This window comes from Physeter macrocephalus, chromosome 8 (genome assembly GCF_002837175.3).
Source record: "Physeter macrocephalus isolate SW-GA chromosome 8, ASM283717v5, whole genome shotgun sequence".
NCBI lineage: Eukaryota > Metazoa > Chordata > Mammalia > Artiodactyla > Physeteridae > Physeter > Physeter macrocephalus.
The window spans coordinates 102952017-103015708 of NC_041221.1; the positions used below are offsets into that span (position 1 = coordinate 102952017).

At 34.5% G+C, this 63692-nt stretch overlaps 1 pseudogene; it reads right to left on the reverse strand.

Moving 5' to 3' along the window:
- Positions 1–30880: 30880 nt before the first annotated feature.
- Positions 30881–42316, reverse strand: LOC129392360 (tigger transposable element-derived protein 1-like; annotated as a pseudogene).
- Positions 42317–63692: the final 21376 nt, after the last annotated feature.

Here is a 63692-nt window from a genome sequence, read left to right on the forward strand (position 1 = left end):
GGGCCTCTCACTGTTGTGGCCTCTCCCATTGTGGAGCACAGGCTCCGGATGCACAGGCTCAGCGGCCATGGCTCACGGGCCCAGCCGCTCTGCAGCATGTGGGATCTTCCCAGACCGGGGCACGAACCCGTGTCCCCTGCACTGGCAGGTGGATTCTCAACCACTGCGCCACCAGGGACGCCCTGTAGCTTTGTAGTATAGTCTGAAGTCAGGGAGCCTGATTCCTATTGATATTGCTGACATTTATTTTAAATCTGAGACATTAAGTAAGATTATTTTTAACATCTTTATTGGAGTATAATTGCTTTACAGTGGTGTGTTAGTTTCTGCTGTATAACAAAGTGAATCAGCTATACATATATCCCCATATAAGAAATTTATCTGTGATATTTAGTAATGTATCAGAAGAAGCTAATTTTCTCTTTTGGTTTTAAAAATACGTATGTTCATAATTTATTTGGTTACAATATTTACTGTTGTTTTCCACAAATGGTTGCAATATAATCAGGAATCATTCATACTTTGTAATATTTAAATGCATAATTATTAATTCATATTGTATAATTCATAAATAATATATTAAAGGCCCAAGATAAGTTTGATTTGGGATTTACCAAAAGGATAAAGTTAATTTTGAAACTAATGTTTGTACTTTAGCTGTAGTAAATAAAATCTTAGTAAACTGATTTTCTAGGTAAGCATTTCTCACCTGCTTATTGCAGATAGATGAATAAAATTTGTATATCCCTTCCTTGCTAGTTTGTTAATTTTGGAATTTATCAAAGTAGGATGTTAAATCTAGTGAAATATTTTTCTGAAATAATCGTATGGCATAGTCAGGATGTTTTATCTTTTTTATATATTGTAGGACTAGATTTGCTAATATTTAAGGATTTTTGCATATATGTTCTTGAGAGGTTTTGACTTGTAACTACCTTTTCTTGTAATGTCTATGTCTAGTTTGGGTATCAGGTTAATGCTGGCCTCATAAAAATGAGTTGGAAAGTAGTTCTACTCTATTTTTTGGGAGGTTTTGTATAGGCTTGGCATTATTTCTACTTTCATGTTGATAAACTTCAGTGGAAAAGCTATTTGGACACAGAGTGTCCTTTGCAGGAACATTCTAAATTGCAGGCTAAATTTTTTAAAGACATGTAAGGCAATTCAGCTTTTCTGTTTCTTCTTGTGAAAAATTTGACAAGTTGTATTCTAAGAAATTTGTTCTTTTCATATAAGTAGTTGAAATTATTATCACCGAGTTGTTCACAATATAGTCTTTTTACACTATAAAATCTGAAGGATTTGTGGTGATTACTTCTCTTAAATTTTTGACAATGCCCTTTTTATTTTTTTTTATCAGTCAAGTCAAATATTAGAAATATTGTTCCTTTTTCTATGAATTAGTCTTTGGTTTTATTTTTTTCTTTATTGCTCTTTCCATTTGGTTGATTTATGCTCTTGGCTTTATTATTTCCTCATTTCTACTTACTTTGGATTTCATTTGTTCATCTTATTCTAGAGTCTCATGATGAAAGCTTAGGTCACTGATTTTAGACCTTTCTTCTTTTCAAACATAGGCATTTAAAGCTGTAAAGAATCCTCTAAGTACTATTTTAGCTGTTATCACACGAAAATGATATCTTGTGGCTTCATTTTTATTTCATGCAAAATGTTTTCTAATATTTTTTATAATTTTCCTCAGTTAAACTTATATTATTATTATTCTAAAGAATGTTGGTGAATTTCCAAATATTTGTGGATCATCCAGATATGTTTTTGTTTCTGATTTCTAATTTGTATTCATTTTGATAAGGGAACATGTTCTATTATTTCAAATTTTTAAAATGTGTTATCTGACCCAGCCATGTAGTATACTTTGGTGAATGTTGCTTATGCAGTTGAATAGAATGTGATTCTGCTGTGGTTGAATGTGTTGGACTTCAAATGTCAAGTAGATCAAATTGTTCTTGTTCTTTAGGTCTTCTGTATGCTTACAGATTATTGGTCAACATGTTCAACTGATGAGAGGTTTTGAGTTGTCCAACAGTAATTGTGGATTTGTGTCTCAGTTCTCTCAATTTTTTCTTCATACATTTTGAAGTTCTACTATTCAGTGTATATTCATTTAATGTTTTTATATATTTTTGATAAATTAGTCCTTTTATTATTAATTAAGCTCTCTCTATCTTGACACTATTCCTCAACCTCTACTTTGATATTAATATGGTCAATTTGAATCTCTCATGATAAGAGTATGAACAAATTTTTTTCCCATTTTTTAAATTTAATGTTTCCATTTTTTATCTTAAAATGCATTTTTACAGACATCATATAAATGGCTTTTTAACATTAAAAAAATTATAAGAAAAATCTCCTTTGTTTCCCTTCTCTTGGGCATCACAATCCTGTATAACCAATGTCCAATGTTTTTTTAAAAATTGTGTCTATTTATCTGTTTTCTTTTTTTGTGATGACAAAAAAGAGGATAAGTCTTCTACAAGTTACTGCAGCATGGCAAAATTAAAATCTCATGCTTTTTTTTTTTAATGAACTTTTCAAAATGTATGATATATTTTTATTTTTCATTAGTTATAAAATTATAATGGCTATATTATAATCTTCAAAAAGATTTCCTTCCTGGTCTCAGGAAACTTGAAACTTCAATTTGTATGCATGTTTTTGTTTCAAAGAATTATAATACAGTCATTACTAAAAAACTTTCAAGTAAAAAATATGTGTTATATGATATTAGGAAAAACTATTTTATGGGGCAAGTGGGACAGAAATATGAATTCATAGGCAAAAAATGAAAATATGTAAAATTCTAATTATTTAGGAGAAAGATATTTTTTAAAGTGTGAGGGTAGACTTAAAATCACTAGGCATTTAGATTACAGTGAATATACTTTAAAGTCTTACATAACCATTTTATTTGATAATAGCAATATCTACAGCATGCTGGAAATTATACCATTTTCATGTACTTAAGCTGAGGATTACTTTTTAAAATATCACTTTAAATGTGCTAGGATTGCATTGATTTTCATCATTTTTTAAATGATCCATGAGTAAAAGAAAATTGAAGACCACTGTGCATCACAACTTTTTTTATAGTTAGCAATAGATACCTTGGTGATGAATATTTCAGGTAATAAGTAAGAAGTAATCAAAGGAAAAACATCACATATATTCAGAGAACAGGGAGAAGCCCCGGTATCCTGGAATAAAAAGACTTATTAGAAGAAAAACATATATATATAAAAACATATATGTACTATACATGTAAAGATTAATAAACATATATAACATGTTATAAAACATATATTACACATGTTATAAAACATGCATACATTACATATATTACACAAGAATATATATAACCATTTATAGAGGATTTTAGATTTTAATGTGTGGTAAAGTTGGTGCTGTTATAGGTCTTTGAGCAAAGAAAATGACAAGATAGGGTATTAGGGTATTATCTGCTTGAAGTCTCATTTAGTAGCAAATGCAAAAATGAATGATAATGGGAAGAAGGGTAGGTAGGAAACTATTGGAATTATATAAGCATAAGGCACTAAGGATCTGGGTGTATGGCTAGGGGATGAATGAAATGACTGTTTTGAATTTAAAAATACCAATTATATAAAAACCAACAATTATATATTTAAAGCCAAGCTTTTGTATTCCTCCTTAGAAAACGTTTTTATGATGAAAATATCTAACAGGATTCTATAACAAAATAATTTTTGAGTGTTTAGAGGAGGACAGAAAATTGATTTTACTATTTCAACTGTCACTAAAATTAAATTTTACTGTACATATTTTTTTCTTTTATATGTTAAGCCTCAAAATATTTTGTTAGCCAAACCCAGACCACTATTATTTCTCTCAGGTGGCCCTGGTTTATCTGGCTCTTGTAAAGCTTGAGGCATAAAAACAGGTTTGGTAGGCTCAATAGCCTTTTGAGTGTTTCTGGTTATCTACTCAGGCTCCATTTTGCCCTGATATTTCAGCAGTTGTCAATAGTAGAGATGCCATTAAAATAAAGTTTCTCTGTGTGTGGTACCTAAATGCCTCAACTGAAATGAACTGAAGCAGAATCTTAACTAATATGGTGATCATAGCAGCATTTATCCTCTGTGACAGTTGTTAAAAGTTATCTCAACCCAAAATTTGGGGGATTAAAATGATATATTATTGATGACAATTCTTTAGGTTGACTAGTCAGTTCTACTACTTTATTCCCTCATTCTGCTGGTGCTCTGGCATGATTGTAAGGTCTAAAATGTACTCATTCTCGTGGCTGATTGTTGATCCCTGTTACTGGCTGAGGGCTTAGTTGGTGTTGACAGCAAAGGGCTTCAGTTCAGTTTAGTGCACATCTGCATAGCTGCTTGGGCTTCCTCACAACTTGGAGGTCTCAGGGTAATTGAACTTCTTACAGTAGCTGCCTTTGAAGACTTTAAAAGCAGAAACTGCTAGGGTATCTTAAGTTTTAGGTCTGGAACTGTAAGAGTATCTATGTTGCTGTGTACTGTTGGTAAAAGCATATCACAGGACCAGTCCAAAATCGAGGAAAAGGGTTTACACAAGTGTGTGAAAACCAGGATATGTATGTTTCAGTGGTGGCACCAAATGCAGCAGTCTAATAATATTCTATCAAAAATGGCTCATTCCCATTTTCTTCTTTCAATGAGTTTTTTAGATTTATTTCACCACCCTGAAAGATCATATTTGTTTTGCAATCAATAACGATCAATTAAGTTGGCTACGCCTAATCTTCTAGAAATGTCTAGCCTGTAAAGTTTCTTCTAGAAACTTCTATTTCCTAGAATGTCATAAATGTAACAGATTCTGAATATAAAGAAATTTAAATTCTTTACATGATTTATGTGCAAATCCTTTAGAAATAATGTTGATGCCATTTTCCATTAAATATTTCATTTTCATAATTTTCTTGAAAACAGTTATAAATCATATGCTAGTATACTTCTCATTGTAGAGAACAACTAACTCATCACATTGTGATATGTGTGTATTTGTGTATGTGTGTGTATATATGTATGTATATATGTCATTGTGATATCACTGAATAATACAAATAAAAGTGAAAATCTGAGGAAGATTGTTTAAATATTCTCAAGTTCTTTCAACTCATGGAAAGAATGTTATAAAAAATTCCTAAAAAAAAGGAAACTTGTAATATTTTTAAAGGGCTCATGGAATTATTATTTCCCTGAGGTTTTGTTGTTATTTTTTGTATTTATTTTACCTCTGTGAAAGAAAACACAATTAGTATGGATAATAAGTAGAAACATAAAACTCTAAAATTTTTGTCAGCTCAAGTGTTTATACTTTTCTGTTTATTAATTTCTACTCTCATAAAAGCAAATAAACTATCTTCGCCAAACAATACTAGAGCATGGACTTGAGGATATGGGGAGGGGAAAGTGTAAGCTGTGACGAAGTGAGAGAGTGGCATGGACATATATACACTACCAAACGTAGGGTGGATAGCTAGTGGGAAGCAGCCGCAGAGCACAGGGAGATCAGCTAGGTGCTTTGGGACCACCTGGAGGGGTGGGATAGGGAGGTTGGGAGGGAAGGAGACGCAAGAGGGAAGAGATATGGGAACATATGTGTATGTAAAACTGATTCACTTTGTTGTAAAGCAGAAACTAACACACCATTGTAAAGCAATTATACTCCAATAAAGATGTTAAAAAAAAAAAGCTGCCTAGTACAGAAATGGCGGTCAATCTTTAATTTTTATATTCAATACAACCATTTCCAAGGGACCTGTATCTTTGTGTCTGCTTAATATCACATGTATGTATAGTGAATGCAAAAGCTACTGACAAATAGTTTACAAAGTTAAGTATATCTTGAGAGTTTTTCCTTGTTCGATTGAGGGTTTTTCAGTTTACTAAGTCAAAAATTGCTTCCAGCACTTGAAATGTGATCGCATTGTTTAGATACAGATTCTCAAGTGTCCTGAATCACAGATATGTATCTTAAATATCAGTGGGGACTGTCTGTGTTAATCCATCCTTTTTCAGACAAACATGCCCTTGGCAGTTCTACTCAGGATTCAGCGATGCCTTTTAATTGTCAATTTAAAATTTGCAACGTGCAATGCCTCTGTGCCTAATCCCCAAACCATATTTATGTCTCTTGTAAGTCATAAGCAGGCCAAGGACACCGAGGTCTTTAAGTTTCAATAGCCTGTGGGATCTGGAATGTATATCAGCCTGTACATATGTAACCTGCTGAGGAGTAGCAGTGGTGCAGAAAAATATGGTTCTATTTCTTTAACAGTGTAAGTTAAATAGTTCTTTATTTCCTCCCTTTCATTATGTATTTCTAGCTCAGTGCTGTGAAACCTACTGACAGTAAATCCCTGGAAACTAGGGTGTGAGACAAGAATTTGTTTACTTGTAGGGAAATTGCAATTACCCCCTACAGTTTTTTGGGATCCAATTTGCAGACCACTTGAATTGAGTGTATTTTTACCAAGGACAATTTTTTCTGTTTTCTTGTGATGGAATTTAACAGTTCCTCTTAGTATGCAAAGGTGGGGGACAAATTTTGACTGAGGGCATTGCTGTTATATTAGTAAATAAAAAAATATATAACTATCTAAGTTTTTAAGACCTAGCAGGATCAAATGAAAGTAGGGGTGATTTGTGAAGAGACTGAGGACAGAAAGTGACTTACTGAATAATTTAAAATAAGCAAAAGACATGGTTATGGTACTGTTCCATATATAAACATGAAAAGTTACAATCTTTGATGATTTCATGACACTTTTATAGTAACTATGACAAAAGTGTTTCTTTGATTTTAATTTTTTATTTCTCTGATAGAATTGCATAAAAAGAGATAGGGGTATCTATTTGTACTGTATAGCCCATTTTTTTTCTGTCAGAGACATGGAAATCTCAAACAAATGAAATCTCACATCTTAAACAAATTGCTATCTTAAGGAAGCTTTCATTTTCTGAAAAATCAGAAAAGAGTAAGATAAAAAGTAAAAACTTAAGCAATTATTTAAAATAATTTTGATGTAATTTGTAACCATTATAAGTTGTAGATAACACAGTGTTGCATATTCAGAAAACACAACAGTGTAATAGACATAGCAAATGAATATATGATAAGTCATGGATTCTAATCTGAGAACTTTAAGAAATTTTAAGAATATTTTACTATTGTAACGAAAAGCCTTCAATAACCTCTCTATATTTTAATCTGAAAAATGGAGATAGAATAGGGAAGGACTTCCCTGGTGGCGCAGTGGTTGGCATCCACCTACCAAGGCAGGGGACACGGGTTCGAGCCCTGGTCCAGGAAGATCCCACATGCCGTGGAGCAAATAAGCCAGTGCGTCACAACTACTGAGTCTGTGCTCTAGAGCCTGTGAACCACAAGTACTGAGCCCGCGTGCCACAACTACTGAAGCCTGCATGCTTACAGCCCGTGCTCTGCAACAAGAGAAGCCACCGCAAGGAGAAGCCCGTGCACCGCAAGGAAGAGTGGCCTCCGCTCACTGCAAGTAGAGAAAAGCCCACACACGGCAATGAAAAAACCCAACGCAGCCAAAAAAAAAAAAAAAAAAAAAAAGGAAGGAGGAGACCTGCCTTAACAGCTTTGAAAGTTTTTGTGAGGAGTAGGTAAGATATTTAATTAGAGAAAAATTTTTTAAAGTTGAAAACAGCGTGACAGTCCACTCTGGCACAATAGAGTAACTGGTACTAGATATGACCTTCTAAAATGTAACAAAATACTATATAAGTAGGCAAAATATTTGTGGCAACTCCTTTTAAGCATTGCACAAAAGGCAGCATAGGACTTTAATCCTCTATGGAAGGGAAATATGTGAGATGAGCCCAAAGTCCATCTGGGTTTGTGCCTGGGGGCACTTTCCTGACTCTGGCACAGGAAGGTGAAGCATCAGACAATGTGATGGTTTCTCTGAAAATAGTAGGAATAGAGAGGATTTCTGGGATACAAAACAGCTGGAATTCATGAGCTGGAATCTGGAGTTAGGTTAGGTAGAAATTTGCAGAGGGCTCAGCCTTGGGTCCTATATTGAATTCTGGGATGTAGATTCACAGGGTGAGACTGTGCAAGGTTGAGAAGACAATAGCTACTGCTGGGATAATCAAGATTCCTAAAGTATAAAACTGCTGGAAGACATTAGAGTTTTAGCCCACCCGGAATTGAGAGACCTTCTGAACAATGCTGCATTTAGTGGAGGTCACATCTTAAAAAAACAAAAAAAAACATGCTCTTAAGGCCATATTGTAGAACTAAGTAAAAACTGTAGCATACTTTTCCTAGAAAAAAATTATATCAAGACTAACAGGGTAAAGAAAATCTATGTGATTTAAATGCTTGCCAGAGCAAAAGTCAACACTTTTTAGAGAGAGAGAACAGAAGCTAGTCTTTATATCATTGACAATGTCTAGTATGCAATCAAAATCTACTTGATATGTGAAAAAAATGGAAAAATATTACCCTTAGATAAGGGAGAAGATAATCAATAAAAACTAATCCTGAGATTACCCAGAAGTTAGGATAAACAGACAAGGACTTTAAAATAACTGTTATAAACATGCTCAAGGAAATAAGGAAAAGTAGACAGTGAATGATCAGATGGGAAATCTCATTGCAGATATAGAAACTTTAAGAAACAAATGGAAACGTATACTTATGAAAATGAGATTAAACTTATATAGAAAAATTGTGTGTAGATGACTCTAGAGTCCAGGGTCAAATACAAAATAACTATAAATGGTAAAGGTAAAGGAATGATCTGAGAAAAGTATAGTTAATTTCTAGAATGTTGAGGGAGTTTTGAAGTAGACCAAGAAAAAAATGTAGTGGAAATAAATATGAGGACTAATTCCCATATGCCTTGTCTGGAATGGAGAACTATTGTTGGGTAAGGAGATATCATTTCTGAGAGACTTGAAGATACAGTGTTGTGGCATAAGAAAGGGAATTTTTAAATACATTTCACCTACATACCTCTATGTGTCTTACATAGAACATTTCTTCAGTATGTTAACAGTTCCACAGGTAGTAGATTGCATACTCAAACCGTTGGAAGCACCAGATCAAAGTGTAATTATTTCTTCTGAGAGCTACATGCTGGCTCCTTTACTTGCTTCATCTTTCTGCTCAGATATCACCTCATCAGTGAGAACTTTCTTGATACTCAATCTAAAATATCACCCCTTATATCTCGATCTGGGTGCTCATATAGTTATATATTAAACAAAAATTAATTGAGCTACACACAAGATCTACATACTTTGTGTAGGTGATAACTAAATTAATAAAAACCATGAAAAATAGCATTGCCTTATTTTCTCTGCTTTACTTTCTATTATAGTATTTAGCATTTAGTATGTGGCATATATACTCAAGGGAAGTATGGATTTTATTCCTCTTTTGTTTGCTGCTCTATATATATGCCCAGAGCAGAGCCTACACATAGTAGATTCTAAGTGCTTTGTTGTTGTTTAAATGGATGATTTCTAAGAACTTGATGCTGCTGCTGTTAATTGTGATTCTATGAGAAAGGTATGCACCGTGATGTTTTCAAATACACATATGTAACTTGTTTTCTGAAGGTTTATCTTAGACTAGTGTTCTTGATGATTCAAGTTTGATAAAACTTTAAATGTCCAGAAAAATCAAGTTTGAGAAATGTTATTTCTCATTATAATCCAGGAAATGCTGATGGAGTAAAGTAGACAGAAAAATGTAGAAAGCCTAGTGAGAAGAATGAAAAAAAAAATCCAAGAATGAAAGAATGAAAGCTTAGACCATTTTAATATGAAAATGAGAAAGGAAAATGACCCATGTCATACCAAATTCAACAAGTTTATGCAATGTGAAGGAATGGTGGAAGAAAAAAGTATTTCAAGTTATTAAGCCTGAAAAAAATAGAAATGAGATACTGATATTGTTTAAAGTTGCACAACTTGAGGGATGCCATTTTAGGGAGGATTACCTCACATTTCATCATGTTCAATTTCAGTTCTTTTTAGTCCTGCTATGAAATGAGCAACACAGATTCTGGTTTCAGCTGGATTATGCTATTTTAGAGAATTGTAAGGCAACATGAAAACAGTTTCTTCTATATTCTGTAATCTGGTGGGAATCTTAGCCACCCCCTTCTAATGGAAGTAAAAATTACTCAGTAATGATAATAGTTTTATTGTGATATTTTAGATATAGTCTATAATATAAGAGAGAAAGTTTCCATCAAGAAATTTTGCAGCAGGCTGCCTTTGGACTCAAATTACAATTTTTTCCTGAGTCTCTAGTCTGCCACCCTCCCCATCAGATTTTGAACTCACCAAGCCATCATGATCTCATGAGCCAACTCCTTAAACGAAATCTCTTTCTGTGTATATGCACATCCTCTTGGTTCTGTTTCTCTGAAGAACCCTGACTAATACAATATGTAATCATGAAATTTAGTAAGATAACATGCACATTAGAGAAGTTTATGAAAACATAATTTGCCTCAAGTAGAGTTAAAATCATGAACATTAAAATTAAGAAAGTTGACATACACTTACTTGAATGAAAGATAAAGTAAAAAGTAGCAATATTTTAAATTCTGATATCCAATTTTAAATGTGAACTTAGATATAAATATAATTTAGCAGGGTTACTTGTATAATAAATTTTGTACTTTAAAAATTTTATATTAATTGATTACTTGTTGGGTGCTTTAAGGATTTGTACTCTGTTTTCTTCTATCTTGCATTACAATTACATACCAGAAAATGGATATTCTTTAAAATTCTCCTAATATCTATCTTAACATAGATATGTTGAAATTGGGAAGAGGTGAGAGTGTATATGAGAATTATCTTTTATTTGATATTCCAGCATATTGGCTTTGAAAACCTGACAGAAAAAACAACTTCTACATGATTGGGTAGATATTATCTAGCACTTTTATATAGATCATTTATTCTAGTATATATTAGAATAATTATTCATAGAAACTAAAATGAATAAGCATCAGTTTGTCTATTTTCAAGAACTATGCCTTCAAATAATTTTCTCATGAATGCATTTATTCATGGAATATTAATAACTGGTTCTACAGGACTTTAATTTCTATGAATACATTTGCTCAGATGGTCTGATTTTGATACATAGCAAAAATAATCATTTCCTAATGATTATAGCCTATGTGAATAATATAAAAATACAAGGAAACGTGTGGTTTAGGAATATAGTTTAAAAAATGGAACGAATTGCTAAAATGTGAAGGGAAATTAAAATTATTCAGTTAAATCCAATGGCAACGTGTCCTTTGAATAGCATAAAAACTTGAAAAGTGCCTGAAAACAGTAATAAAATTTTCTACCCAAAGCAAAGGGATGGATGGGTTTGAGGTTAAGTAAACTTAAAATACTGACTATATTAGATGAGATGGCTTGTACATGTCTGAGTATTTGGGAACTCCTCAAGGACACAGGGATGATTTTTGACAGATTTATTTGTTGTTTGGACTGTTTGGAATTCTTTTAACAACATAGAGTGCATTTTAGGGCTCTAAAAACTGCTGTAATTTGAACTAGGTTCCCAGTTTTTGGAGGAGGTGAGAGGGATGACTTACCTAACCCTTCTGGTTCATATTTTGTCCATATTTATCAAGTGTATCATTTTGGTCACTGAAGATTCATCAAGCATCCATTTCAGCTGAGGTTGTTTTTATTTTATTTTAGAAATTGGTTTGTGCCTAGATATCGCTTAATATCAGTTAATAATTAAAATATTAATATTACTACAAATATGTATAATTTATTAAGTCCATACTACCTGCTATGAATGCCACTAAATGCTTTTACACTTACATTATTCATTTAATACTTACAACCCATGAGGTAGTTAATATAATTCTCTCTATTTAATTATGCTGGAACTTAGATATGTTACTTAGATATGTGCCTAATATCATGCTGCTAATTAAGGAATATATGCAAAATATTTATATGTCAAGCTGTAATCACTTTCTCAAAATGTATTTTTTAATTAAGAATTTTAAAAACCCTAGTTAATAGTATGTATTATACATAGCACCTATGTTTTCTGTTCTCTTTCTAAACTGTTGTCATTATTACAATACCAAAGAGACCACAAGCATAATTTTGAAGTATGAAAATCAAACCATTACCTTTATACTTTATCATTTTCCACGTAATTTTTACAAATATCTTCAACTCATCATAGATACTCAGGAATCAAAAATTTACCACAGCTCCTCGTTGGAGACAGTTACGTCAGAAAGAGCCTTTGGGTAAAGATTGGAAGGGTGGTGTGCACTGTTTGAAAATCAAATATAAAGCTTAAATTCAAGACATCTTAGTTTGTAGAAAAAGAGACCATGCCTGGGGTGAGAGATCTTGAGCATATCTTCTATATAGAATTCTCTAAAACAGAGCACAGTTGGTTTCACCTAGACGATAGGCAATTTTTCCTTTTGGTAAGTTTCTTGAATATATTAACCTTACTTAATTCCATATATGGTCTCTTGCCAGGGATGTCCGTTGCATACATATTTTATAAGAGAAAAAAGACTCTTCTGATGGCAGGACACAACACAATGACATTGATATAGATGAAAGACAGAACTCATTGTTCTTACAGATCCAAACTTAGAGAAAACTGCCAGGCAAGGCCGCACAGTGGGTTGCACTCCGGGACAGTTTAACAACAAGCTGGAGCTATTGGGGGCAGCTTATGTATGACAAGGGGCTAGGATTTGCTAGTTTTTGTAGCTCCCTGTGGAATGGCTAACTTGAATAATTTTTCAGGCTCTGGGCATGGGGACTGTCCCTAGTTGTCTGCTACTTCACTCCGGGCAGTGAGGGCTAGTGCGTGGTCACCCTGGAGTATGAAAGCCAGATAAAGTAAGTATTGGGATGTAGGCTTAATCAGCTGCTCAATGAGGGGAACTGACCAGCCTGAAACTAGGGCCTCAAAACTGGGTCAAGAGGGCATTGGAAAACAATAACATAAAAACAAAACCTGTATTACAATTGACCTCTTGATGTCTTGACATTAGTTTTGAGCTTATTTGGGGTATTTGAGTGGCCCAAATAGTAGAAAAGACTTTTAAAGAGTATTATATGGGAGTTCCCTGGTGGTGTAGTAGTTAGGATTCGGTACTTTCACTGCTGTGGCCCGGGTTCAGTCCCTGGTTGGGGAACTGAGATCCTGCAAGTCACACACACACACACACACACACACACACACGAGTATTGCATAAGTTGCCCTAAACAGAATAGAAAACACTTTTTTTTTAATTGAAACTATTATATAAATTACAGGTGTACAATATAATGATTCACAATTTTTAAAGGTTTCACTCCATTTGTAGTTATTATAAAATATTGGCCACATTCCCTGTGTTGTACAGAAAACATTTTATTATGAGAATAAAATGGAGGAAAACAAGTTGAAGTATAAGAATTCCTTATAGTCTGGCTGGTGACAAAAGTTTTCGATTATATAACCTTAGCCAAGAAAACGGATCTGGAATTTCAGGGTCTTTAGTGGAGTTGCAAAGTGTATTAAAAGTATGAGTTACATTTTTCATTATAGTAATATCTTTGTGCATTCCTTGGGTCAAGGTGGCAAGTTCAGTAGTCATGTTGTTGGAGGGTCTGAGCTGATAGTTCAGTGACGGAAAGTGGTATTTGTCTGTAGCCTGGAGGAAGGGGTAGTTGTGGTGGGCATGACCAGAGTCACAGGTTAGGCTCATCCTGGAACACTGGATGGAGGGCGCAGAAGAAGTTGCTGGAGAGTGGAAATTCTCTTCCCAGGGTGTCAAGGAGTGGACCAAAATGAGGCAAGTGCCTCCTGGAGAAAGCAATAATCTACATTAATATTTAGAGTGGCACAGATAGTACTAATCTCTATCAGATTTCTTTTCAGGTGTGGCAGTGTAAAGCTTAACATTTTGGCAGAGAGCAAAGAACATAGGAGGATCAAGGGATCCTTGATAAGGAGCTCATGAGATAAACATCAAGCTCATGAGATGTAATAAAATGCACAAAATTGAAGGAAGAGAAGCAAAAATTGTGTCATATCCAGCTTATCAGTGCCTTAGGAAAGGCAGCCTGTAGACATTGCTGGGACTGTGGTCTGTGTCAGGGTAAAGCTGTCTCTAGTGCAGAAATCATCTCCAGCAATGACATCTTGGGTTGGGGCAAATGCATTAACTGAGTTTCAGATTGTTCACCAATTAAAATATCAGTGGCTGGAGTTGAAGCTTTACCATTAACCTTTAGGCATATGCCCTCTAATTGAGCCAGTGACTGTAGGCCCTTCTCTCAGTTGTTGGTCTGATTGCTGACAGTCAAGCCAGGGAGGTGTTGAATCAGCCAAGCTCAATGACATGGGAGCTTCTGCATTTACTGTGTTTGGTTGGAACAGTGGCTTATTTGGAGGGCTTGGGGCTCTGGATCACATCTCAATAAAAGTACTCGGACCAGTAATAACAGAACCAAGAGTCAACAGAATGGTGTGCATTTGCACTTGACAGGCATTTGTTGCCTGATGTTGATTTTTCTCTAGCATGTATTATTACCACGGAGGGGTTGTTGTCTGGTTTTATCATTATGGGATATGGTATTAATTCCATTATTATCTCTAAATTTTATTTTCATTTACTAAGTGGTGTTTTTGGTTTGTTTTATTTTTGTTTTTAATGTCCCTTCTTGGTTGTCTGCATTATCTGTGGGAATGGCCTGGGAACATTAATTTTAATTATCCAGAAAGGATCGGAGGGAGAGCCTGGATTAATCATCCACTCCCTAAAACCTGAATATTGAGGAAGATTTTTTGGGGGCACTGGAAGTTTAGTCTTAAATGAATCCCGTAGTAGATGGTGTTATGAATTTTTCAAATTAACACATATTAAGTAGAGCACAGGTTGTAGGATGGTGAGCTGTGGTTTAACAACAGATCACGAGAGGAGTTGAAATATAGAAGTTTATTACTCACAGTTCCTGGAGGAAGTACTCTGCATACCTTAAGGGGTCACATGGGGATATCAAAGCAGAGTGCAGACAGAGAGGGGTAACCCCGGGGGCACATACCTTTATTAAGGTCTGTGTGTGGAGTGCTTTGTGGTCCCCGGGCTAAAGACTGATTGGTCAATTCAAATAAAAAATCAGGGATTGATAAGCAACACAGGGTTTTACCTAAGGGGTGCTAAGGTGAAAGCACCCGGAGCCAGGGGAGACTGTGATCATAAGGGCTGTTGGGAAAGTCATATCAGGAATTTACATTTGTTTGTGAATCTGCAGGTTACTCTCTAGGGTATGTACTTCATGAGAAGCTAGTGTCGATTTAAAGTCACTGTGGGCTGCATAGCCAAACAAAATGCCTTCTAAGGCAGCAACACCATGGAGTAGCTTAGTTAAACTTGACAGAAGGGCAGGTGTCTGGCTCGTGGGACAATCTATGGTTAACTCTAATTATATAAGTTACAAAAAGGACAAATGGACCCCTAAATGGATCTCTGTGTTGCTCCAGGGCTTAATTATTCTTAATTCGAAGATCCTTGGCTGACTCACACCAACTTTAACAAAACTTTCCCAAATATACCCTAGGTATATAAATACTCATTATATATGAGGCTCTTTAATAGTATCTCCCCATATCTTTATGGATTTTCGATATTTGCCCCCATCCCATAGGGCTGGAAGCCAGAACTTCTATTCTATGCACTCCCATTTTTATTCACTCAGTTAATCCAAGGGACTTCCCTAGGAAGTCAAGGCGCTTTGGGGACGGGTAACCTCCAACGGTATCATGGCATCTCAAGGGACTGAGAACAGGGGAACACACCCTCTTCTGCATGTGGAATATGTCAGAGGGCCCAGGTTTTACTCCATCCTATATCAGTAAGGTCACAATAGCTTAGAGCCAAGCTGTGAGGTGTTGCTTTCATGACCCAAGGCATGATGCACAACTAGGTGAGGAGAGTCACAGGCTCAGGGTCTGTGAGAGTTTTCCTTTCCAGGAGAGACCAAGTATGTAGCCAGAAATTTTCTTTTCACTCTTATTATATATAAATATATATTACAGGTGAAAAGGGCACACTTTTTTTACATCAGAAGCCCATGGACAGTTTATGCCATCACATGTGGTCCAGAGATTCTAGGAGGCATACAAGGAGGTTACCAAAGGCTCTACAATGGAGTCTCTGAGGGCACTAACAGGAATGCCCACTGATTTTAATTTGGACATATTTTACAACCTTTTGTTGGAAGGATCTCCATTTAAGTGGTCAGATTTGTAAGAAGCAGTATCCTTGAGATTAAGTAGAATTTGTAAATAAGGAATATGTTGCCTCCAAATGGACAAAAAAATGTTAGACTGATATATCCCTAGTAAGTGTGTTCAATGTAACCCCTTGGAGAAAGGTGTTACCAATGTAATGTTATCAGGGTTCCTGGAGAAACATTGATACGGTTAAGATCTTGTCTGTAAAGATAGTGTGCCATGGCAAGGCTGCAGAGGTCCTCCATGGGTAGCACAGTAAAGGTGTATTCTGTACCTTTGCTGGCTAAGGCAAACTGTGACCGAGAGGACGTTGAAATAGGCATTGAGTAGAACATACTAGCGAAATTTATAACAACAAAATATTTACTGGTTGTGATTGGGTAGAGTTAGTAATTTAAATAATATTGGGTTGTATTAGTTTGCTAGGGCTGCCATAACAAAGTACCACAGACTGGGTGTCTTAAACAATAAAAATTTATTTTCTCACAGTTTTGGAGGTTGAAAGTGCAAGATCACGGTATTGGCAAGGTTGGTTTCATTCTGAGGCCTTTCTCCTTGACTTGTAGATGTTTTCTTTTTCTGTCTTCGCATGATCTTTCCTTTGTACATGTTTGTATCCTAATCTCCTCTTCTTATAAGGATACCAGTCATATTGAATTAGGGCCCACCTACATAACCTCATTTTACCTCTTAAAAATCCTATCTCCCAAAAAGATATTGCCGTCATTTATGTCAAAGTGTGTTCTGCCTATGTTTTCCTCTGGGAGTTTTATAGTATCCAGTGTTACATTTAGGTCTTTAATCCATTTTGAGTTTATTTTTGTGTGTGGTGTTAGAGAGTGTTCTAATTTCATTCTTTTACATGTAGCTGTCCAGTTTTCCCAACACCACTTATTGAAGAGACTGACTTTTCTCCATTGTATATTCTTGCCTCCTTTGTCGTAGATTAATTGATCATAGGTGCATGGGTTTATTTCTGGGCTTTCTATCCTGTTCCATTGATCTACATTTCTGTTTTTGTTAGTACCACACTGTTTTTACAGCTCTTTTGCCTCCTTAGGTAGGTTTATTCCTAGGTATTTTATTCTTTTTGGTGCGATGGTAAATGGGATTATTTCCTTAATTTCTCTTTCTGATCATTTATTGTTAATGTATAGAAATGCAACAGCTTTCTGTGTCTTAATTTTGTATTCTGAAACTTCACTGATGAGCTCTAGTAGTTTTCCGGAGAGGTCTTTAAGACTTTCCATGTATGGTATCATGTCATTTGCAAACAGTGACAGTTTTGGATCTGTCTCCTAGATAAATGGAAATAAAAACAAAAATAAATAAATGGCACCTAATTAAACTTAAAAGCTTTTGCCCAGCAAAGTTAACCATAAACAAAACAACAACCTACAGAATAGGAGAAAATATTTACAAACGATGCAACCTACAGGGAATTAATCTCCAAAATATACAAACAGTTCATACAGCTCAATATCAAAAAACCCAGTCAAAAAAAATGGGCAAAAGATCTAAATAGACATTTCTCCAAAGAAGGCATGCAGATGGCCAAGAAGCACATGAAAAGATGCTCAACATCGCTAATTATTAGAGAAATGCAAATCAAAACTATAATGAGGTATCACCTCACACTGGTCTGAATGGCCATCATCAGAAAATCTACAAACAATAAATACTGGAGAGGGTGTGGAGAAAAGGGAACCCTCTTGCACTGTTGGTGGGAATGTAAATTGATACAGCCACTATGGAGAACAGTATGGAGATTGCTTAAAAAACTAAAAATAGAGCTACCATATGATCCTGCAATCCCACTCCTGAGCATATATCCAGAGAAAACCATAATTCCAAAAGATACATGCACCCCAATGTTCATTGCAGCATTATTTACAATAGCAAAGACATGGAAGCAACTTAAATGTCCATTGACAGATGAATGGATAAAGAAGATGTGGTATATTTATACAATGGATTATTACTCAGCCTTAAAAAAAGAATGAAATAATGCCATTTGCAATAACATGGATGGACCTAGAGATTATCATACTAAGTGAAGTAAGCCAGACAAAGACAAGTATCATATGATATCGTTTACATGTGGAGTCTAAAAACAAATGATACAAATGAACTTACAAAACAGAAATAGATCCACAGACATAGAAAACAAACTTATGGTTACCAAAGGGGAAAGGTGGGGGAGGAATAAATCAGGAGTTTGGGATTAACATGTACACACTACTATATGTAAAATAGATAACCAACAGAACCTACTGTATACCACAGGGAACTATACTCAATATTTTGCAATAAACTATAAGGGAAAAGAATCTAAAAACAAATTATGTATGTATGTATAACTGAATCACTTTGCTATACACGTAAAACTAAGACTAAGTATAGTTGTAAATCAACTATACTTCAATTAAAAAAATACAGAAATATAAAAATTTTGCCAAATTAAAAGAAAAAAAACCCCTGTCTTCAAATACAGTCAAATTCTGAGGTACTAGGGGTTAGAACATAACATGAGTGTTCAGTAGAGCCTTAACGAGGGGGACCACATTATTGAGATTGCAGGAATCACCATTAAATGCCATTTATTCTTTCTAGGTTTAAGAACAGGCAAAATTGGGCTGTCAAATGAGAATGCAGAGGACATAATCAGCCCTTTATCAATTAGGTCTTATATAACATATTTTAATCCTTGAAGAACGTGTTTTTACTTACGTTGGCCCTTATTAACTATTTCAACTGGAGATCTGTGGGGAGTTTCATTTTAGCAGGCCAACTTGTAAGTGCCAAAGATTTGATTTAATTTTATTACTTATTGTGTTAAAATGTCTATGTTTACTCTGTTAGCTTTTTTCAGAGAAACAGACCAACAATATATATGGATATAGAAGAGGAGATTTATTATGGAAATTTGTCTCACCTGATTATGGAGGCTGACAAGTCCCATAGAATGCCATGTGCAAGCTGGAAAACCAGCAAAGCTTGTGGTATAATTCAGTCCCAGTCTGAAGGTCTGAAAACCAGGAGATGCAATGGTATAAATCCCAGTCTGAGGCTGATTAGGGGTCCTGAGAACTGGGAGGCCACTGGTATAAGGTCACTATGAGATATTTCAGGGCAATTGGTACTATGACTGGGAAATTTAAGGAAGGCTACAATTAAAGTAAGGCATACCTATTTTTCTGCTATTTTATACATAGCTATTTTCCTAAGGTTATAAAGGGTACCATTTTAATATTAGTGGGATCCCCAGAAATAATTTGAACCCTAGTATTGATTCAGTACATAAAGGTTTTGTCAGTTCATGCATTTTGCCACGTGTTAAAGTTTAGAACCTATGTTGTAGAGACAGAAAAGCCAACCAGTGCCCTTCTATGCTTTTTATCTTTTTGTTATGTAAATTCTTTGGTCAATTTTGAATTTTCAGTTGAGTCAAATTATGGACATTGTATGTATTGTGTATGTGTGTGTGTATATACATATACCTACACACACACACAGAGATATTGAGAGAGTTTTTTTGTTTATTTTTGAATGTCCTGTTCCTGGACAGGGTATTTGGGTTTTTTTCTTTCCAGTCCTTCTGGTTTGTTTTTCTTTTGAGCTTCTAACCACCTGAAGCTAGGGTTTTTGGTTTCTGTCTCTGGTAACTCATAGTATGGCCCTTTTAGGGGTTACAGAAAAGGGGAAGCATGGGTAGGGTCATGGTGGCCTGCCTTGGAGACAGCTGTCTCTCTTTCCAAGGCTTCCCTGTCCAGCTACCCGAGGCTAAAGCAACCTCTTTAGTTAGCCCTCTTGTCCCAAGTATCAGTCCCTTTGTATGTTGGTAAACAGTTGCACTTTCTAAGGGCCAAGCACAGTGGCTAGAAGGCTTACATTATTTAAGCAAGTGGATAATTTCAGCAGATGTTCTTGATGTAGGGCAGGGTGCAGGAATAAGATATTCTTCCCTTGCCTCAGAGCGTCCCTTTTGATCAGGCATTGGGCTCCGGGCCTCCAAGGGTGCAACCCACCATACCCTTGAGGACTGGGGCATGTGAAGTTTATTGATGATAATAGCAATGTGTGCAGCAGCAAAGAAAACAGGTAGTCCACTACCCGCACCTGAGCAGCAGTGACAGGGAGATCAGGCCATTTCTCTACTGCTGGGTAGCCCACCCAACACTTTCCTCCAGTCTATAACACGCAGACAAACCAGAGTTCTGCCTCCCAATAATTATAAAGAAACACCAACACTGAAGAAGTTGTGGGCCCCAGGAATAGGCCTCTGCCAAACACAGGCTGTGACCTGAAACACACCTGAATGCCCAACCTAAAAAGGTGTGATGTAAGTGGCCTATCACTTCTATTGCCCTAAGGTGGCCTTCAGCTGGGCTAGTTTCTAGCCCGGGAAGTTTAGCCGACTAACTACAGCTGTCCCTCGCTATCCAAGGGTTCCTAATCCACAGATTCAACCAACCCCACGTTGGAAAAAAGAAAACTCCAGAAAGTTCCAAAAGCAAAACTTGAATTTATTGTGTGTCCACACTATTTACATAGCATTTACACCGTATTAGGTATTATAAGTAATCTAGAGATGATTTAAAGTATACCAGATGTTCTTAGGTTATATGAAAGTACTAAGCTATTTTATATAAGGGACTTGAGCATTCTCAGCTTTTGGTATTGGAGAGAGATCCTGGGACCAATCTGTTCCAGATACCAAGGGACAACTGTACATATTCATTTTGAGTATTCCCATGCCCAAGAAATTTTTATAGGAGAGGTGTGGCAATCACCAGCAGACATGGCAGCAAGCAACAAGCTTTAGCTAAACTTGCTGGAGTTCTGTCTCAAGCTGGTCATGTGGTGGTTTGGAATCAATTAGTAAGGCAAGAGCAGTCCCCCATGAAGCTATCTAAGAGTCAGTGGACATGGTCATGCCACTCTGCTCACAGCGTTAGTTGTTTTATAAGATTTAAAGATTCTTTTGATGGCAGTACACAACACAATGAATAAGTCATATGGATAAAAGGCAAAACTCTTATAGTTCCCAATGAGAGAACACTGCCAAGCAAGGCCACATGGCAGTTGCAGTGGGACAGGGTAAGAGCAAGCTGGAGCTGTAGGAGACAGCTTATGTATGGCAAAGGGGAATAGAGTTAGATAGGTTTCCCAGGATCCCTGTGGATTGGCTGATTTTAATGATTTCTCTTGGTCGCTGGAACAAAGGGGCTGACCCTAGTGGTCTGGACCTAGTTCACCTGGCCCTGGGGTGAGTAGGGCTTGTGCATGAGAGTATGACAGTCAGATAAAAGGTTGGTGTACATTTAACTAGTCAAGAAAGGGAACTGGCCAGATTCTAGCCAGGGCCTCAAAACTGTCAAGACAAACAAACAAATAAAACATTACAATATTTTACATTGTTTAGTAATTTTTAAAGTGATTTTAGTTATACATATACATATATCCATTCTTTTTCAGATTCGTTTCCCATATAGGTTATTACAGAATACTGAGTAGAGTTCTCTGCTATTCAGTAGGTCTTTGTTGATTACCTATTTTATATATAGTAGTGTGTATATGTTAATCTCAAACTCCTAATTTATCCCTCCCCCCACTTTTCCCCTTTGGTAACCATAAGTTTTTTTTCTAAGTCTGTGAGTCTGTTTCTGTTTTGTAAATAAATTCATTTGTATGAATCACTTTGCTATACACCTGAAATTAACACAACATTGTAAATCAACTATATTCCAACATAAAATAAAAATTAAAATTTAAAAAGTGATTTTATATTAGGAAAGGCTGCCTGATGAAGCATGCCTCAATGTAAATATAATAATAAAATACATGATTTGGTAAAACTGTATATAGACGAATTTGCTCCTTTGGTCTATTGAATCTTCATAGTCAACATTCCCATTGTCTATATGTTCATCCATGCTGATAAAATGTGAATTGGAAGTTAATTTTCAGTGCAGAATTAATGTACATGAAACTCACATTAGGGATGTTAATAAGTGGGTGCTAGATACAGAAAATGTTACAACAGGAAGTAATTTAGAATAGCTTAGCTATACATTCTTATTTTTACAAAGAAGAAAATATGTCCCAGTGCGTTGTTAAAGCACTTATACAAAGTCAACTCAGGATTTGAAATTGGCTCTCTTTGTCATAAATTAGGTGACCATATGTGTGTGGGTTTATCTCTGGGCATACAATGGAGAAAAGAGCCTCTTCAATAAGTGGTGCTGGGAAAACTGGACAGCTACACATAAAAGAATGAAATTAGAACACTCCCTGACACCATACACAAAAATAAACACCAAATGGATTAAAGACCTAAATATAAGACCGGACACTATAGAACTCTTAGAGGAAAATATAGAAAAAACACCCTTTGACATAAACCACACTAAGATCTTTTTTGACCCACCTCCTAGAGTAATGAAAATAAAAACAAAAATAAGCAAATGGGACCTAATTAAACTTAAAATCATTTGCACAGCAAAGGAAACCATAAACAAGACGAAAAAACAGTGCTCAGAATGGGAGAAAATATTTGCAAATGAAAACAGAGAATGGCCATTATCAAAAAATCTAAAACAATAAATGCTGGAGAGGGTGTGGTGAAAAGGGAACCCTCCTGCACTGTTGGTGGGAATGTAAATGGATACAGCCACTATGGAGAACAGTATGGAGGTTCCTTAAAAAACTAAAAATAGAACTACCATATGACCCAGCAATCCCACTCCTGGGCATATACCCAGAGGAAGCATAATTCAAAAAGAGACCTGTACCACAATTACAGCTCTATTTACAGTAGCCAGGACATGGAAGCAACCTAAATGTCCATCAACAGATGAATGGGTAAAGAAGATGTGGCACATATATACAATGGAATATTACTCAGGCTTAAAAATAAATGAAACTGAGTTATTTGTAGTAAGGTGGATGGACCTAGAGTCTGTTATACAGAGTGAAGTAAGTCAGAAAGAGAAAAACAAATACCGTATGCTAAAGCATATATATGGAATCTAAAAAAAAAATGGTACTGATGAACCTAGTGGCAGGGCAGGAATAAAGACATAGGCATAGAGAATGGACTTGAGGACACCGTGTGGGAGGGGAAAGCTGAGGCGAAGTGAGAGAAGCATTGACATATATATACAACCAAATGTAAAATAAATAGCTAGTGGGAAGCAGCAGCATAGCACAGGGAGATCAGCTCGGTGCTTTACGATGACCTAGTGGGGTGGGATAGGGAGGGTAGGAGGGAGGTTCAAGAGGGAGAGGATATGGGAATATATGTATGCATATGGCTGATTCACTCTGTTGTACAGAAGAAACTAACACAGCGTTGTGAAGCAATTATACTCCAGTAAGGATGTATTAGAAAAAAAAAAAAGAAATTGTCTTTCTTGGTCTCTAGACTTGTCTTCACTTATACTCTATTTGACACTGTTCTTCAAGCTTTGTGAACAGTTTCTTTAATAAAAACTAGTTAATTTTAAGCAAATTCTTAATCTCTGGAAATTGTATATTGTTTATCTTCATCAAGATGCAGTTTCCTGACATTATTTCTCAGGTTTGTATTAAAGACATTAAAAGCCCTGAGAAGTGTTAAGTAATAAAGTTACTTCATCAACTGCTATCTTCATGATATAAACATAAAATAAGCCTAGGCATATGGATTACATTTAATTTTATTGAGGAAAAATTTTAAGAAAATGGTAGAACCGTCTTTGGGAGTTTTATAGCTTAGCTTTGCAGAGTCAGTTTATCAATATTAGCTAATTTCATTTAGATTAAGGTTTTATTTATATATCTATAAATATGTTATATGCTTCACTCTACCTATCCAAATATATGCTTTGAAAATATATATTTTACTTTAAAGTTATTAGGCCATGGGTATATACTTAAAAATATTTTATAAAAGTCCGTATAATTTCTACCCAGCCTACTTTCAATATCTTCCCTCTTAATATCTTTAATATCAGAAATAATATCTTTTCAACTGCCTCTTTCCTTTTTCTTCTGTCCTGTCCCATTGATCTCTGTGTTACTGATTGCTTTGTAGCAGAGCAGCATGAGTTACTACTCCTAAACAATATGATTCCACTCAAAATGATGCCTTTGAGCTCCCAGTCATAGGCAAAGCACAGCATGAGGGTTGTAATACAAGACTGTGAACTCTACCCATGATCCACAAAGTCGTGCTTTTTCTATGTATTTTAGTAATTTCCCATAAAAATTGGCTTCAAAGAATATTCTCATATTTTAAAACTCCAAAAATTTAAAATGGAAACTTCTGTGACAACTTTTCTTAAAGTTGCTCTCGAACTGCCTAAGAGCAGCCATTGGTATTTAATTAAGAAAACAGAGGTGAATTCTCTCCATAGGTTTTCTTTTTGTATATATTCTAGTACAATAGCATATCTTTTAATATAAAAGAGAGGAATGAGATGGTTGTACTGCTGTTTTCTGTTTCGTGTTTGTTTGATTTTTACCTTAAGAGTAAGGCTTCCTGAGTAAACCAAATTTTGATAAATACTGGAATTTTAGGGACATTTTTTTACTTCTACTTCATCTGTAGCTATCTAAAATTTGTGTCTGATTCTAACAAAATATGGAAATACTGTAGCAGTGAAGGAAATTTAGGAGATAGGGTAAGGCAAAATAAATTTTCATCTCTTTAACGGTACTTACTGTTTTCTTAAGAAGAAAATAAATTGTCAAATTTCATATTTCCTGTTTGGCTGTAGGCAGTCTCTAGTTTTTAAATATTGCTTACTCAAACCAATGGAACAGAATAGCAAGCCCAGAAATAAATCTATGCATATACAGTCAACTAATCTTCCACAGAAGTACCTAGAACATACAATAGGAAAAAAATAGTCTCTTCAATAAATGGTATTGGTAAAACTGGATATTCACATGCAAAAAAATAAAATTGAACCCTTATCTTAGACCATACACACAAATCAACTCAAGTTAGATTAAAGACTTAAATATAAGACCTGAAAGCATAAGAGGAAAACAGGGAAAAAGTTCCTTGACATTGGTCTTGACAGTGATATTTTGGATTTGACACCATATAGCAAAGGCAACAAAAGCGAAAACAAGTGGAACTACATCAAACTAACAGTAAAAGAAACAATCAGCAGAGTGAAAAGACAAAGTACAGAATGGCAGAAGACATTTGCAAACCATATATCTTATAAGAGGTTAATATCCAAAATATAAGGAAATCATATAACTCAATAGCAAAACAAAACAACACAAAAAACAAAACCAATAAAGCAATTAAAAAGTAGGCAAGGGACCTGAATAGACATTTCTCTAAAGAAGACATACAAATGGCTAACAGGTATATGAAACAATGTTCAGCATCACTAATCATGAGGGAAAAGCAAATCAAAACCACAATGAGATATCAACTCACACCTATTAGGATGGCTATTAATAAAAACTCAAAAGATAACAAGTGTTGGTGAGAATGTAAATGAAAGGGTACTCTTATCCACTGTTGGTAGAAATGTAAATTGATATAGTCAATGGAAATCAGTATGGAGCTTCCTCGAAACGTTAAAAAATAGAACCATCATAAGATGCTGTAATTCACTTCTGGATATATGGCCAAAGAAAATTAAATCAATATATCTAAGAGATTATCTGCATTCCAATGTTCACTGCGGCGTTATTCATAGTAGCAAAGATATGGACATAACCTAAGGGTCTGTAGACAATGAATGAATAAAGAAAATGCGATGCACACATACACACAATGGAATATTATTCAGGCTTAAAAAAGAAGGAAATCCTGCCATTTGTGACAACATGGATAAACTTGGAGGACACTATGCTAAGTGAAATAAGCCGGACACAGAAAGGCAAATACTTCATAAACGCACATACATGGAATCTAAAAAAGTTGAACTCATTTACAGAATGAAATGTTGTTGACTAGTGGCTAGGGGATGGGGAAATGGGGAGAATATGGTAAAAGGGAACAAACTTTCAGTTAAAAAGATGAATAAGCTCTGGAGACCTAATGTACAGAATGTTGACAATATTTAATAATAATAATTAAAATTTTCTAAGAGAGTAGATCTCAAGTGTTCTCAGCATACTCACACACAAAAGTAACTTGGTGAGTTAATGGATATGTTACTTAGCTTGATTGTGTTAATAATTTTACAGTGTATATGTATATCAAAACATCATGTTGTACACCTTAACACTATGTAATTTCTATTTGTCAAATGTACTTCAGTAAAGCTAGAAAAATATTGCTTGCTCAAAATATGCTTTATTTAATGTAAAATTCCTAAATGAAGATTTTCAAATTTATAATTGGAGAGAGATAGTTTATTCAAAATCATTTTCTCACTCCTTTAAAGTATCCCTTCTAATATAAAAGTATTCAAATATTAAACAGCATTTTCCTAAATGAAGAAATACGAAAACAAAGGTCTCAGTGAAGAAGAGCATATTCAATTTGGCTTCCAGTGTACAGGCTAGGAAATGCCAGGGAATAGAGAAGCTGGATGACAGTAGCAATGTCAGTACCTAGTTCTTTTCAGGGCATTGATTGTTGAATAGGAAAAGAAAAATGAAATTTTATAGGGAAGTTCTTTTTTATGATTTCAAGCAGTTCTTGCACAGCTGGAATTCCAGAATGACAAACAGGATCTGAAGCGACATTGGAGCCACATATACTTAGCCAAATTAACCATAGAATCACTTTGGGTCATTTATTCAGTGAATATTTATGGTGTAGAGAAAGGAATACAACAATCAAATACTTCACATTTAAATATATATATTTTCATTAAGATTTTTAGTTATTAAATTTTCTGGGTTTACAAACCATATCTCTAATTACTTGACTAGTTCAACACAATTCTTTTTTTGTTTTATTGTATGGTCTGCTAGTATAAAGACATATAAAAGCAGGTTACCATGAACTTATTTGGTGGTAGCCGGTGGAGGAGGGGAAATTACTCTCCCTAAACACAAGGTTAAAGCATGAAGCCTGGAGCAGTGAGTTTCCCTAAAACTAATTTGTCAACTTCCAAGTGTTTTCTCCTGGCTATACCTGAACAAAGCTCTAATGACATGGCTGGCATAGTACATTTTTATGTGCTTTTGTTTTATTTGAATGAAACTGTAGCCTTCACCCATTAAATTTTATTTTAATTTTTCTAAGAATTTTATATTTTTATTATAATCTTGTTTTTATTTTTATGAATCATTAAGAATCATATAACCTGTGAAATAGACTACTGTGTATTTTTGGCCTGAACCAGATGATTAAGGAGGATGATTTAGTAAAAAGAACACTAAAATAAGAGTTGGAAAACTAGTTATTATCCCTAATTCTTTCAGGAGATAGTTTTGGTTTTGTGATTTAGGTCTTAAGGATTTGATTTCCCCTTATATAAAGTGAGGGTGCATGACTAAAACATTTCTAAAGTATCAGCATTAATGTGATATAAATCAGTGAACCTTCTCTTGTTTCCGTATATCACTATTGGAGCTCAACTGGGAAACTTTATCAAGAATATATTCCATCTGCACCCTTAAATTCTGGTGATTGGGCAGTGTCGGAGACAGAAGAGGTCCATGTCCTAATCCCAAAAACTATGAATAGGTTTTTTTTAAACAAGGAAAATGGAAGTTTATAGATGGAATTAAGATTGCTGATCAGTTAACTAATAAAACAGGAAAATTATCCTGGATTATCTGGGAGGGCCCAGTCTAATCACATGAGCTCTTAAAAGTAGAAGAGAGAGAAGAGTGGGCCAGAGAGATGATACCAGGAAAAAGAAGGAGCAATTCCAAGAGTGAGAGCTAGTGGAGTAAAGTAGAAACTCTTTAGTTAACATCACTTAACTCATTTACTTGATGAACTAAAGTTCCGCACTTCCTCTTCTCTTATCATTTGCATTGTTTATTTATCAGTTGATATGTTTTAGTCTGCAGACCTTGAACTCTCCTACAATTAAAGAATATGCCTCAGCCCTCATGAAAAAATTAAGATACTAGTGTATATTGACATGTTTTAAATTAAAGCAAAATTAACCTATGTTTTCAATTAAAAGACTGGGATGCAATTTACTATGATCACACAAGTACATAAATGTAAATTGTGTTAAATGATATAATGACATGCATTAGCAGATATTGGGGTATACAGAAGGGTGGTTCAATCTAGTCTCTGGGTGGTACGGAAAGGATTCCCTGAAAAAGCTGTATAAAATTTAATATCTAAAGGATAAGAAATTAATGATGCAAAGAATTTAAAGATTATACAATTTATTGCACAATTGCAATAATATTATCTTTTTATCTGCTTTTATTTACTTGAAATAACTTACTCCATTTCTGCCATGTTCAAATACTCTGGTAGGCCCTGAAAATATAAAAATGAGTTAGACACAATCCCTAACACTCAGGCTATTCACCCTCTCGTGAGTTAATTGCCACAGAATAGCAGCAATCAAATTTGTGTCTCTTGCTCTCACAATTCTACAGTTTGTTATATGTTCCTTCTCTTGCATGGGAGAAAATTGCAAATATTAGGTCATTATCAAACGATACATTGATTTCCTGCATATTTTATTATTTACAGTTTTCTAGTCTTCTCTGGTGCTCAGAGGGCACTGAACATTTTTGGCAAGTTTTTAGCACTGTTTTAGCCGGGTCACTCATCACTGGTACTGTAATGGCTAAACAGAAGTAGAGCACTCTCTTTGCAGCTAGTTTTTTTCAGGTGTGCTCTTTGTAGGAGCCCTAATGGGCAGATAGTTCACTTCATCTCTAGCTTTTGGCATATGGCATCCAGGAGGACAAGGCAGCCCAGACAGCCCATCAGATTAACCATGTAATAGACCCAGAAGCTGCTTTAAAGCTGTAAAACAAAATTGCTTATGGAGTCGGCCAGCACACCAGATGCTGCTATTGGAAGAAATATCTTCCAGTGCTTAGCATCTGGGTCTCATGGTTGCCAGAAAAAAAAGAGAAAAAGAACTGGCAATTCACCACCAATGAGATTGCTTCTGCAATATAAGAATTTTTATATTTCTTAAAATGTCAAATGCAGTTATGTTGCAGCAAAGGTTAAAATTAGATATCTCCCATGTAAGCCACTATTAACACACATCCTCCATGCATTCCTTAGGCACCTGGTTGGTTATTATCTAAATAAATCAGAACAATGAGAACCTTGAATTTGAATGTGAATTTTCAGTCTATTTCCAATATGCTTATTTTATTGATATTTTGCATAATAACATTCTTGCCAGATGAATATAAATTTTATATTTAAACAAGGTTAGAAATAATGTTTCATATTAGAGTTTGTTTCCTGACCACCAATTATATAATTGAATATTATAACTAAAGATATAACTCTCAAATGTCAACTGTTTTTCAGTGGAATTGTTTTTCTAAGCCAAATAAACAGTGGATTTGACTAATTTAATTTAAAGCCAATTAGATTTAGTTTTTAAGACCAAACACAAAGTGAGCCATTTCTTGTCAGTTGTATAAGGTATTAATGTTGCCTAAACTTTGGAAAAAACCACCCAATGTTTTTAATTTCTTAAAATTGATATATAATGTTCAAAAATAAGACACTCGTGTTAACTCTGATCATAAATGCTAGCATGTTTTACTTGACTCAGATGATTCTTTCTACACTGCTCAAAATGAATTCATTAAGCATATTTACTGAATATGAAAGATTACCTCAAATTTATAATTTTCTGTGCTACAACATTTAACACCTTAATATATAGTGATGCCCCAAACCCATTTATTCTCCAATTTTGCATAATGGTTAATTATCCAGTCTAACTTTTTCAGAAAGCTACGAGTTTAAAATATTTTTAAATTCAAACACCTGATTTTATACTCTAAGTGCATTCAATAGCCACCTCTGGTAAATATGAATATATTTTAACTTTCAGTCGTTAATATGCCATCAGTCCGTGATAATTGAAGCTATGATGATTTTGGTGTTAAACTATGCAGGCTTAGTTTATAAACATACCTCAAAGATATTATGGGTTTGGTTCCAGACCACCAAATTAAAGCGAGTATTGCAACAAATCGAATCACATGAATATTTTGGTTCCCCAGTGCCTATAAAAGTTATGTTTACACTATACTGTAGTCTATTTTTAAATTTAATTAATTAATTAATTTTATTTTTGGCTGCGTCGGGTCTTAGTTGTGGGATCTTTTTTTGCAGCATGCAGGATCTTTCATTGTGGCATGCGGGCTTCTCTCCAGTTGAGGCGCGCGGGCTCAGTAGTTATGGTGTGCGGGCTTAGTTGCCTTGTGGCATGTGGGATCTTAGTTCCCTGACCAGGGATCAAACCCGTGTTCCCTGCATTGGAAGGCAGATTCTTAACCACTGGACCACCAGGGAAGTCCATTTACTGTAGCCTATTAAGTGTGCAATAGCATTATGTCTAAAAAAAACCTGTATACCTTAATTAAAAATATGCTTTATTGTTAAAAAATGCTAACCATTATCTGAGCCTTCAACAAGTTGTAATCTTTTTTGCTGGTGGAGCATGTTGCCTTGATGTTGCTGGCTGCTTACTGATCAGGGTGGTGGTTGCTGAAGGTGGGAGTGGCTGGGGCAGTTTCCAAAAATAAGACGACAGTGAAGTTTGTTGCATTGATTGACTCTTCCTTTCAGGAAAAATTTGTCTGTAGCTTGTAATGCTGTTTGATGGCATTTTATGCACAGTAGAATTTCTTTCAAAATTGGAGTCAATCCTCTCAAACCCTGCCACTGCTTTATTAACTAAGTTTATGTAATATTCCAATCCTTTGTTATTTCAACAATCTTCACAGCATGTCCATCTCAAGGAACCACTTTCTTTGCTCATCCATCGGAAGCAACTTCTCATCCATTCTAGTTTTATCGTGAGATTGAAGCAATTTAGTCACATCTTCAGGCTCCCCTTCTAATTCTAGTTCTCTTGCTATTTCCACCACATCTGCAGTGACTTCCTCCACTGAAGTCTTGAATGCCTCAAAATCTTCCATGAGGGTTGGAATCAACTTCTTCCAAACTCCTGTTAATTTTGATATTTTGACCTCATCCCATGAGTCATAAATGTTCTTAAGGGCATCTAGAATGTTGAACACTTTCTAGAAGATTTTCAGTTGACTTTTCCCAGATCCATTAGCAGAATAACTATCTATGGCAGCTATGGTCTTATGAAATGTATCTCTTAAAGAATAAGACTTGAAAGTTGAAATTACTCTTTGATCCATGGGCTGCAAAATGGATGTAGTGTTAGCAGACATGAACACAACATGAATCTCACTGTACATATCCATCAGTGCTCTTGGGGGGCCAGGTACATTGTCAGTGAGCAGTAATATTTTGAAAGGAATCTTTTTTCTGAGAAGTAAGCATCAACATTGGGCTTAAAATATTTAGTAAACCATATTGTAAATAGACATGCTGTCATCCAGACTTGGCTTTTCCATTTATAGAGCACAGGCAGAGTAGATTTAGCATAATTCTTAAGGGTCCCAGGATTTTTGCAATGGTAAATGAGCATTGGATTCAATATTGTCACCAGGAGCATTAGCCCCTGACAAGAAAGTCAGCCTGTCCTTTGAAGCTTTGAAGCCAAGCATTGACTTCTCTACCCTAGCTATGAAAGTCCTAGATGGTAGCTTCTTCCAATAGAAGGCTATTTTTTGTACATTGAAAATCTCTTGTTTAGCGTAGCAACCTTTATTCATTATCTTAGCTAGATCTTCTGGATAACTTGTTGCAACTTCTACATCAGCACTTGCTGCTTCACCTTGCACTTTGATGTTATGGAGATGGCTTCTTTCCTTAAACCTCATGAACCAGCCTCTGCTAGCTTCAGACTTTTCTTCTGCATCTTCCTCACCTCTCTCAGCCTTCATAGAATTGCAGAGAGTTGGACCTTACTCTGGATTAGGCTTTGGCTTAAAGGAATGTTGTGGCCGGATTGATCTTCTATCCAGACCACTAAAACTTCTCCATATCAGCAATAGGGCTGTTTCACTTTCTTAGTATTCATGTGTTCACTGGAGTAGCACTTTTCTTTTCTTTCAAGAACTTTTCCTTTGCATTCACAACTTGACACAAGAGGTTTAGCTTTCTGCCTTTCTAGGCTTTCGACATATCTTCCTTACTAAGCTTAATCATTTCTAGATTTTGATTTAGTTAGAGACTTGAGGCTCTTCCTTTAGAAGCTATTCTAGGGTTATTAATTGACCTAATTTAAATATTGTTGTGTCTCAAGGAATAAGGAGGCTGAGGAGAGGGAGAGACGGGGAATGGCCAGTGGGCGAAGCAATCATAACACACACATTTATTAAGTTTCTGTCTTCTATGGCTGCTGTTCGTAATGCCCAAAACAATTACAATAGTCACATTGAAGTTCACTGATCACAGATCATCATACCAAATATAATAATGATGAAAAAGTCTGAAATATTGTGAAAATTACCAAAATATAACACAGAGACACGAAGTGAGCAAATGCTGTCAGAAAAAAGTGTGCCAATAGACTTGCTTAATGTAGTAGGGCTGCCACAAACTTTCAATTAAAATAAAACTTGATATCTGCGAAGTGCTGTAAAATGAGGTTTGCCTGTATTTTGGAGATGGAAAATGCTACTTTACCTCTTGGAATACAATTATGAAATTCCTTTGCCAATTTTCTGGGGGAAAATAAATAATAAGGGAGAATTTGATTGAATCTGAGTTTTGTAAATTAAAATTTTCTTAACTTCTTTAACCGTAACAAATATTTATTGTTGAAAATTTTGGAGAACCATGTGGCAGCATGTATCCAATTTAAAGTGCCTACACTTAAGTGAAAGAATTATAGTTGAAACAAGCTAAGCTCTGTTTATGTTTTCACATGGGCACAATTTTGTATGTGTGTGTGCGTGTGTATGTATAAGGATATTCATGGTAACATTATTTGTTGTAGTAAAAGATAGAAATGATCTAAGTGTTTATTAATGGAGGATGGCTTAATAAATTAATTACCTAATATGGGACACTGTGTTCTGGATAAAAAGAATGAGAGAGATTTCTTTGTAATGGTACAAGGAGAGCATTGAGTTATAGTATTAAGCTAAAAGAGCAATATACACAAATATTCTAGAGTATAATTTGATTTATATACCTATTAAAATCTAAACCTAAATATGCAGGTTTATATACTTACTTATATATCAGTGTCTCTAGGGAAGGCAATTCAGTAGGGAGAAATGCTGAGAGTCCATAACCTTGCACTGTGTGTATTTCTATATTGTTTCATTGTTTAAAATAAGCATATATTTATATACCATTAGTGTAATTATTATAGGTGGTTATAAACATTGAATTTTAAAGTGTAAGCCAATGTACCAACTTCATTCATTCGTCTGTTTACTTATTGACTAAACTTTCCTGTATACCTTCCAGTTCAGGAGCACTATACTAGAGGTGCATATAGCCTGTAGCATTGTGAAGTCCGGGTGGAGCTAAAATCAGTATATGCACATTCCCAAAAAATACTCCCAAAGTACTACAGAAGAAGATTATTAAAACCTGTTGGCACAAAGGGAAAGTGATGAATGCTGATTAAATGAATTAAAAGCTTTCCAGAAGAGTAGAATTGTGAGATAAAATTATAGATATATGGAAATTATGCCAGGTGGTTAGAGGGCATATTCAATATAGAAGGTCAACCAAATAGAGGGAGAAATCGGCCAAGCGACTCTGAGGGGAAAAACACCAAAAAACATTCAGGATTTGAGTGATGACACTAGTAATGAGGCCCAGGGGTTAATCTGGAGAGGTCAGGTGGGCCAAATTATAAAGATTCTTGTAGGCCATGCCAAGGAGCTACCCTATCATATCACCCTAGACATAATGGACTTCATTTGAAATTTTAGAACCAAAGAGAAACAATCAAATATGCCTTGTTAGAAAGATCACTATCTTGATAGTTTGAAAAATAGATTAGATTAGATTAAATAGATAAGGTAGATAGCAAGGATATGGGAAGATATTTTAATAGTCATTATTTCAATAGCATTATAGATATGTGCCTGTTTATGTGTATGTGTTTGTGTCAATTTTATATGTTAATTTTAATTTTTTTGGCTGCATTGGCTCTTTGTTGCTGCGTGCGGGCCTTCTCTAGTTGTGGCGAGCAGGGGCTACTCTTTGTTGCGTTGCGCGGCCTTCTTATTGTGGTGGCTTCTCTTGCTGCGGAGCACGGGCTCTAGGCATATGGGCTTTAGTAGTTGCAGCACGTGGGCTCAGTAGTTGTGGCTCACTCACAGGCTCTAGAGCTCAGGCTTGGTAGCTGTGGCACACAGGCTTAGTTGCTCTGTGGCATGTGGGATCTTCCCAGACCAGGGATCGAACCCATGTTTCCTGCATTGGCAGGTGGATTCTTAACCGCTGTGCCACTGGGGAAGTCCCCTGTATGTTAATTTTATAAATAAATACATAATGCTTTAATTTATGTATATATTTAACTTTATGTTAACTTTACATATATGCATAATATTTGTACTGTTTTATAGAACGTGTTTTATATATATATATTTATATACATATATAACAGAGGTCAAATGGGCACCAAGTTTTGAATGTTGGAATTAAAATTGAAATGATCTTGTTTGACTGATCCAGTGCATAACATCATAAAAAAGACTATGAAAAAAAAAAGATGTTTAGAAAAACAAGAAAAGAATCAGAATAGCCTGAGCAAGTGATATGATAAAATAAGGGGGAAAAAACCCATAAGATTAAAACCTAAATATTGAATTTCTTAAAGATTAATGCCAAAATGGATTGATATAGGGCAAGCAAAGTGTTAAGTACATTTAAAAACTGAACCTGTTGTCTCTATAGAGACAGAACTTGTATATTATTAGAAATTTACCTAGTACCTAATCTGACTGCTCAGCTAAGATTCTTTCTTTCATATGTAGTAAAGCATTTCTTGATTTTTTATTTTCATTTTCCCTTTGATTATACTCATAACTTAATGACTTGTTCCATGATTTGTTCTTTTCTTTATTCTATTAAAGATGATTGTGATAAAACCTGCTGTCATTTACTTAGAATTCCTTTGCATCAGGCAGCCACTGTTGTAAGGATTATAGGGATACATATTATTATTTTCCTCTTAAAGATGAAGGAACCAAAACTCAGAGAACTGAAGGGATGAGCCAACAGTCATAGTCTACTGGGCAACCAAGCCAGAGTTTAAGCCAATATCAATCTGATTCTAGACCAGTGTTCTTTTCAGTACACAGTGTTAAGTGGTTTAAAGCAAATTGAATTAGGTGTGATCATAAATTGTCATGACAAAAGTTGGTCTGTTAACTACATCCACATTCACTTAAGAAAACCTTGCCATGGCTGTTTAAATTGTTAGGTTTTCGGATTGAAAGCTTTCATTCTGACATAAATTTAATCTGCTAGATTAGAGTAATAGGCCTGATATAAAGAGGTGAAATGATTACTGTAATTTTTCTTGGCTGTAGTAAGACTTCTGTACCACATTACTTATATATCAATAAATTTGTTAAAAGGTAACTTGAATCACCAAACCGTTAGCCAAAAAGCATTATTAAACACTATCTTTATTAAGAATAGTGTATGAGAACATAATTGGTTGGATGCAAAAACAAAAGACATTTGTGATATCAGAAAATATATGGAAATATATGAGCTTTTAAGGAAACTTCAAAGTAAAATTTTTAAAAAATTTATTTTATATTATAGTTGATTTACAATGTCGCGTTAGTTTCAGGTGTACAGCACAGTGATTTATCTATACATATACATATATCCATTCTTTTTCAGATTCTTTTCCCATATAAGTTATTACAGAATATTGAGTAGAGTTCCTTGTGCTATACAGTAGGTCCTTGATGATTATCAATTTTATATATAGTAGCGTGTATTTTTTAATCTCAAACTCCTTATTTATTCCTCCCCCCCATCTTTCGACTTTGGTAACCATAAGTTTTTCTTTTTCCAAGTCTGTGAGTCTGTTTCTGTTTTGTAAATAAGTTCATTTGTATCCTTTTTTTTTTTTTAGATTCCACATATAAGGGGTATCATATGATATTTGTCTTTGTCTGACTAACTTCATTTAGAATGATAATCTCTAGGTCCATCCATGTTACTGCAAATGACATGATTTCATTCTTTTTTATGGCTGAATAATAATCCATTGTATATATGTATCACATCTTCTTTATTCATTCCTCTGTCGATGGACATCTAGGTTACTTCCATGTCTTGGCTATTGTAAATAGTGCTGCAATGAACATTGGGGTACATGTATCTTTTCAAATGATGGATTTCTCTAGATATATGCCCAGGAGTGGGATTGCCGGATCATATGGTAGTTCTATTTTTATTTTTTTAAGGAACCTCCATACTGTTCTTGATAGTGGCTGTACCAATGTACATTCTCATCAACAGTCTAGGAGGGTTCCCTTTTCTCCACACCCTCTCCAACATTTATTGTTTGTGGACTTTTTTTTTTTTTTTTTTTTTTTTTTTGTGGTATGCCGGCCTCTCACTGTTGTGGCCTCTCCCGTTGCGGAGCACAGGCTCCGGACGCACAGGCTCAGCGGCCATGGATCACGGGCCCAGCCGCTCCATGGCATGTGGGATCTTCCCGGACCGGGGCACGAACCCGCGTCCCCTGCATCGGCAGGCGGACTCTCAACCACTGCGCCACCAGGGAAGCCCTGTAGACTTTTTGATGATGGCCATTCTGACCGGTTTGAGGTGATACCTCATTGTAGTTTTGATTTGCATTTCTCTAATAATTAGTGATGTTGAGCATCTTTTCATTTGCTAAAGTACAACTTTTGAATAAAAGCTTTAAAATGTATGAAACAAAAGAATAAGTATATCAGTCATCTTTTTGTACCATATATAACCTGTGTTATTTATTTATATATTATATATAAAAATATTTGTGAATCAATGTATGTATATACATATGTTTGCAAATATAATTAGGACTTTCAAAATTTTGCTATAACTTTTATATTTTAAAGAGTTATAAAATGTGTGTATGGTAGACAAAATTATGGTTCCCCAAAGATGTGTGCCCAGAATCTGTGACTAATTAACCTCATGGCAAAAAAAGACTTTGTAGATGGGATTACATTAAGGATTTTGAGAGAGAAATATTAGCCTGGATTATACAGTTGGATCCAATGTACAGTAGTCACAAGGGTCCAAATAAGAGGAAAAATAAGAAAATAGAGTCAGACAGGTAGAAGTGACAAGGGTGGCGAGAGAGAGAGGGAGAGAGATTGATTTAAAGATGCTACCTTGTTGGCTTTGAAAATGGAAGAAGCCATGAGCCAAAGATAGATGCAGGTGGATTCTGGAAGCAGGAAAATGCAAGGGAATGTCTCCCTTAGAGACTCCAGAAGAAATGCATCTCTGCCTATAATAACTTGTCATTAGGACTTCTGAACTCCAGAACTGCAGAATATTTAATATGTGTTGTTTTAAGTCATTAAGTTTGTGTTAATTTGTTATAGCAGCAGTGGGAAACTAAAGTACATATATGTCTCTGTGCACATAAAGTACATTAGTAAGCACTTGGAGAAAGCAAGAAACGAAGCGTAGGAAGGAGAGGGAAAGGAGGATGAAAGAAAGGAAAGAAAAAATTGAAATTAGAGGGTTAGAAAAAGATAGGTTGTTAGTGAATCAATTTAATCTGAGAGTTTTTTTTAAAGTTTATTTTAAAACTTATTTTTTAAAAAATTACTTTCAAGAAAGTAAAATTATTTAGTAGTAAATTCTAAAGTAAGGAATTGGATAAAGGAAAATAAAGGTTTTCTTATATTACTGATGACACCTAGTTATACAGGCTGAAAAAATAAAAATCCTATTATCAAGTATAAAAATAAATCTTATACAGAAAAGGGAAATCTTTCTTAAAGAGTCGTAGATACTTAAAAACAAAATAACAGTGACTTCAGCCGGCAAATGGGAAAGATTTATTTAAAATACTACTTAAATAAAACGTTTGGGTTAAAGAAAATAAATATACCATAAATACATATGAAAATACTCAGATTTATAATAAAACGTAATTTTACACAGTAATGGTATGCGTACTACTCAAAATTGTTCAAAACTAGATTACATTTCTCTGAATAAACGACTTCTTAAAGGTCTTCACCTGTCTATAAGAGAAGATCAAGAAACTCTTCCCAAAGTTAAGTGTGTGTGTGTAGTTGGATGAAAGGCAATGTGGGAGATCAAAATGCGTAAGGAAAGTTCTAGAGCAAAGAGGAATAACCTACATTTCTATTAACACATTAAAAAAATAGATTGCTTCTCTTTAAGTGTATCCATTTAAGTTGGAACTACCTCTCTGAAAGGAGAAACATAATAGTCATCTCCTGAACTGGAAGCAGAGAGGATTATCTTGGTACATTTATACCAAGGAAGACTACTGTGTGGTGTGATTTCAGTGTTCAAACGTCATTCTTCTTCCTTATCAGTGCATCCAGATAAATCATACCAACAGGTTCATTGGTATCTTAAACACAAGAAATTAAACACATTTATCCTATGGTTATAGTTAATTGATATATTGATTAATTAGTGTATTATTATCTTAAATGAACACTGTGATATGAGACTTATATTGTTTTTCCAAAAATTGATTTTGAAAGTAAAGGATAGAGAAGAAAGCATAAATAAACCAAATTCCTGAAACGATAGGATGGTTCAGAGAAAAAAAGCTGACAAAGTTTAATGGAAGGCACTGACATTTGAGGATATGAAACACAACAAAAACCACAAACTACTTTTCATCCTAGACAGATCAAGGTCAATAGAGTAAATGATAGAAATACCTCAAGATATGAAAGGTATACATTCTGTTATTTAATCCTGGAATAGTTCCTTGTTTTGAGGGCCTTCCCTGTGTATTGTAAGATGTTTAGCAGCATCCCTGGCCTCTATCCAATAGCACCCTACCCCAGTTACATCAGAAAATGTCTCCAGACATTTCAAATGTCTCCTGGGGGCCAAAAGTTCCCAGTTGAGAACTACCACTCTAAATATTTATGTCTTTCTGATTTATGCCTTGCAGTGTCACTTGGACTTAATACTGTGCCTGGCACATGAAAGGCACAGCATCAATGCTTGTAGTTTGAATGAATAAAAATAAATCAATATCTTAATATGTTCCTGATTAAACTTCCCAGTGGAAATTTCAGAATGCATATTATTTGCCTATTTTTTTTAATTGTAAAATGAGGAGAATTTACAACACTTCAGTTTTGTTAGGACAGAGTCAAGAAGGAAAATTTTTCTGACCATCAAACTGTCCCTGCATTGATTCAGATGTTAATTCATCTATGAATTCATTCAGTAGTAGGTGAGTATCTATGAGAGCAGTATATTTGAGCTTGGTGCTAGGGGCCCAGAAATGAATAATATTCAAGTACAGCTCAAGATCCAGAGCAAGGTATAAACATATAGAGGACTATTTGCAATATAATGTGGTAAGTGCTCTGCTTCATACAGTTACAGAGTTCAAGCTGATCTTCAGCACAATCGTCCCTGCTCTTCAGGGCAGTTTGTTACGTGCTAAATCCTGTAAGTTTGATCCAGCCAGATGGATTTTATATGTTCCAAATTGATATATCCCACTTGGAAGCAAAAAATTCTTTGCCTTTATTTTCCCACTTTGTTGAGAAGATACTATCACTTATAAGTTGCTGGACCTTGTCAGTTGCTCGAGGTCCTTAGTCATAAATAGTTGCAGATGCATACTGTGATGGAAAAAGGGTGAATTTGAGAATAAGTCTGACCTACATTTGGGCAAGACAAACCAAAGGGCGTCAGTTCTAGAGTATGTTAACCACTTTGTACAATATATAGTACATAGGAAAAACGTTCCTGAAATTCCTTTGAATAATTAGTGAGTATAGCATGAATAAGTGTATTTTAGGCATTTGATTATTTAATAATCAGACCATATAGAGTTGGTGAGTACATGTGTATGTGGCTATATTTACATACATGAGTATAAACGTACAGGTATTTTTATTTATCATATATATAAAAACAGAATCTTTGATTAATTGGACCACTTCATTTTCTGATTAGATAAGATTAAAGCAGAAGGTATTTTGTTGAAGGTAGAATTGACACATGTATGTGGACAGAAGGATTCAAAGCTATGTATGTTGCATGGATTTCTCATTACAATCTCACAAACTACAAAAATACTTGATTAGGGAAGATTTTTGAATCTTATCCAAGCAGTAGGTCCAATATAAAAATTACTTTTTGGAGCGTATAATAACAGACTGGTATAAAGGGGCAGAATATCATAAATAACGGCAGTTTGAAAAGTAAATAATAAAAAAGATGGGAGCACAGAAAGGAAAAAAAAAGTCTTTCCTGATTTCCTTTTCATAGGAAATCAGGAAAGACTTCATGGAGCTGGTAGCATTTTAAAAAGGCCTTGAAAGATCAGGACAATTTAAAAAGGTTATTAGGTGGATATTACTTGAAATAAGGAGATTTGTAAGGGATGGAAAAAATAGAAAAGGAATGGAGATAGGCAATTATGGAACATGTGAAGTTAATGCTAATCGTTTAGCCATTATTCAGTAAATATTTCTCAATCCATGAAATTAAACCCAAATACCAAAGTAGAAAGGGCATATTTTTCAGACTGAGGAAACTCTTATGGATTTGAACTGAGGTTACAAGTTGGTAGCCTACAAACCACACAATATATCATGGATATATACATTCAAAGGATTAAAAATATTAGCCAGTTTTACCTCTGTACCTTTACCCCACACTCTGCCCTAGAAACTTCGAACCCCAGACAGGGGAGGTCTGCCTCTCCTGGCAACTAAACAGTTAAGTCTCTTCTTCTTCCTTCCAAGCCTCTCTGTTTTCTACTCTTTCCTCTGAGAAGTGAGAGGTAATGAAACATTCCCTTGGGGCAAAACCTAGCTCTGCTTTCTCTGCTATAGGGGAAGTAAGTGAGAGAGTTCTATCCCCAGAAACAATGCCTCTTCCCTCAAAACTTCTAGGTTTTTCAGGAACCCAAATGGTAGTTTTCTACTTGTTCCTAGCCTTGCAGCAAGCATCTTTTGCATTAAATACAGTTTAGTATCAGTAATGCATTTACCAAATGCTATAATGATGAAATTTTAAAAGATGAAAAAATTAGCAAGGGTTTTAAAGGGCTTCAGGTTAGGATGTAATGACTTAGTCTCAAATGAGACCAAGTTAAACAATCCTATCAAATATATTTTACTGTTCATTTATTTTAATTGTTTCCATTTACAAAATTTTCTTTATATTTTATTCAGATTTTGCTATGATATATTTTGATTTTTCTGTATACCAGAGTCCAGCATCAACAATGCAAGGAATATATTGCTGTATAAAATCTGCATACATTAAATGGTACTAGAGTCAGGAATACTAAATATGAGATTACTTTGTCTCTATGCTTTGCATTTTAGAATGTTACAAATCTGCTAAAATTTAATAATAGTTTAAAAACCTTAGAATACTGATAATTATGGAGAAATGGGCTAAAGCTGAAAGAGCAATATATTGTTTGGAATAACTTATATGGCATTGGCTGTTGGGAGAATTATGAATTATATTTTAATTATTCAGTGTTAGTCAACAGCATGGAACTCTCTTATATTCATTTCCAAACATACTCTAAGAATGTGTGATTAACTCTGTTACATCTCTGAGATATCATGCTTGAAAAGATGCTGTGATTGATTACAAGTCTGCAGACCAATATTCTTCTGCATCAGAATTCAAGTGCATTATCTTTGCACAGGGGGTGTTATGGCAGATGTCATCCAACTGCTTCATAGCTGCATGATCGATGGTGCGAATGGTGATTGATGCTATTGACATGCCACGGCACCTAAAATAGAGTGTCTGTGTGCATTTCAGGGGAAGGGGAATGTTCATATTTGGATGAAAAAATGAAGGCAAAATTATAGGACTTGAAAAATAATTGGTCATAGGAAAGGGATGAAGTGCATAGTGCACGTAACAGCTGTTTTTGGAAAGGAAAAATATAGTACAAGCAAGAAAGTGCTGTGAAAAAAAAGGGGGGGGGTGTTTCACTAAGCAGAAAATTTACGTGGCTTTCCCTTTCCCACTATGTGTATATTTTCCTTAGCTTCATTATAAGTGTTAGAGTCGGGGTGGAAAGTGGTGTTGGGTGTACATGTTCTCTTGTTTAACAGAAATGGCATTGTTATTTGTCACACTCACCAGTGGAGGAATGAGGAAAGGAAAGGGAAGTATTGAAGGATTTCAGGTTAAAAGGTAAATTGAATCTGGTAGAACAGTTTTGAACCAAATCTTATGTAAAATATCTGATTTGCAGCCCTAAAAAGTATAGGTAGAGGAAGACATACATCAGAAGTCTGTTGATATTAATTTTGCATATTCAGTTTAGAAATGCTTATTTTGAAACATACTTTAAAAATAGGGACAAATTAGCTCAGCAAGAAAAGTCTTTTTAGAAAAGATCCAATGAATATAGATATAAATGTAAGTAATTTTATGCCAGCCCCATGAGAAGGGAAGCCTGATGTACATTATTGAAAAGAGATGGGTGGGGGGAAGAGGAATATGATCCCAGGACACATTATACAGTGAAGGATGCTAAGTGCAAATGAAGTTACTACATAGACATTTACCATTATTGATTATATTATTCCCAGTGGGTTTTTTTTTCTGTTTTTTTTTTTGTCAGGAAGCAGTTACTCTTTTCCTATGATGATATAAAAATATTCTTCCTTTCTTTTTGCATTAAGTTAGAAACCATAAACATGAGTACAGATAATGCATAGAATGTTACACTGCAAATTTAGATAATATGGTTAATATGGCTCCTGAAATTCTAGAAAGAAAAAAAAATCATCTAAATGAAATAATAAAAGTTATATTTTGTTTATTTTTATGCATATTCATAGAGATTTTTAAAATTACACAGACAGCATCTAAGATAAGTTGGACACTTATGTTCCAGGTTCTGTTCTAAGCATGATGTATATAAATTCCAGGCCCAGGTTACACTCAAATATAAACTCACACATACCACTAATTTAATACCCACAATGACCATATGAGGTAAATATAAATGTTGTCATCCCCTGATTTACCAATGAGGAAAATGAAGAAAAGATAAGTAATTTTCCTAATGTTACCCATGAAGTTTGTGGCTGAATAAAGAATGCTACTGTTAAAAAATAAACCGAGGCCTAAAATTTTCAAGTTTATTTGAGCAAACATCGATTTGAATCAGGCAGCACCAAAACAAAAGTGATTGATTAGGAGCGCTCCACCAACAGGAGCTAGGGGAAGGGTTGTACAGAGAAGATATGGAAGCAAAGCAAGGAAGTTATTTAACAAGCTATACCGTAAGTGGTTGCCTTATTTGGGAAAATCTAGTTGGCTGTTTGTGATTGGTTGCTCTTTAGTTTCATTTACTTGGATTCCAGTACATCTGGCTTAAGTTGTGGTTTGTTTACATAGACTACCAAGGCATTAGAGCCATCTCAGTCTCATGTGATCCTCATTTAATTATTTTAACACTGCATAGGTGGTCCGGCTTCTGAGGCAGCACTATATTTTTTTTTTTCCCCTGTACGCGGGCCTCTCACTGTTGTGGCCTCTCCCATTGCGGAGCACAGGCTCCGGAGGCGCAGGCTCAGCGGCCATGGCTCATGGGCCCAGCCGCTCCGCGGCACGCGGGATCCTCCCGGACCGGGGCACGAACCCGCATCCCCTGCATCGACAGGCGGACTCTCAACCGCTGCGCCACCAGGGAAGCCCAGGCAGCACTATTAAATGCATGGTCAATGCAGATAGTTTGTGATTATAGAAAATCCCAAAGAAATTATTAATGATATTCTAAGGCCCACTACTCATGCATATTATGAAATCATGTATAATATTTTAAAACTATTCTACTCTCTGGATTCTTTAATAGAATTAATTCTTAATTCTATAGATAGGCTTAAACCTCTAAAATGCTGTGTTCGTGTGCTGTTTTTTTTCTTCTTTTTCTTAATAAATTTATTTATTATTTATTTATTTTTGGCTGCGTTGGGTCTTTGTTGCAGTGCGCAGGCTTTCTCTAGTTGCGGTGAGCGGGGGCTACTCTTTGTTGAGGTGCACGGGCCTCTCATTTTGGTGGCTTCTCTGTTGTGGAGCACGGGCTCTAGGCGAGTGGGCTTCAGTAGTTGTGGCACGTGGGCTCAGTAGTTGTGGCGCATGGTCTTAGTTGCTCTGCAGCATGTGGGATCTTCCTGGACCAGGGCTTGAACCCGTGTCCCCTGCATTGGCAGGCGGATTCTTAACCACTGTGCCACCAGGGAAGTCCCTCTTTTTTTTTCTTTTGTGGAGTTTCCAAATCTTTCCTCTGATTCTGAAAGAGAAATTTGACCAAAAATGTATATGAATAATTTATCTAATCGCAACTCCTAATTCTACCTGTAAGAACAATGACACCTAGATCTGTCGCTAGATCCGTGAATGGTCTAACTATAGCTGACCTTGCCCAGTGCGTCGTCCCATGCTGGAAGGAGGAGTCAGTGCTGTCTGGAGAAAAAAGCAGTGGACTCCCCGGGAACAAGAACGATGAGCGGAGCCTGTGGGAGGGACCATCGTGAACTCAGAAGTTCCCTGGTTTCCCAGATGTCTGCTTTGCTCTGTTTTCACTCTTCCAGTTGTATTATTCCAGCCCTCACTCCAGAAATTTATCTCACTTTTTGATATTCAAGATTTTGAAACTGTGTCTGTCAAATATACACTGCCAAAAATTATTTTGCAGAATTCTACTCTGTCTTATATACCTGCATAGTGGTCTCCCCGTTAGCAATTGAAAGCAAACCTATAACAAATCTATCTATCTATATATATATATATATATATTTTTTATTGGAAGCAGGATAGGGATGAGAGCTTAACTTTGTAAATAAATGTATAAAGTAGTAAGAGGTGAAATATTCTACATTAGCTTGGGGAGCTGGCCTTGTAAATTTTAATTGTGAGAAGCTAGGTTTCTTATTGACTGAACTTAGCAGCATGAAGTCTTTCTAAAAAGCAAATTTTGTTGCAGAATATAGACAACCTTAATCCAGACGAAGATATAATACTTCAGCAGCCAATCCTGTAAAGATTATTCAGGATGCAATCCAGTGCTACTGGTAACAGCGTACATCACTGAAGATAAACCCAGAATAAATAACATGCTTGATGCTGCTAATTCCTTAAAATCAACATAAAAACCCTGCAAGCTATTTCATGCCAGGTTTGACAGGTGGTGATAATGTTTGAGGAGTCATAGGATATACTGTAGTGATAGCAATGAATAGTGCAGCATTTGAGGTGTGCTTGGATGGAGAGTGAAACAAAGCTGAAGAAGTGAAATTCAAGTGTTTCATAACATACCACCTTACTGAGCTGCCTTTAAACTGCCTTGAAATATTTTCCACTTTTGAAAAGTTTCAGAGATCAGCAATGCATAAAATGGCATTAAGATGAAAAGATGGATGGTAATTGTGCAAAATTAAAAGAATTTAAAGAGAATAAATACTCTGAATCACAAAATGAAGATTTCTTTTTTATCTGTGGCCTTACTATCTTTGTGGTATTAACGTAATACTTCAGATTTGTAATTTCTACTAATTACAGGTTTTCACTTGGTCTCTTTGTGCATTGCGAACCTTCGCCTGTCAATACTCATATCAAACGGCTTTTTTTTAAGCTGAAGTGATATTTTTTGGTGCATGAAGTCAAGGACTGTCATTTTTTAGTGTTACACTAAACCGTATTTGGTATTGTGACAATCAGATAAAGATATCATCTTATTAAGTATTTTGTGTATTAGCTATTAAGTGTAGGAACTTACTAAGTCTTCAGAATATGCTTCCTAAATTGTTAAAAATTAGACAGAAATAACATTTGTAGTGGATCCCCTCTTTAAAACAAAAAAGATAAGGAAAACCATAAATCAAAAGATAGTCTGTACCAATCACAAGATATGAATTTATATGAAAGTTTCATTCTTTTAATTTTTAGAGCTAAGAAAAGTTATTTTTAACTAGCATCTTCAGCTTAGAGTAAAATTGATAAATGGGCTTCTATTCTTGCTCCTAGGAATAATTTTAAAGTCAACTGAGATATGTTTGTCTGCTTCCCTGTGGAGTACAACCTATAGCTTTTGGAAGAATTTCTGTATCTTTTTATTTCTTCAATTCAATAAAAAATATTAATATAAATTTATTGGGTTTCTACTAAAAGTCAGAACTGATGCTCAATGTAAGGTTTTCTCAAAGATAGGTAGGTCATGGCCTAGTCCTGGGGTCCTTAGGTAAGTTATAGTTTGCTTAAGAAAGGTTTAAATAGAAGATTTTTTTAAAAATGTACATCAAAATTAGAACATATTCTTGGAACAATTCAATCTTTTCTACATATCTAACCTTCCGGATAAGTTTCCTGTGATTTAGATAATTGATATCTTGTTCTTTAGAAGGGGTGGAAAAATAACAGTCACAGACTAAAGGAACAATTGAAAATCTGAGGAAGAATTTGTTAATTGGGGTTATTATCATATTCGAAAGAAGAGCATACTCTAATAATATCATTAGGGTATGAAAGGCCTTCACTTTTAATATGCAATGGAGACTGTAAACATCGATATTCATTTGACTCTTCTTTTTAGGTAGTTTTATAATCTTGGATAATTTTTCTCACTTGCAAATGAGGTATTTTGAAGTTTCTTATTTCCCAAATTATATAAATATGTGTTATTTTCTCCTTATGGAACAGCAATAATGTCAAAATTGTAATCCAATATATAGAAGCTTTATTTTAGTTTCTATTTTTACATAATTTGTGTGGAAATGCTCAATCTCACTTCCTTAAAAATTATGTTTGTAGGCAAGGATGAAGAGAGAATACAAAACAATGAATGAAAGGGTTATGGAAAGAATTATGTGTTTCTGTACTTAAAAAAATTCAATCAATAAACATGTATACATTTTACATTTCACATTCAAAATGTTTTACCTTTTCTTTGTTTCATCGAATATTTTAAATATGTCCTGTTTTGAAAATTTTCAATAAGCAAAGGTTAGTTGTATAAATTAAGAGGTTATTGTGGAAAATATGAATGATTTATAGTTTCAATTTTATCCTGGAAGTTCTCATGTTTTTTTCTTTTTTTTAATTATCTTTCTATCTGAAATAAGACCCTTTGTAAACATAGATGTTTGTGATTTTTTCTTTGATCTTTATTTTCTATGTAATAAATATAAATGCATTTTGAATGCGTTCTTTTATGCAGGTAATTTTGCTCATTCTGTCTTATAGATGGAAAGGCCAATAAAAATGCAATATAGTAATGACTGGAATGCATTCAAGTCCGTTGCCCCTTCACTCCTCAAAAGATACTGTAGGGCTTCCCTGGCTTCCCTGGTGGCGCAGTGGTTGAGAGTCCGCCTGCCGATGCAGGGGACACGGGTTCGTGCCCCGGTCCGGGAAGATCCCACATGCCGCGGAGCGGCTGGGCCCGTGATCCATGGCTGCTGAGCCTGCGCGTCCCGAGCCTGTGCTCCGCAACGGGAGAGGCCACAACAGTGAGAGGCCCGCGTACCGGAAAAAAAAAAAAAAAAAAAAAAAAAGATACTCTAAAACAACTGCTATTGAAACGTCACACTAAGTCATTTAAACAGAGCTAATTGTTTCCTGTCATCACCACAGTAAACATTTTTTCAAAGGAAGAGAAATCAAGTATAAATACTACACAATAGAATGTTCATAAAATATTTTTATCTATAAATATAACTTTGTGCAAAAGATGAATTTTGATATTCATGTATCCAATCAGTGAAGGCTTAAAATAATTCTGCAGCAAATGAATTGATTTGAATATTTCTTATTTCTGTGTAATTAGATTCCATGCTTAAAGCATAAAATATGGAAGATGACATGTTAGCAAGCATGGAAAAACAAATTCTCCTTCCATTGAGTAGCATCCAATATCATAATCAAGCAACACTGAGTAAAGCTGTGGATTTCACCCTGTAAATCATGATTAAGTTTGAGTATGATCCTTTAATGATGTTAAGTAATGAATTTTCTTCTGGTGTTCAAGCAGTAGGACAGGTCTCTGTGGTGGGAACATATGTCTCTCTTTAAACTACTGATTTGAAATGGTACCTCTTGAAATGTTCTCATTATAAACAACCTTTTATAATGGCTTCATGTTTTCCTTCTAACGATATTATTTTCTAAAATGAATTTACTATCTGTTTAAGAAGTCAATGACTGTCCATAGAGATGGCTTCTTAGACACTAAATTCATTTTAGAAATTATTATTGTTGGAAGGAAAACCTAGAGCCATTATGAAAGGTTGAAGGGAAGCTTCGCACACAATCCTGACAGAGAAGGGAAAGCAATCAAATCTTGGCTTCTCTCTTCACACAGATGATAAGGGTGCCAATAAGTACTGATTATGATGGTGGTTTTTATGAGGTAAACACCTGTTAAGTAGGAACTGGACTGTAACCATCAACTCATTTCCCACACACCACTAAACAGCTATCCATTTCTAATGACTTTGGGCCAATGTTCATTTCTAAACCAGTAATAGTTGAGAATATGGCCAAGAATGGCCATGGGTCATGAGAATGGTTCTAATATGGCCGAGGTTGGTGTTGCAGTACGCATTTAAGTTCCCTTATGTATGAGAATGAAACAAAATTGAAATGCTCACTTTTGAACAGAAATACAGTATAAAGTGGTACTTTATATTAAGGTAAAATTAAAAAGAATTTTGACTAAAATTTTATTCTCATCTCTAAATTAAGAAACATGTATGTGTATATATAACACTCATATGAAATAAACATGTACTCTTAATAGTGTAGCCATATTTACATGTAATTTTATGAAGAGAGGCATACATGAATACATTGCAGCATTTCTGCAGACCACCTAAATACTGAATAGTGTTGCTATGTATGTACGCTGCATAGAGTTTCTATGTATTATTTCTAAAGCACAGCTCCAGACATATTAATAGTTAAGTAAAATATCTTCACTGGCCTCCTGTTTCCTATCATTTCTTAGCATGGCAGTCCAAGTCCTCCATAACCTACCCAGTCTGTTTTTCTAGGCTTATCTTCAAATATCTCCATCCTTCCCCATATGCACCTAAACCTTTATTCCAGTTGTATCAGACTGATCATTACAGGTCCTGCACTTCCCAACTCTGTATCTTTTCTCAAATTACTCTCACTGACTAAAACCCGCCCCCCTGATAAGTCTGCTTAGAAAAAACTCTATTAATTTTCCCAAGTCCAATTCAAGTGTTATCCATCCTCTCTATATATTCCTCCTCTGTCCTTTTATTCAGAATTAATATCTCCTTCATTAGCACTCACAGAGTAATTTATATCTCTCTCATATCATTGATCAACCATGTGAATATTTTATATTCTCTAATGACTATATCTGTTCAGATGGTTATATTCTTAACTAGACTATAAATTTCATGGATTCTGCGGATATACCCTTAACAGTTGGTTGACCAGAGACAATGCCCTGTTCTAAAATCAATGGGTGCAGATGTGGGGCAAAAGCAAAATGGAAGTAGGGTGGTAAATAGAGCCCAGGCAGTCAGTTAGTAAGAGAGAAAGCTCTTAAAAAATACTTTTTGATTATATTTTCTGCTTTCCTGATGGTTCACACTGCTTTCTTGAAAATATTTTTCATCTGTCCCGTAGCTAAATACTCATGTCAAATATTACACTTAAAAAAATTTTTTTTTAAAAGGTGTCACTTTTGGAGACTTTCCTCAGGTGGAAAGCCTGCTGATTCCTATCCCATGCTACATACATTTGAGCCGTGTACTGTACAAATATGATAATGAAAATTCAGAGATGCTTGCTGATGTGCTGTATTTCAGTAAGTCTAAAATCCTGATGAAAATAAAATCTATGATTTTTACATTTATAAACTGAGATGCCATCTGACAACTGGACAGCAATGTGCAAATAGACTCACTGTTGATTTTAAGCAGCTTTCCCTGTAATTCAGATGTGCATAGGACAGAAAATCTCTTGTGCTTTTCACAGTGTCCAATGTAATTGTTCTAAATCTGATATGAACCTGTCCCCTGTCAGAGTGCTAACAATAGTACTGTGGGAACTAAATTGGGCTGGGAGAAAGAGCCTACCAAGTATTTTCAGAACAACCTCAATGGTTTTTCTCTATCCTTCTAATTTGGAACTGACATTGGTGTTAAAAACCCTAGTGAATCAGTTCCAGCCCAGACAACCCTGGTTTTATATATATAGAAATGAAATGAGCTTTGGGTTATAGCTAATCAGCCAAATAACAATATCATCATCTGTTCAGTCTTACTGCTATTCCTAACCGTGGTTGGGTTCCTACTTTGCATCCCCATAGCACATGAAGATTTTTAGCATGTAACCTAACTCCCTATCTTGTACCTAAGAGGTAGTTTCCAACTGTTGAGCCCCATTTCTTCTTTTTACACTACTAAATTTACTCTACCCATGTGGATATTCCCTTTTGCCTACTCTGTGACATATGAAGTTTAGCAATATTGCCATGCCTTGCTTGGCTTTTCATCCTGAATTGTTTATCTTTGTACTTCTCATCGTGGTTTTGATTCTTTACTCCTGTCCTCCAGCACTTCTCTTATTCTTATTTTTTTCTATTCTTAAAATATAAGTTAAATTTTATGCAGTGACTTGTCTTAATTTGTCTTCTGAATTGAACTAAACATTTCGTGCAATTTGGTGGTACGTGATTAGGAGACATTATTCATTTTTTGAGAATCATTGTGTTAGGCAACCACAAGACTGGACTTAATGGTTATCACCTCCTGGTATTTATGCTCATTTATAATTTTCTCCCCTTGAGTGGAGTCTAGGATTATTGACTTTCTTCTGCCAAATTGAAATGGCAAACATGATGGAATTTTACTGCCTAAGTTAGGTTACAAGGAGACTGTGGCTTCCATTTTTGTATGTTCAGTCTTGCACTCTTACTCACTAGCTCTGAAAGAAGGTGAGCTGACCTGCAAAGGGCACAAAAAACAGCCACAAGTTGAGGCCCTCAGTCCAACAGCCCACAGGGATTGAATCCTGGCAACAACTACGTGAATGAGTTTGGGAGCATATCTTCCCCCCATTGAGGCCTAATATGAGAACCGGCCCTGGCTAATAATACCTTGACCACAGATTTACAAGAGACCTTGAAGCAGAGGCACCCAGCTAAGCCATGCTGAGATTCGTGACCTACAGAAACTTTAAAATAAGAAATGTTTGTTGATTTATGCACTAAGTATTGGAACAATTATTAACAACAGATAACTAACACTGCCATCAAAATTGTTAGTTTTTGTTGTTGAAAATTATGATGATGAAGAAAAGTGCCTGGTGGTAAAAAGAATCTAATGCCATCATCTTGTCATTTCTAGGAAGATAATAAAGGAGAGGTTCTCACTTGCCTCATCTATCATTCCTGTACCTCCTAGCAATCATCAAATGTAAAACCTAAAAATTTCTCATTGTTATTCTTGTTAGATTAAAAAAGGTCATTGTAACCTATTATTATCAATAGATAATACCCATCATATCTATACTGGTTTTCCTAACCTTTATTTTTTATATTTACTATAATGAGTCAAACTTTTAGAGGAAAGCATCAACATATCATTTGTCCATTACAGTTCAGCCTCAGTGATTTTCTAAAGAATATCTTTTCATATGCATGTAATCTTTTAAGACAGTTCAATGTGAAGGTTCTTCTCTAAGTTCGTAAAATTTTAATTATGGTGGCTCTTTCCATGGTAAACATTCTTCCTCATTTTGTTCTTTTGTGGGTTCTTTTTTATGCTTGTTTTACGTATCTGATGCTATTATACAAATCACCCCAAAACTTAGTGGAAAAATAACAACCATTTATGAGCCTATGATTCTGAAATTTGGGCAAAGATCATTTTTATTCCACATGATTGGCTGAGGTCACTCATGAAGTGCATTTGTCTGGGAGTTTGATTCAAGCTGAAATATCCAATATGCCTAAGGTCACAGGAAATGTGCCTCAGTGGCTATGCCTGGAAAAGCTATGGGTTGTCCAGGCAACTCTTTTTATCTGCTTGGTTTCTATACCGGAGTAGCCAGAACTTTTTACATGGTACCTCAGGGATCCAAGAGATTGAAAAGTGAAGCTGCCAGGCCTTTTTAGGGCAAGGCATGAAACTAATTCAGTGTTGGTTTTACTACATTCTGTTGATAAAGATAAAATCCAAGGCCAACCCAGAATGTGAAGGAGGAAATAGGATGTATGCAGATGTCACACAGAATGGCATACAAGAATGGTGGTCATCTTTAGGAATTATATATCACATGGTGCCCAGGAGTTTTCAGCTTTAGTTATGTGATGCCTGTTCCTGGTTATACGTTCTAAAAAGAAAGAAGATTTGGTAATAGGCAAAGCTTGCTGAACTTAAAAAAAAAAAAAAAAAAAAAAAATATATATATATATATATATATATATATATATATATATATCAAAATCAACATTTACCTGCTCTGTAGATTTGAAATTATAACTCTAAGACCATAAATCCTAGAAAAGGTAGAAGAGAGTGAAAGATTTGTAGATGGAGCAAGGGATATTGAAGTCCCAAAATAAACACTATCTGAGTGGCAGAGGAGTCAGCAGAAACTTTAAAGTTTTGTGAAAAAAGACGATGAAAGGAAAGCATTGAGGAAAAAAGAAGTAGGTAAAGATAATATTTAAAGAGTTAGAACAGTACCTGCCTCTATAGTTTAAACAACTGAGAAGACAGGGAGTTTCCCTGTCAAAAGATATTAATAAAAGAAATAGCCACATGATATGTTCTAGAGATTTATGGTCCACATCATGATTTTTTTGAGCCCCTGTTGCTTCTGGAAGTATATGGTATTCACATTGTTAAAAATACAGTGCAAGTGAGATAAACTGTGTTTGTAATCTTAAATTTTTAGCTTACTTTAAAATATGAAATCTTATTTTTGGAGGAGGATTGAGGAGGTTGCTATCAGTGAGTAAAAGTAAATGGAAGGACTTCTGTAGGGTATTTGAAATAGGATATAATGTGCTCATTATTGTTCAGGGAATTTGTGGAAGCCTGGTATCAAACAAAAACCAACCTTTTCCAGAAACTAGATTAAGATGACACTCCTAGACAATTAGATTGGTGTCCAAAACCTACAATATTTCTGCAATATTTATTTTGTATATTAATTACAATTAAGCCATCTTTTAATCAACTAGTACATAATTTTATACTAGAATATTAAACAGTTTACTAATAAATTATACTAAAATGTTGGTTTTATTTATATATTTTAACATTTCCAGTGAGATGTAATTTTACACATTAAAAGTCACACATTTAAAGTGTATAATTCAGTGGTTTTTAGAATATTTACGGAGTTGTGCAACAGTTACTATAATTTAATTATCGAACAGTTTCATCACCTTCAGAATAATTCTGGTACACATTAGCAGTCAACTCCCCAATCCTCTCCACCACCCCACAACAAAGTCTAGGCAACCACTAATCTTTTTCCTATAGCTATAAGTTTTCTTATTCTGCATGTTTCATAGAAATATCATATATTTTATTGTCTTTGTGAGTGGATTCTTAAACCTAATATAATGTTGTCAACCTTCACCCATATTTTAAGATTTTGTGAGTACTTCGTTCTTCTTTATTGCTGGATAATATTCTGTTGCATGAATATATCACATTTGTTTTATCCCATTCAACAGCTGATGACATCTGAATTGTTTCTACTCTTTGACTATTATGAATAATGCTGCTTTGATCACTCATGTACGAGTTTATATATGGACATATACTTTCATTTCTATTGGCTATACCTAGGAGTGAAATTTCTGGGTCATACAGTAACTCTATGCTTAACATTTTGAGGCACTGCCAAAAATTGTTTTCCAGAATGGCTTCACCATTTTACATTCTACCTGCAGTGAACGAGGATTGTAATTTCTCTTGTTATTTTCTGTCTTTTTTGATGATAACCATCCTTCTAGAATTGAACTGGTATCTCATTGTGGTTTTGATTTACGCTTCACTAATGACTAATGATCTTGAACATCTTTTCTTGTGCTTTATTGGCCGTCTTCTGGAGAAATTTATCTATTCAACTTTTTTGCCAGTCATTAATTCAGTTAGTTGTCTTTACTTCGGGGTTGTGTTTATATACTCTGAAGACAGATCCTTTCAAATGTATGATTTGAAATACTAGCATTCTGTAGGTTATCTTTTAACTTTCTTGTTTTGAGTACAAATGTTTTAAACTTGAATTTAGTCCAATTTATCTATTTTCCTTTGTTTTTTGTGATTTGGGTGTCATATCTAAGAAAATATTTCCTAAGCCAAGGTCACCATGATTTACTCATATGTTTACTTCTGAAAAGTTTTAGAGTTTTAGCTCCTACATTTAGGTATTTAGGTCTGTGATACATTTTGAGTTAATTTTTATGTATGGTCTGAGGCAGGGGTCCAGCTTCTTTTTTTTTTTTTCTTTTTTTTTGCATGTGGATATCCAACTTTCACAGCACCATTCATTGAAAAGACAATTCTTCCCCAATTGAATCAATTTGGCACCCATCTTGAAAATCAATTGGTCATAAATGTATGAATTTATTTCTGGATGCTGAATTCTATTCCATCGATCTATATGTCTGTCCTTATACTAGTACCACAGTCTAAATTACTATAGTTCTTTGTTCTTCTTTTTCAGGAGTGTGTTAGCTATTATGTGTCTCTTGTATTTGCATATGAACTTTAAAATCAATTTGACATTTTCTGCAAAAAAAGGCAGTGAGCATATTTATAGAAATTGTGTTGAATCTGTAGATCATTTTGGGGAGTAGTACCATTTTAACAATGTTGAGTCTTCCTATCCATGAACAAGGGATGCTTTTCCATTTAGTTAGATCTTTATTTGTCTCAACAGTATTTTGTACTAATCAGTGCACAAATTTTGCATTTCTTTTGTTAAGTTTCTTGTTAATGCTGTTGGAAATGGGATTGTTTCCTCAATCTCATTTTTGTACTTTTCATTACTGTGTAGAAATGCAATTGAGTTTTACATTTTGATTCTATATCCTGCAACTTACATGAACTTGATTATTCAATATTTTTAGTGAAATTCTTAGCATTTTCTATATATAATATCATGTCCTCTGTAAATAGTGATGATTTCACATTTTACTTTCCACTTTTGATGACTTTTATTCCTTTTCCTTGACAAATTGCCCTGGCTAGAAGTGTGTAGAAGTATTGCGTAGAAGTGGTGAGAGTGAACATTCTTGTCTTGTTCCAGATTTTAGAAGGAAAGTCTTCAGTTTCAATGTGAACTATATTATTTTAAGAATTGTGAGTTTTTTTTTTTTTTTATAGATACCCTGAATTGGGTTGTAGAAGTTCCCTTCTATTTCTTGTTTGGGTGTTTTTATATTGAAAGAATGTTGGATTTTGCCAAATGCTTTTTCTGCATCAATGGAGGTGATCATGGGGTTTCTAATCCTTTATTCTATTAATATCGTCTGTTACATTGATTGATTTTCTTACATTTAACCAACCTTTCATTTTTCAGATAAATCCCACTTGGTCATGCTGTATAATCCTATTTACATGTTGCTAGAATTGATTTGCTAGTATTTTGTTGAGGATTTTTGCATCTGTATTTGCAGAGCATATTGATTTATAGTTTTCTTGTACATTTATAGTTTTCTTGTACATCTTGCAGTTTTCTTAGCCTAGTTTTGGTATCAGTTTTGACTTCATAGAATGAGTTGGGAAGTGTTCCTTCCTCTTCAATATTGTTTGAAGATTTTGTGAAGAATTGGTATTTATTCTTCTTTAAAGGTTTAATATGATTCACCAGTGATACCATGTAGATCTGAGCTTTTCTTTTGGGAGAGTTATTTATTACTAACCCATACTTTTTACTTGTTATGGTCCATTCAGATATTGTACTTCCTTTAGAGTCAGTTTTGGTAGATTTTTGCTTTTTTAGAAATTTATTTAGTTTATTTATTTTGTTAGCTAAAATTTTCTTGTCATCTTTTTTTCTCCCTGTAAGTTGTGTAGTAATTCCCACTGTTCCTTTCATGATTTTAGCAATGTGAGTCTTCTTTCTTTTTTCATGATTGGTCTAGCTAAGAGTTTGTTAATTTTGTTGACATTTTTCAGTGCACCATTTTTTCGTTTCATTGATATTCTTTATTGTATTTTATTTTCTATTTCATTGATTTTCACTGCTCTGTATTACTGCCTTCCTTTGCTTTTAGTTTTCTCTTCTTTTTCTAATTTCTTAAGGTCTATATAGTTGAATTGAGTATATTTTGATATTATTGCTTTTATTTTCATTTATCTCCAAATTCTCTCTAATTAACTTCCAAGTATTTTCTAATTTCCCATGTAATTTTTTCATTCATTTATTAATTATTTAGCGGTTTGTGTTGATTAATTTCTGTCTATTTATAAATGTCCTAAATTTCTTTCTGCTATTGAATTATAATTTAATTACATTGCATTTGGAGACATATTTTGCATGATTTGTTTTTTAAATTTATTGAAGCTTGTTTTATGGCCTAGCATATGGCCTTTTCTGTAGAAAGTTCTATGTGCACCTGAGAAGAAAGTGTATTCTGCTGCTGTTGGGTGAAGTGTTCTATACATATTTCTTTTTATTTTATTTTATTTTTATTGAAGTATAGATTTACAATGTTGTGTAAGTTTCAGGTGTACAGCAAAGTGATTTAGTTATATATACATATATATCTATTTTTTCAGATTCTTTTCCTTTATAGGTTATTACAAAATATTGAGTATAGTTCCCCGTGCTATATGGTAGGTCCTTGTTGATTATCTATTTTATACATAGTAGTGTGTATATGTTAATCCCAGACTCCTAATTTATCCCTTCCACCTCTCCTCATTGGTAACCATACGTTTGTTTTCTATGTCTGTGGGTCTATTTCTGTTTTGCGTATAAATTCATTTGTATCTTTTTTTTTTTTTTTTTTTTTTAGATTCCACGTATAAGTGATATCATATATTTGTCCTTTACTGTCTGGCTTACTGCACTTAGTATGATAATCTCTAGGTTCATGCATGTTGCTTCAAATGACATTATTTCATTCTTTTTTATGACTGAATAATATTCCATTGTATATATATATACCACATCTTCTATACATATTTCTTATTTCTAGTTGATTTATAGTGTTTTCAAGTCTTCTGTTTCTTTGCTGATTTTCTATTTTTTTTTTCCATCATTGAAAGTAGGCATGCTTAACTCTAACAATATTTGTTCAATTTTCCATTTCTCCCTTCAATTATTAGCTTCTGTTTCATATTTTGGGAGGCTTTTTGTTCATATTTATAATTTGAAATTAATTGAAATAAAAACACATACCAAAATGTATGCAATGAGCTAAATAATTGCTCAGAAGGCACTTTGTTGATAAAAATATCAAGGCTGTTGTATACATAAAAGTATAATGAGCATTTGGCTTGATTACAGTGTTTGTTCAAAAACTGTTAGCTAAATACACTACAGTTGTTTTTTTTTTCCCACTGTGTCTAGATAATATACACCAGACTGGGGTACTAAAATTACGCCAACTAACAAAGTTTTCAAATTCTGTCCATTAACTTACCCTTTTTTAACATGAATTGTTTAGACATTATTTACACTAAGGACATTTTAAATTAATTTTACGTCTCTTACCAATTTTAACATGCTTGTTTGCAATTGTTTGAACATAGTCCACAAGATGTCTATCACACTCAAACAAATGAATCAACACATACCTATGCATTTGAATCACTATATTAATACTACAAGTTTCTTCCATTTCTGAAATACACTTGCCTCTGTTTAAGGTGTATTTATGTTATGGAACTATAAAAAATAATAATATGTAAGTTGAATAAAAGCCACTATGATAAGATAATTTATATTAGTGAATATATTATTTACAAGCAAATTATTTTGAAAACGATGAGATCTAATAAAACCAAAAGAAAGTCAATCGGTAAAATAGAGGCTATATACTAGTAACATAAACAGAAAACGATGACTAAGTGACATCAGAGGGGATTTATACTGAACTAAACTCTGGAAGGGTAATAAGATAGATCAAAGCACTGTTTAGAATGAGTTTTTGCATGTGGGAAAGTAAAAAAATAAGTATAGATTCTAGCCATATAAAACTGTCAGCTTGAAAATATACTGCTTGCATGGTCAATTACTTGGGTAGCATTATTCTGTGATACATTAAATTTAGAAGCTATTTCTTATGGCTTTTGAAGTATGACAAACAAACATTCAGTAATCTTTATTTTTATGATATGTTCAATGAAAGAAAACTACAATAAAATTCAGCGAAACTAATATTGGTTAAAGTTAGACATATAATGTTCTTTTTTCTTCTTTTGATAATTTTTAATACATTGTAAAGTCTTGCTAAATAATCAAATCTTATTTATAGTTTGAGACTGAAAGTAGCTTTCCAATTCTATGTAAAATTTAGCAGCAGGAGAAATTAATTCAACTCCTGGTTCAAAGTCCTACAGTATAAACTTTTATTTTACAGATATTCAATTAAAAACACACAATTGAAACAGTAAAGTAAAATGAACCAAATTTTCACATTCTTTTTTGTTTCCCAAGTTCTGTGTTATAATTTGCATAGGAAAACTATAGGAAATATCAATATGTCAGTTTTATCAGTTGATATTTATTTTAATATTCCTTAAATGATAGGACTTTATACTAGCTTTTGGAGCAATTAAATCTTAAAAATGTTAAAATTGTAGAGAAAATATTGGACATACCTTATTTTGTTTTCATAGTATGTCTCTTAGTTTGGATAGACATTTTGAAAACAAACAGCCTAAATATTTGAAATGGACAGAAGGAAAGTGAATAAGAAAACCTCTGAAGGAAAATAGTAAATATTGTGGTCTACTGAATGTGTGAATTATACTTGAATAGTTACCAGACATGTGTCAAAGACTCATGTTGTGCTGAAATTTCATTTTTCTCTTCATTGTGTGAACTGAAATGCTCTCTGCATGTAAATAACTCTGTAGTTTGTTTTTGATAGCCACAGTCACTTTGTGACTCTGAAAATTAACTCTGTGTAAAACTAGAAAATAGGGATCCCTGACTGGGAACAGAAAAATACTGTTTATTATTACTTCATTTTTTTCCTTCTACACATTGTTGAAACCTCAAATAGTAGTCAACAGTTATATAGTAGCTTTACAATTCCCATATATATGATCTTGACCTGAGACTGAAAGACAAGGTCACCCTCATATTCCACAATTTAAGATGCCTATTTTCAGGACTGGCTATGAATTTTGTCAACAATAAGATTTGGCATGCATGCTTTATTGAAAGTTTCCTTAACAAATAATATCCTTTTTCCCAGTGATTTTTGGTGTTGAGGGGAAATACTTTCAGAGGACAATTTGTGGTTAATGCCTTTCTGTGGGTAAAATCCCACTGAGAAGTGCTCTAGCTAACTTGCTCTGGGTTGTGTTCCAACTTAGTTTAAGGGACTTTAGGGGACACACTCCTGCTGATTCCACTGTTCTTTCCTGTCTTCCTTTTTTTTGTAATCTTGACCCAAAAACTATTTTAAGTGATGTCTGATTTGGCTTCCTATGGATCTCAAATGTTCGCTGACAAAGCGTTACTGAAAGAATGTGTGACTCTCCCTTTCTTTTCTTGAATTCAGAGTTTCTGATGTTGATATTAATGTGAAAGGGTCATCCACAAAGAGACAAAGAACAGTAATGTTGTAAGGCTTCTCAGCTCTTCTCCTTTATCACAGTCGGGGGACTCCAAACCATTGGGATCAAATACCTTCTATCACCTCCTTAAAAACATGAGCATTCTGTGTCATCATTGGCCTGTAGGCTGTTAGACTTATTCCTAAAGTATTCCTCTCTCTGTATAGTCCATCAATTGAAAGCTACAGAACTGTAAGATTTTAGGGCTAAAGGGCACCTTAAAGGTCCAATAGTCCAACCCTTTTACTTTATAGAGTTAGGAAATTGAAGCCTATGGTGAGTAGGTTATTTGTCTGTGGTGTGGATAAAGGTACAGAAATGGACAAGAAAGTAGTATCTCTGTCTACAACAAGGGGACTCCACATGGCACCTGTATTAGTGATACCTTTTCCCTTGTTTCCTTAGTACCTTCCTATCTTATCAAACCTTGCTCAGTTCCTAGGGAATCTTCTGATATGATAACTGAGTTGAGGAGATAACAGGTTTTAACATTAAGAACTCACTAAACAAAGGCTTCAATTACAGGAAATGTAAATATGTCACAATTGTTTGTTTTTCTAAACATGTGATATTACCAATCTAGTTTTCATGTCAAGCAAAAAATGCTAGTGGTTTTTATCCAAGTCTTTGGTGAAAATAAAGTACCATCTTGGTAGATCACTGTAGGAATAGTGACTATGGACTCTCAATGGAGGATATCTACCACAATTGGATTTATAAGCAATTTATTTTTTTAAATATGTTTAGACTGAAAAATCACCCTGAGGACTCCTGAGAGAAAAAATAAATCAAGATCTTTAATTACATAGTTCTTTAAGGTAAATGAATGCTAAATGACTCAGCATGAGTCGTATAAGTAATGCCTTTTGGTAAATTATACTTTTATGAGGACTTCTATGTTACTCTTGTAAAAGTAACTTAATAAATTCTTCCTACTGGAGTAATAACACATTTCAACTAAAGAGAGACCAGAAGTAAAGGAATAATGTGCTTTACTTTTGGTGATATGACACAAACATACCTATTCCAGAGAAGAGGAAAGGATAAGAATCTTCTTTATATTTTGAGATAGAATAGAAAAGATGCAGAGAACCAAAGAGGAAGACTGGCCAATAAACTATTTTCCTAAATATGTTCAAAGGGATGCAAAGGGCTTTAGAGATATCCAGTCCAAACTTCTTCCAAATGAAGATGGAAGGAACATTGATTTAGTCTTGGTTTAAATGCTTTCCATTAAGGTGAATCTACTTCTTGCTCCGTGACACAGAATTCTGGTGGTTCCATGATGCTTGGGAGTTCAGCCAGACTCAAAGTTGACAAGTTGCAAGGTTGACATGTTACATCTACAAATAAGCAGAGGAACAGGGAACCCTGGGAGGGGTTTGTTCAAATTTGCTTCATATCAGAACTTGCTTTGAACATAAAGAAGGCAGTGAAAGTCTAAGAAACATGAACAATCAAGAAACCCCATCATATCTTTTCTCACCTTTGTTACTTCCCTGTATGTCCAACCACTTAGGCTGAAAATGATGACATGGGAGGAAAAGGAAAGATAGGACAACCCATAGTTTATTTCCTTTCAAGTCCTTTCTTACTCATAACTAAGCCTAAGGTAGAAAGTGCTGGCAGAATGTGTGCTTATCAGGAAATGAAATAACAGCTAAGTTAGTTTTGTGGAGTGTTTAATTTTTCTAGTAAGAATGAAATACGTAAATGTGTACTATATTCACTAAAATAATGAATTATGTAAGTTCAGTAATTCCATATACATATGAAATGCATTTTAAACTGGCATTATACAATATAAAAATGAACATAAAATTCATGCTAATAATTTAAAATTTTAATTTTTATTTACTTAAAACAACATTAAATAGCAAACAACAAACATCATGACAAGGTGAGAGAGAAGGTCTACAGCACAAAGAAAAAGACTTTATATTTTTCTATTTAATGGCACTTTTTCCCTTCTTTTTAAACAAGGGCACTCGTGTTTTCATTTTGCACTAGATACTGAAAATTACTGTTTCAATACGTCTAGAATGGGTTTGGACATCTGCATCTTTAACAAGGTGTGATGCAGCTATCTAAACATAGAACACACGGTCCCTATACCTCTCATTTGATTCTTGTGAAATATACCCTTGTATTATTATTATTTGTATTTACATGAATATAGCTGTGATCACATAAGACTGCAAGTTTCATCGAGGTAAGATATATGAAATACTTTAGATATTTTACGGTGTTCAGCTGCCTGTCTTCCATATGGCACCTTTTAAGAAAATATTTGTTATACAGTAAATTTATAAAGAGACATCTGACAATGGTCTAACCAAGTAGGAGTAAATAAAACAATTTAACAATAAGATTACATTAGAAAAAAATTGTCCATTGTGACTGTCATGCCTTTTTTTGTATATTATCCATTAAAATAACCGTGTTAAAACTAGTCACTTCCATCTACAAATTGTGAACATAAAATATTTTTCCAAATTATTCATAATTAAAAGAAACTATTGAATATATACGTACATATTCATGTTTTAAAACAAGATTTTCTGAAAGAATTTTAGTGGCACAAATGTTTATCTAGGTGAAATTTTAATGTAAACTCACTATATTAAACAATTATTGGCAGAACTCTTCTCTTGAAAGAAAGAGCAGAGGAGTCAAGCTCCATCTACCAGGCTTCAGCCTACTTTCCTATCTACAGCCTATAGTACATAATTGGAGAACAAAATGTTGAGTTTTCAATTAATTTAATCACTATATGGTCAGTCCCCACCAAAATCTCTTTTATGAGGTTTAAAATATGTATGCAACCCTTTAATTTAAGTTAAATTATGCTAAAATGTCTTGGAAAGACTGGGGGAAAGACGCAAGAGGGAAGGCATATGGGGACATATGTATATGTATAGCGGATTCACTTTGTTATACAGCAGAAACTAACACACCATTGCCAACCAATTATCCTCCAATAAAGATGTTAAAAAAATTTTTTTTTAAAGTACACTAAGAGGGGAAAAAAAAAGATTCTTACCATTGCTAGGATATTAACATGTTATAAAGCATTTTTAAAACAGGCCTACTAATTTTTAGAAAATAACTATTTAATACTTGAATTCGAATAATCAAAACCAATGGCTACCTGAGTCACCTGTGAGGCTGAATTTCATTTTTTTTCTTTAACTTACAAAACAAGTGCACAAAACAAGAGGTGGTTTTTTTTTTTTTTTGCGGTACGCGGGCCTCTCACTGTTGTGGCTTCTCCCGTTGCGGAGCACAGGCTCCAGACGCTCAGGCTCAGTGGCCATGGCTCACTGGCCCAGCCGCTCCGT